The sequence below is a fragment of the Hibiscus syriacus genome, unplaced genomic scaffold (genome assembly GCF_006381635.1).
Source record: "Hibiscus syriacus cultivar Baekdansim isolate YM2019G1 unplaced genomic scaffold, ASM638163v2 tig00116962_pilon, whole genome shotgun sequence".
NCBI lineage: Eukaryota > Viridiplantae > Streptophyta > Magnoliopsida > Malvales > Malvaceae > Hibiscus > Hibiscus syriacus.
Window position 1 is genome coordinate 3,143,886 of NW_024063488.1, and position 61,886 is coordinate 3,205,771.

General features: G+C 34.7%; 7 protein-coding genes and 2 pseudogenes across 10 annotated transcripts; 7 read left to right on the top strand and 2 right to left on the bottom strand.

Moving 5' to 3' along the window:
• Positions 1-2,359: 2,359 nt before the first annotated feature.
• LOC120190100 (60S ribosomal protein L5-like) lies at positions 2,360-5,182 on the top strand. 2 transcript variants are annotated; one of them, XM_039193231.1, is made up of 9 exons: positions 2,360-2,434; positions 2,782-2,851; positions 2,939-3,030; positions 3,286-3,412; positions 3,496-3,575; positions 3,678-3,794; positions 4,183-4,317; positions 4,485-4,654; positions 4,835-5,182. In XM_039193231.1, exons 1-9 carry the CDS (start codon positions 2,432-2,434, stop codon positions 4,944-4,946), a joined length of 906 nt encoding a protein of 301 aa, XP_039049162.1. In that variant the 5' UTR covers positions 2,360-2,431; the 3' UTR covers positions 4,947-5,182. The 2 variants fall into 2 exon arrangements, with proteins under 2 accessions (XP_039049162.1, XP_039049161.1); XM_039193230.1 differs by lacking the exon at positions 2,360-2,434 and having other exon boundaries at positions 2,773-2,851.
• Positions 5,183-6,183: 1,001 nt separating this feature from the next.
• Positions 6,184-10,296, bottom strand: LOC120190738 (annotated as a pseudogene).
• A 3,445-nt stretch (positions 10,297-13,741) lies between these two features.
• On the top strand, positions 13,742-15,820 carry LOC120190751 (F-box protein SKIP23-like). Its single transcript, XM_039193794.1, has 2 exons — positions 13,742-14,997; positions 15,589-15,820. The coding sequence occupies exons 1-2, from the start codon at positions 13,792-13,794 to the stop codon at positions 15,616-15,618; spliced, it is 1,236 nt and encodes a 411-aa protein (XP_039049725.1). The 5' UTR covers positions 13,742-13,791; the 3' UTR covers positions 15,619-15,820.
• Positions 15,821-18,271: 2,451 nt separating this feature from the next.
• LOC120190197 (L-ascorbate oxidase homolog) lies at positions 18,272-30,575 on the top strand. The gene is made up of 7 exons (XM_039193309.1): positions 18,272-18,352; positions 18,562-18,671; positions 27,548-27,802; positions 27,868-27,985; positions 29,376-29,467; positions 29,939-30,271; positions 30,362-30,575. Exons 1-7 carry the CDS (start codon positions 18,272-18,274, stop codon positions 30,573-30,575), a joined length of 1,203 nt encoding a protein of 400 aa, XP_039049240.1.
• A 1,376-nt stretch (positions 30,576-31,951) lies between these two features.
• On the top strand, positions 31,952-33,564 carry LOC120190505 (annotated as a pseudogene).
• A 2,700-nt stretch (positions 33,565-36,264) lies between these two features.
• Positions 36,265-39,699, top strand: LOC120190503. Its single transcript, XM_039193582.1, has 8 exons — positions 36,265-36,364; positions 36,517-36,640; positions 36,848-37,027; positions 37,558-37,629; positions 37,714-37,913; positions 38,154-38,569; positions 38,785-38,969; positions 39,133-39,699. Exons 2-8 carry the CDS (start codon positions 36,562-36,564, stop codon positions 39,504-39,506), a joined length of 1,506 nt encoding a protein of 501 aa, XP_039049513.1. The 5' UTR covers positions 36,265-36,364; positions 36,517-36,561; the 3' UTR covers positions 39,507-39,699.
• A 30-nt stretch (positions 39,700-39,729) lies between these two features.
• LOC120190504 lies at positions 39,730-43,193 on the bottom strand. Its single transcript, XM_039193583.1, has 12 exons — positions 42,927-43,193; positions 42,774-42,840; positions 42,242-42,348; positions 42,094-42,162; positions 41,954-42,008; positions 41,769-41,816; positions 41,532-41,689; positions 41,168-41,406; positions 40,855-40,945; positions 40,586-40,714; positions 40,050-40,496; positions 39,730-39,952 (listed from the first exon to the last, which is right to left on the bottom strand). The coding sequence occupies exons 1-11, from the start codon at positions 43,140-43,142 to the stop codon at positions 40,323-40,325; spliced, it is 1,353 nt and encodes a 450-aa protein (XP_039049514.1). The 5' UTR covers positions 43,143-43,193; the 3' UTR covers positions 39,730-39,952; positions 40,050-40,322.
• Positions 43,194-43,517: 324 nt separating this feature from the next.
• LOC120190506 (protein CHAPERONE-LIKE PROTEIN OF POR1, chloroplastic-like) lies at positions 43,518-45,474 on the top strand. The gene is made up of 3 exons (XM_039193584.1): positions 43,518-43,895; positions 44,520-44,880; positions 45,209-45,474. The coding sequence occupies exons 1-3, from the start codon at positions 43,575-43,577 to the stop codon at positions 45,382-45,384; spliced, it is 858 nt and encodes a 285-aa protein (XP_039049515.1). The 5' UTR covers positions 43,518-43,574; the 3' UTR covers positions 45,385-45,474.
• A 2,570-nt stretch (positions 45,475-48,044) lies between these two features.
• Positions 48,045-52,721, top strand: LOC120190502 (potassium transporter 11-like). 3 transcript variants are annotated; one of them, XM_039193581.1, is made up of 8 exons: positions 48,045-48,407; positions 48,739-48,964; positions 49,225-49,504; positions 50,409-50,488; positions 50,609-50,869; positions 50,987-51,154; positions 51,274-51,528; positions 51,630-52,721. In XM_039193581.1, exons 1-8 carry the CDS (start codon positions 48,276-48,278, stop codon positions 52,670-52,672), a joined length of 2,445 nt encoding a protein of 814 aa, XP_039049512.1. In that variant the 5' UTR covers positions 48,045-48,275; the 3' UTR covers positions 52,673-52,721. The 3 variants fall into 3 exon arrangements, with proteins under 3 accessions (XP_039049512.1, XP_039049509.1, XP_039049511.1); XM_039193578.1 differs by having other exon boundaries at positions 49,225-49,470; positions 50,438-50,488; XM_039193580.1 differs by lacking the exon at positions 48,739-48,964 and having other exon boundaries at positions 48,317-48,407; positions 49,225-49,470; positions 50,438-50,488.
• The last annotated feature ends 9,165 nt before the right edge of the window (positions 52,722-61,886 follow it).

The following is a 61,886-nucleotide window of genomic DNA, read 5'->3' on the forward strand; positions in this document are numbered from 1 at the left end:
AAAAATATTTTTTTTTAATTACTAAGACCATTAATAAATTTCACATGACCATACATTGCCATCTATTACTATAATAAAGGGAGGGACCACAAATTTATACCTCATGGATTTTTCAATTTAACATAATAAAATGTAACCACTCAAAACATTAGTATTTTAGGATAAAGTATAAAAATGGTCTCCAATCATAAAGCATCGTTTTATAGAGTCCCTTGATAATTAAAAAATAGAAGATGATTATCCGATTATTTATATGTTTCGAATTCATATTTTTCTGTTAAAATATGATAAAAGTTGATCCTAATACCATTTTGAGTTATATTTTATGAATCAAGTATTTGTTTATATTATGTCATCGAGTCAGTGCTTAAAACATTATATTATCGAGTTAGTATTTGAAAGCAACGACAGTGCCTCTAGACATCATTAAAATATTATTTTATTATATCTCATTCAACATGTTAACATCCAGATTAGATGGTTGTTAAGTTTTTAATGGAAATGAAATACCTTCAACTATTTTCTATATGGCCATATGAGACTTTCAACCAAACATACAAAATAAAACGATATCCATATAAATGACGTTTAAGATTGGATAGTCGCATTACATTGTGCATCATCATTGGTGGAGCCAATATATATTTAGGGGTGTCAATTTACACCCAAAAAGTTTTTAAAATTCCTTTTTACCCCTCGCCAATATATATATAAAAGGAAAAAAAAGTAACACCACTTTTAGAAAGATTTTGACATATTTTAAAAAAAAATTGATTATACATCTTAAAAATACTTACTAATAAAAATTTTAAAACTTAATTTTCCCATTAAAAAAATATTCATATAATTTCTAAATTTAACCTCCAAAATAAATTATCTAGCTCCGTATTGTGCACGATGCATCAAAATAAAACTACTTCCGAAGAATTCATGTTTCTATTGGTAAAAAGTATGTTATCAAATAACATTAGGGACTAAGCAGATAGAAACACATCCAAATCTTATGCAACAGACTACGTATTGACATGTATTTTACGGATGTATCCGATTTATTATACATCTAACTTGCTTTTTTTAATTAATCACTTGTATTTGATTTATTATCCGACTAATTTAGATTAAGTTTTGCAGAAGCTCATTATGAGATACCTTTCCTAACTCAATTTACTTCAATCACAATAATCAATGTTTAAGCTCTTAAATTTGTTTAAGAAATATAATTCTTAATTCCTCTAGATCAATTGATTGTCCGTACATGTAACTTGTTTTTTATCGAACTTGATTATCACATGCTTAACTTTTTATTGTTTAATAAAAAAACTATGAAATGATAATAATAATTATTTTTCTATTCTATGGAATAATATAAGGTTGTGCTATTATATATATTGGGGTACTTAGTGAGCCAAATAGCTCGTGAGTTGTTCAAACTTGACTCGGTCAAAATTCAGTCGATATTCAATTTGAGTTGACTCGATTCAAACTCGAATTTGACTTGAGACCTTAATAAGTTGAGTCGACCAAGATTTGATTCGACTTGATAAATTCACGTGCAATTCATTAATATTTTAATAATCTTTTTGTAGTTACCTTGAAGTCTTTTTAATAATTACTAATTTACTAATAGATAGGGATGGGCATGGGTCGGGTTTTTGGTCCACCCGACCCAACCCGACCCGAAATAATAAAAAAATTATTTTTATTCAATAAAAACAGTGACTTAATTGAAAAAATTATATATAGAAGGGTATTATTGTAATTATTCTTAAATATATAAGTTAAAATTATATATATTTTTTGGGTCGGGTCGGGTATTTTTCACCCTAAACCCGAACCATACCAGACTCGAATATCACACTTAAAAAAACTCGACCCGACCATACTCGAACCCGATTTTTTAAAAAAAAATCCGACCCAATCGGGTCGGATCGGAACCCGTCGGGTTCGGGTCCCATGCCCATCCCTACTAATAGATAATAAGAAATATACTAAATTATTAATTAATAATTATTAATTTATTAGATTTTACATATAGTTAAAAGACACAGTAAAAACTTTGTTGAATTTAACGAACGATGAGTCAAGTCGAGCAATAAATTTTTTTTAACGAGCACGAATTAATTTTTTTTATCAAACTTAAAGACAACGAGTCGATTTAAACAATAATTTTTTTAACGACCACAAATGAAATACTACTCAACTCACTCACGATCACTCGCTCAAAAAGAAATCCTACTCATGACGACCCACATTAAACAAAGTTTATAACCCAACCCAATAACGTTTGCACGCGTCCAAACATCTAATCTGAAAATCAATCGTCACCGTTGATTCCTCCTATAAGAAAACTCACTAGGGTTTTGTGTTATACCACATTTCTCTTCATTCAGCAACACAACCCGGCCGCTTGCAAACCCTCGACTTCAAAGCCATGGTAATACTCATCCTCTTCACAGTCGTTCTTTTTATCTATATTTATGATAATTTAGCTTTGCGTGTCTGTATTTATATCTCATTGTGTATATTATTTATCTTCATTTTATACTGTCAGATATTTGCCGCTGTTTTGTTTGTGAAATGAATCAATCGAATCAGTTTAAAAGATATGTTGTTTTGTTTAAACTTGAAAAACTTAATGGTAGTAAGCTTCAATATAGTTTAAAGTGTTTTTGAATGTGCAAAGCATGGTAGATGGGTATTATGTAGGTTTTGTTGCCTTTTGAGATGTTTATGGTATATGCTATCTGAGTTCTCTCATTTATTTTTATTTTTATGGTGCAGCCTTACGTTAAAGCTCAAAAGTCCAAGGCTTATTTCAAGAGATTTCAAGTTAAGTTCAAGAGAAGGCGAGGTATTATGATAAAATTCCTGTTCATGTTAGTGCTATGCAGAGGTATTACTTGCTTTTGATGGTGTAATAATTGCTTAAATCTTGTAGAGGGCAAGACGGACTATCGGGCAAGGAACCGCCTCATCAATCAGGACAAGAACAAGTACAACACCCCGAAATATCGTTTTGTTGCACGATTTGTATCCTAATTTTTTTCTGACGTTTTCCCTCTCATTATCATTTTGTTTGCAACTTTGGTCCCAACCGGTTATTGTTTATGTTATTTGCAGTGAATAATCTTTTGGTTTCTTGAGATATATTCTTAAGATATAGTATACAATTTTATTAGGATGCTAAATGTGCTGAAAAGCATTATTCTTCTTTATTTGCATTGTAGTTTTTTATTCTAGTTTTTAGGCTGCTAGTTAATATGTTAACCTTAATACATTTACTAGACCAACAAGGATATAATTGCCCAAATTGTACATGCTACTATTTCTGGTGATATAGTTCTTGCAGCAGCTTACGCACATGAGCTTCCTCTCTATGAACTTGAAGTTGGTCTTACAAATTATGCAGCAGGTATAATTTGCTTTCCTATACATTAAGATGATTTTTTGTCCAGGTTGAGGATAGTATCTTATTCAATGATGCTCTAAACACAGCTTATTGTGTTGGACTCCTTTTGGCTCGCCGAACACTGAAGCAGCTGGAGATGGATTCTGAATACGAGGGCAATGTTGAGGTATGTCATGGTTTCTAAAGGGTGGAGATATGTTGTTTTTATTTTTTAAAAATTCTGATGTATATTTAGTATGTTGGAATTACATTTGGAATTTTCTAACAGGCAACTGGGGAGGACTTCAGTGTTGAACCAGCAGAGACCAGGAGGCCTTTCCGTGCTCTCCTTGACGTAGGTCTTGTCAAAACCACCACTGGTAATCGTGTTTTTGGTGTTCTCAAGGTATGTTGGAATCCCTTTCTACACGATTTACATGTCCTTGGGTAAAACTTTATTTATTGTAGTTTATTCTAAGTTCTAACCATTTTATTCTTTAAGTTACCCTCATCCTAGATAGCTTTCATTCAAACTCATTTTTTGTGTATGAGCATGGTCTTTTCTTGAGGTTAGGCTGTTAGTTTTTGACTTTTTTTAGTTAAAATAATAATTGTGTTTAGTGGGCTAATATAAGTGCTGCAAGGATTATTTTAGTTTTTCTTTTAAATCTAATAGATGGGCCATGTCTTGCTGAAGAAAAGCATGTCTTGCATATAATTTTACTTTCAAAATTTCCTCCTATACTCTCTCTATTCAGTTTTGCGATGTAGTCATTCTTTGCATTTCCTTCTAGGGAGCTTTGGATGGAGGGATAGATATTCCTCAAAGTGAGAAGAGGTTTGCTGGATTTAACAAGGACACCAAGCAACTTGATCCTGAAGTTCACCGCAAATACATTTACGGTGGCCATGTTGCTTCATACATGAGGGTGAGATTTAACAGTTTTAACAAGTCTTAGAAGAAAGTAATGATAGTGTTGAAGTTCTCTTCACTTTGGGGTTTGGGTTTTGTTGGGGGTGGGGTGTTCAGAAAGATGGAGGTTTGTTACGAGGTGTTACATGCATGTGCAAGTCTCTAACTTTGTCTAGTTGACAGACTTTAATTGAAGATGAGCCAGAGAAGTATCAATCTCACTTCAGTGAGTACATAAAGAGAGGCATTGAGGCTGACAGCTTGGAGGCAATTTACAAAAAGGTTCATGCCGCAATTCGTGCAGACCCGACAGCTAAGAAATCTGAGAAGCAACCTCCGAAGGAGCACAAGAGGTATAACTTCAATCTCTTTTTTATCACCTGGCAATATATGTGTTAGATGTTATTCAGTCAATTAAGGCAGGCAAGGCTGAAGCCACCAAACTGGCTTTGTTACTATTCCCTGAATGTTGACATATATTTTGGATTTCAAGAATTTCGAGTCTGATATAATTTGGTCTTTGCGTATAATAGGTACAACCTGAAGAAGTTGTCTTACGAGGAAAGGAAGGCCAAGTTGATCGATAGGTTGAAAGCTCTCAATTCAGCTGCCGTAGTCGAAAATGATTCAGATGACGATGAGTAGGACTCAGGAGCTGATAATGTTATCAAGGATGGGGATATGCGGGATATGCCGAGTGGACTCGGAATTAGGATTTCGTGCTTGTTTTGCACTCTGATTTTGCCGTGTTGAAGTTTACTTAGAAAACCTCAATCTTTGCCTGCTTTATTAGGGATGACAAACTGGCTATTTCTGTGTCGTAATATTTGTTGGGAGAAACTGAGTTTTCAATTTTAGTTTGGTCTCTGCATGTTTTTTTATTTCTGTTTTGGCTCCAAATAGTTTTGTTCTCTGCATTTTAGTCTTTACATGTTTTTCTTATTTTTTTAATTTATTTTAAACCTTATAGTTATTAGTAATTTTGATAGTGGTGGTAAGATAAAATAAACAGTTTTGCTGTTAAAAAGAATAGTATTACTAATATTAATATATATAGCGCTCTCTCTCTCTTATAAAAGATGTTTATTATTGATTTATTTTAGGTTTATTTTTTAATATTTTACTACTTATTATTTAAAATTTATTATCAAGTAGTTTTTAAATATATATTTTATAAAATTATTTATTTAAAATATTTATAATAATAATGGTCAAAGTTAAAAAATTAACTTTTCAAAAGTTAATAAGGGAAATTTTTTATGGGATGGAGAGAATAACAATAATAAAAATTGGATTTGTTACTAAATCAAATGATTAAATAATATTTGGCCACTAGTAGAAGTATGACAATTTGGTTATTTAAAATATTTATAATAATAATAGCAATTCCAATAATTGTTTAGTTACTAATTTCGGGTATCGTGGGGTGTTAATTATTTCTCACAAGTAATCGACTCACGAATCCTTTTCGAAACGGATTTTTGGTTAAAAGCATATCATTTGTTATATTTTAAAATTATTTTTCTCAAAATTATTTTAAAAGATATTTTTAGGTTTTCGACCTACCTAACTCAAAGATCGATAATGACTCCAAATTTATTTATTTATACATTTATTTTAAAACCCAACATTTAAGTTGGATCACCCCCACCATAGCTCTAAAAAGCTTAAGGACCGTTCACACAGTAACATTTGTAATATCAAACACTTGTATTGATTGAAAAATAATTTAAACACCTATATTGAAAAAACGATATAATTTAGACACTTATTTTTAATATAAAATGACTATAAGGTAATGTTTTTAAAATTTTTACAATTAATCGATAATAAATGTGCAAACACACGACTGATTTAAATTTTGAATGGTTAGTCCACATTAAATCCGAATTGAATCACCTTATGGTTCCTACGAATAAGTTAAACAGCACATCCACTAGTAGCTAGTTACAAACATAAAAATACAATGAGAAATCATTCCATCACCACATCTGCATCGTCTGCAGCATCCTCCATCTCTTCATCATCACTCTCCCACTCTCATTCCTGCACCCATTGTTCTAGTTCGTCCAACTCCTCATAGTCATGCATGTACGAACCATTTAAGTTGTTCCACGGATCGGTCCCTAGTTCCTCGCCATGGCAAGCGACATGCAAGTATGGTCTGTTCCTGGCTAAAGCATCTACAATATCTCTGTTTAAACTCCCCATCACACCTAGCCATCTCAATCTTGGAAAATACGGTTTCTTCAACCATCGGAATGAAAGTTGTGTAATGCCACCACAGTTGTAAAGATCCAACAATCGCAGATTACTACCGTGTCCTCTTTCATCGCCAACCTGCATCGAGGCTAGTGCCATGACTGAAGTGTCACCTATGAGTGGACATTGTCGCATTCGAAGTTCAGAAATTGGAACCCGACTCTTTGCAAGAGTTAAAACTCCATTATCGGAGAGACTAGGAAGATTTGATAGGTCCAGCTCTTGCAATTGCAGTTTAGAGGAGCCATCAAATAGCACCGAAATGCTTTTATCTGTAAGTTTCTTGCATCCTCTAACAGATAACGAAATCAATGAACTAATAATGCCATGCCGTAAGTATGCTATTCCTACATCAGTTATATCTGAGTTGTCCAACTGTAACATCTTCAATTCGCGGATAAAGCCGATAGCAGGTAGGGCTTCATCCCCAAGGTTTTTACAGCCTCTCAAGTCGAGAACTTTGAGACCAATGTTACAGACTAAACTCCTGATGGCATGGTTGGTGAGAAGATTACACCATCTGAAGCTAACATGAGTCAAAGAAAGGGAAGTTGCAGCAATGTCATGAAAAACCAGATCGGTCAACTGGGATCCGTGGCAGACCTTAAGCTTGTAAAGGCTTGAACAAGAATGCAGAAGTGTCTTAAACCCTGTATCTGTAACACGGCAAAAGCCAGCAAGGCAAATGCTTTCCATGTTTGCACACTTTTCAGCCATAAGTAGGATCCCAAGATCATTCACTCGCTTAAAGTAAGTACTGAGGAACTCTTGGCTCCAGACAAGAGAGAGATGTTTTAATCTTCCATGCTAATTGATTTGTTGAAGGCTGGCATTGGTAAGATCAAACGTAACCCTTGGTTCTATGACAGGTGCATCTCGAAGTTCCAGGTGTGTCAATAATGCAAGACCTTTTGATATTGTACTGACCATCGTATCTGTAATATAATCTACAGCAAGCGATAATTTTTGGATGCTAGGCAATACTGATGGTTGAATTTGATCTGGATACTGACGGGGTCCAACATTAGGGCTAAGCAGTTCGGTCACCATAACTGAAGAAATGTAGACAATCTCAAGAGAAGTGAGTTTTTCTGAAGCTAAAGCCCAAACCCGAGCAAAGTTATGCCGAAGAAATAGTGACAAGTCAAACATCAGATTCAATTCCTGGCGCATAGTTGAAAAGAAAAAGGAATACTTATCAAGTGGCATGCAGTTATAAGTTGGAAAATTACAAATGACACAGATCTAGTTTATGAATTAAAAACATGCTTCAAGTAAATAGAAAATATGCAAAAAAAATTCTGCCAGTATACCGAGTAAATATTGCACATGAAACATATACAGTTTTCAGTGCCAATAAGCAACCAATCATCAGAGTGGTCAATGTGAAAGCAAATGCACCCACCCTGGTAAATTTAGGAACTAAATGAATATTTCCTTTCAATCAACTAGATAGATATCAATGATCTATTGGGCTTCAAATATGGTAATCAGCAAGTATCAAGACAAGTCATATAAATTCGTTCCATTGAAAGGCTAAATGCATTTCCATCTATTCACACGGTAAAGCTAGGTGGATTCTCTTGAAACTTAATGATCCCATGTCGGTAGGTACTGAAGAGATTATTTCTTGAAAAACAAAGCTTAGTGGAATTTCAAGCCATTTTGGATATTTGTTGGGACATGGTTTGAAACTTAACGTCTGTTGTGGAGTCGACTACCATTTGACTTTGAAGGCATTTTGATTGTTGGTTGAAATTAGAATATGATCAATGATGGTTGGCAGATTGGGTGTTGACAAGAAAGAAAGAGCTTGCACTATAAAAGCAAGACTCACGTTTGTGCTAGGCAAAGGGAGTGAGAAGTGAGAAAAAGAAAGGGAAAGGGAAGCTTTGAGTTGTTCTGACTTCTTCCAGGGCATAGGGTTTGATTGTGTACCCACCAACAAGATAGTGGAAACTAGATGGGATCTTCAATGAGTGATTTTGTAGTGAGGTTTACCCATAACTATGAAGTATTTCTTGAAAAGGCCAAGCATTTATTGCCACCTCTTTTAGTCCAAGGCTAACCCTTGAAAGGGACTAAACTGACTTTCAAATCAGGCATACAACATCAACGGAATCATAAGCAGATGTCTCAAATCTAGAAACTTTTTTTTCTCTGAAAAGTAGGAAAATACAAACTCTAGGTCTTATGAAACTCCTCCCTTTCAACTTTCTCTTTTTCTTCCTGAATAGCTGCCTTTGATCACTGAATTAAAATACTGGGGACTAATCTAGTCTAGGCCAAAATCACTAACTGGTACTGGTTCCATCTTTATGATTAATGTCTTAATAAAATTTTCAATTAACCTTTCATAGACTTCTACACCTTTCTCATTCGTAATCATTACTTTCACAGATAAGCCTACGAGAAAATAGCCAACCGGTCTGGTTCTATCTTTCCGTTTAATGTATTAACAATATTTCCTTTAATCTTTTACACCTTTTGACTCATTCATTACCTTAAAAAATAAAGCCTACAAGTAAATCACTAATTGGCTCCATCTTTAGGTGTAATGTATTAATAAAAAGTTCTCTTCAATCTTTCATTAATCTTTTCCTCATTCATTACTTTCATAAATAAGCCTTACTTCTAATAGCGAGCAACCACTGAGTAATTCCTCCAGATCAGAAATTAGTACCCTCCGGCCCCTTTTCTCGGCCACTGACCCCAAGTAGAGAGACCTGAACGAAAGTTAACATATAAAGCTAATGATAACATCTCTTTAAGTGGTAACAAATCAGCATCATAAATCTAACACCAAATCTTTCTGCAACAAATCAAATATCTAACAGGGAAAAATGTATTTATATCCACCATAAAACGATAAATGCAGGCCTCAATCAATGTATATGTATATATACCTTATATCCTTGCAACGTGATCCGATTTAGGAGAGTACTTTTCCACTAAAATCTGAACAATTGTGAAAGCAAAGTTCATGTAAAGAAGGTCGAATTAATAGCTCAATGGATGAATCATTAAGCTGACCACATTCTAGCTTTAAGCTTTTAAGGTGAGGATTTGGTGGCAACAATGGCTTCATTAGTCCCATAGACGGTGAGATCTCCTGCCAAATTGTCAAAAAACAAAAATCAATTCATAGTTATAGTTATAGGGAACAATTTGGAACTCCAGAAAACGCATCAATATTCAAAAGTTGAGATTTTTCATTTGATTATGATGGATCTGGGAAATGTTGTCAATCATAATCAGCAGAATCCAAATCAAATGTCAATGAATTCCTTTCAACAAGTGAAGAGACAACTAAAGATCCAAAATTTTGATGCAAACAAAGGGGAAGTGAAACTTACAAGGATGTGAAAATTGGGAAGAAAAGAGAGGATATGAAAAGCACAAGAATTGAAAGTCCTGCATGTGACAGCCAATGAGCAGATGGAAGAGATATCAAGCTTGGTCATGATGATAGCCAAAAGGGCCGCCGGCAACTGATCCAGGCTCTCTACGCTCCCACTCGCCATCCCTTTTTCTCTTTCACTTTACTTGGTGGTTTAATTTGTTTTTTGAGATTTTTTTACTAAGAAGTAAGAACTCGATCTGGGTATTTGATTATTTTCCATTTTGACTAAGAACTTGAACTGGGTATTTGGGTATTTGCCATTTCCTTCATTTTCTTAGGGCAGGAGGAGAAAGATTCACGGAACAAGATGAGGTTCTCGAAAACTACGGCGCATGTTAGATGTCGCCTCCCAAACATAACATAATAAAATGGCTGTCCCTTCTTTCGTATGTAACGAGATAAGTAGAGGTAAGATAATAGATTGTCTTTAAGATAATAGATTGTCTCTAATATTAGATTAAGAACAATTTTTATAGGAGACCTTCAATTTAAGTCCCAAAAATAAGTCTTTATATTATGTCTAATAGATTAGTAATATTATTTTAATTTGGATTAAACTAAAAAAATCCCAAAAATATACTTTTTCCCCTTTAAGTCCCTAAATTAGTTTTTGATAAAAATAAATTCTTAAATTATTATATTTAATCACTTTAAGTATTTAAACTATTTTTAATTAAAATAAGTCCTTATATTATGTCCATTTTTGTTTTAAGTCCTCAAATTATTTTTTGTCAAAACAAATATTTAATTATATATGACATATCAATATCTCATTGGTCGAAATTTTTTTAAGTAAAACAATAACGAGACTATTAATGGTTGTATATAATAATTTAATGACATATTTTAATAAAATATAATTTAAAAACTTAAAATAAAAAGGAGGATTAGTTTAGGGATGTATTTTTAATTTATGCCTTTTAATTTGGTAAAATGGTAGGGATTCTATCCTTTGTTACGGTTAATTATCTTCTATTTTTAAAGACACAACGTGGAATATTTATGAACCAAGCCATTGAATACATTAAAATTATTTTTTTTACGTAAATAGAATTTGTTAGTTTTATTAAAAATAAGAAACATTTAAAATTATAATGAATATGTATATCTATAAATGGAAATTGAATATATAATTAAGATATTTTTTTTATAATCATTGACGGAAGAACAATGCTCTTAAGGTCATACGATGATCATATAAAGAAAATATTAAAAATTCATCCAATCAACTCGAACAAAATATAGATACGAATAGATCTAAATTCATCGGCAAACGAACCACAACAGATGATTAAATTATTGAAAGACCATTGACAAGCTATCCGTGAATGCAAACAACTAAATATAATCAGATGAATCAAAGCAAGAAAGATCAACGTGATAACAAATAAGTGTCATATTCAATCGAGATGACATCAAATCCAACAACTGAGAAAATTAAACAAAGAGAACGATCAAACGGTCGATAAAGAAGACCAAAAACATACCAAAAAAGAGAGAAACATACAATATAAACATAGAAAAATGTATAAAAAACTTAAATTATTATAAACTAAAAAACAAAAACAAAAACAAAGATGAGAGCATTTGAATTTCATTAATATAATTAAAACAGAAAATGTAACACCCGAATTTTAATAAAATTTGTCATTTGACTTCTCGAGAATTTGATGATAGTTAAATCTGATTAAATATTATATGTGAGAATTAATTACCCAAGTCTGGTACTAAGTATTAGAGGGATTAATTAGCATTAAAGGCAGTAGTAAGGATTAAATTGAGTAAAAGGTCAAATTGGAACAAGGAGGAAAGGGGAGGACTAAAGAAAACAAGGGAGAAAATATGATGGTTTTATGAAGAAATAAGACCAAATTTTAAAAAATGCCATTTTTGGAGTTTAAAATCATTATTAAATCATCTGCAAACAATGGATTAGATTAAAAGTATGGTTGAGTTAATTTTTAGGTAATTTTGGAAGGAAAAAAGTCTATGTAGATGTTGTAACATGGGGATTTAATTATAATTTTAGATTAATCGGAGATTGTTAGACCTAGAGTAATTTATGGGAATTGTTAGTTATTTATCCGTCAAGATTTTCAGAAAAATTCTTCATTTATCAGAGCCTCCAAGGAGTTTGTATCTTCTGACACAGACCTCTGAATCAATTATAATATACAAATAAGATCTCTGACAAGTCCACGTGACATATCGAACAAATTATAGGATTTAACTATCATATCTATTTAACTTATTAACTTACAAATAATCATAATTATTCTATTTCTGACACCACCAGTTATTATAGATACCCCTAAGCCAAGACTAAAAAAGGGGCTATCTACACACAATCTCTTCTACCCCGTGACCAATTATCTCTCATAGAAAACACGAGTCAACAATTGTTCTCTCAACGATGGTAGCTCTCTTTTAAATTAAAAAGAATGAATCATTAACTATCGATGAGATAAATTTGTTTCCATTAGAAATAATCATCATAACGAGATTAAGTTTTAAATTTAATGATTTTAATAATATCTAATATCAATAAGATGTTAGATTAATTTAAAGTAGAGAGAATGAGATATTTAATTTTCGACCATTTTAGGCGTACTCTAATTAGTTTCGAAAAATGTGCTATTGTAACCGAAAGAAAATATAAAATAAAAATGTGCTATTGGATCACATGTGACAGTTTAATATAAAACTAAAAAAAAGTGTTACCGGTTTTATTATTATTTAAATAAAAAAATCGGTAAAAAATTACCGGAAATATTGTTATTTTTATCGGTTTTGTTATTATTGGACGTTTTACCGGTTTTATTAACAAAACCGGTAAAACACTACCGGTTTTGTTATTTTTTTCTACCAGTTTTGTTATTGTTAGGTACTTTATCGGAAATGTTAAAAATATTGATGTTTTAGGTATAAATAATAATGTTTTAGGTAATTTTATACCGGTTTTGTTATTTAAATAATAACAAAACTGATAACGTCTTTTTTTAGTTGCATATTAAGGGTGTCGCACTGTAGAACTTTCCGCTATTTTTTCAATTAAATCCTTATTTTATCGAATAAAATTAAAAAAAAATTATAAATACATTTGTGTCAGGTCGGGTTGGATTCAAATTTTATAATAAAAGATAGGTCGGACTTCGGGTCAGATAAAGTTATCCTAAACCCTGATTGGATCAAATTTAAAATGAAGAATGTATATTTTTCAAAACTGAAACTATTTAATGATTCTTACACTTTAAAAATAATTCAAACTAGGTTTTATTCTATCATTTCATAATTCATATTGTGAAACTGGGAGCCATTTCAATGGAACTCTATAATAATAAGGCAATGCTTTACCGCAAAAGATAATTAGGTAATTTGGTATTTACCAACGTTATATTATTTTAAATTTGAGTCGAATTTGATAATTTTAAATTCTTGAATTTTAAGTCAAATTAATCTCAATAATACTCGTACCGTTTTAAGCATCGTCTCCATTAATTAAACAGCTTCCGAATGTTTCCAAAGCAGCAGCTTTTCTTTCATTTCTTTTGCTTTTATTGTCACTTTGCTGCTTCTTGCTTCTTGCTTCTTTTCCATGGATTTCAGAGTACTACAGAAGTTCTATTGTTCTTGTTCTTCGAGCCCAACTCCGAGTTGGAAAGTAAATAAATAGAAAATGGTTGCTTTAAGCAAAGGAGAAAACTTTATAACTGGACTTGGCCCAAACAAATAGCCCATTTGAGGACGCTCTTCTTTTATGTGCACGGCTTCCTCGCAACCACGTTGTTCTGCTACTTTTCCATCACTTTCTCGGGAAAACCGGCGATGGCAGATTGGACCCAACTCCCCGGCGAGCTCCTTTACCTTATTTCCAAGCGACTTCACACCTCCTTCGATGTCAATCGTTTCCGTTCCATTTGTTCAACGTGGCGGTCCACAGTTACATCACCTAAACGCCACCGTTTAGCTCCTCGTTTCCCTGTCCTCCCCGATGAGGGTGGCATGGCGAACACCTCCAATGGGTTTTCCCTCTCGAAACGCATCATTTTCCTGCTGCGATTGCCCAAATTCAATCCCGAAACAGACCGATCGACCTCCTGGGTAGTCAAAATCGAAGAAGATGGACCAAACAACAGAGTCCAGCTCTTGAATCCTCTCTCAAGGTCCCGTTTCGATTCCCTCCCTGAGAATTTTCCCAAATTTTTTAACTTGTTGGAATTTAGCATCGTTGAATTGGGTGAAGAATATGTGCTGCATTATTTAAATCACCTTAGTTATCTAGGTGATACGGGCAACTTGTACATGGAAAAAGTTGTTATATCTTGTTTTGACAATAATCCTAATAATGGTTTTGTTTTGCTTACAATCCATGTTTCTGGGAAATTAGCAATGTTTAAGACTAGTGATAAGAAATGGACTATCATTCAAGACATGTCATCTCCTTATGATGATGTGATATTGTATGAAGGGAACTTCTATGCTGTTGATAATAATGGTAGGACTGTGCTTGTGGGATTGGATTTTGAGACCAGTGAGGCTGCCATGCCTGTTTTTGGTGGTGACAAGAAGTTTTTGGTCGGGTCGAAGGGTGAGTTACTGTTGGTTGATAAGTATTTGAGTATCGAAGCCCCGGAGGGATCGTGTTCATGGGCTGGTTTAGACTTTGTCGAGGAGTATTTCGAAAATATTGCTTTTTATATGAATGAGAGGACAGTAAGATTTAAGGTTTTTAAGTTGGATGAAGTTGGTAAGCAGTGGGTTGATGTTAAGAATTTGGACGATCGTGTGTTGTTTCTGGGTGATGATTGTTCCTTTTCTGCCTCCGTGGAAGATTTGAATGTGTGTAGAGGGAACTGCATCATTTTTGCAGATAATTTCTTTTATTCTGTTGGAGATGATGAATCTTCGGAGCGGTGTGATGTTGGTGTATTTGATATAGAATATGGTTCTATAGGACCATTACAGAAGTTTCCTCAATTTTCCAAGCTGTTTTGGCCACCACCTCGGTGGACTTCAACAAGACTATTGAATGTAAGTATTTTCCTTTGCATTGTTGAAATTTTGGTTTTTTTTTTTAATCGTTTTCAATTACCTATGCTATTGCAACTCTCATATTTCTTTGTGCTTTGAACTAAGTAAGAGGAACCATGGAAAGACTGAGCACAAAATCATGATCAATTCTGTTGAAATTTTTTTGCATCTCATGTTCTGTTATGCAAGTACATTTTCTGTAAAGTGTGCCGAAACTAGAGGAAAGCACAGACTTGATGGCATGGCCTTGTTAATTTGAAGCAATGTGTTTAAATGGTTACCGTTGATGGTATGCATCTAATGTTAGCTTACTGTGAATTTAAAGTAATGTATTTAAATGGTTACCATTGACGGGTTGCAATTTGAATTTGGATTCCACACAGGGTTATTGTGTTATACACCGTCCTTGAGGTGGCCAAAAAAGGGTCAAAATTCAGAAATGCACATTTTCATATCATTGCATTGACTGTGAATGAGAGTTCAGAGATTTTGCCTCTTCTTGACTTCCTGCAGTGTGTTTCTAGTGTTTAGTTATTTACCAAGATTTTATTGCAATCCATCTTATACTAAAACCTTTGGTGGGTGCAACAGGCACAACTAGACAACAGAGAATCGGCCTAGCTCGATATTGTACTTCTGCTTCATGGTTGGGATGTATTTTCCCGATTATCAAGCTAAGTGTTCTCTTCGAATATCTCGTAATGTAGTATGAATTTACTGTCATCTACATTCGGTATAAGATTAATAATAGGCTGTATCTTTCTCCTTTCATATTTCTCTAGTTGTAATTGTTTATCTTGTCAAATATAAATGCATTTGTACAGATTTTGTGCCACCGGTGCTTTAACGGCTTAAGTACTTAAAAGAACAGACATCTTACTTTAAACAACTCTGAATGTGAAGATATATCAGTAGACACAACGATTCTGCACTCTATATCATTGTACCATGTTAGCCAATCCATTGGGAACCATGCAACCCCTGTTTCCTACCATTTTCGACCACTCAATCAATTAATAGATCTCTCAACTATAGAACGTTACGTATCTTTTATCTCAATCTCTCTCTGGTGCATTTTTGGAAGCTCGTCTTGTGCCGAGGCTCCCGGCATATGACCAAACCTTCTCGAATTCAGCTGCACATGGTTTTATCAGTTTCCGATCAGATTCCTCCTTGAGACTTGTTTCTCGTATTCAACTACAAATGTGTACCAATAAAATTATCCAGAATCCACAAGAAAAACGTAAACTACAAATGTGTACCGATACTTATTTCTTAGGTATTTTATCAGTTCTTGTTATTTTAAACAAATTATTCATAATCTTGTTTTTCATATTAGTTATTTTGTTGCATATTTTCCAATTAAATAGCTAATTATTTGAAGTGTAAATTTATTGAATGTTTTTATTTTATATTAGTTTAATATTTAAATAATTAATGTATTCTTATTAATATTTTATTTGTGACATCTCTGATATTATTCTTAAAATGTATTATTTAAACATCTAGCTCATAATATAAAATTTATTGAGACAATATAAACTTGATTCGAATTTGAGATTTATTTTTATGTAAGAATTTGACTTACAATCTTATGAAAATATACTCATCATAAATTATTTAAAAATTTGCTCAAATTTAATATAATAATGATATAAAATTTATTTATTTATTTATTGAATTAATCACTGATACCCGATCTATTGGTCGACTAACCCAGATCGGATACTGCAGAGACGAGGACGATCCTCCCAACCCAGTTTATTCCTTTCGAAAACACTAGGATTCGAATCCCTGACCGTGTTTAAGAAATATAGTGTTTGCTCCGTTCGTAAACACCAGGATTCAAATTCATGACCTTGCTTAAAGAATCTAATACTTCATCCCACTAGACCAACTGGTTGTTGGTATATATATATATTCCCTAATTGATATGGCCGAAAAAGATAGATTTTACTAGTCCTATCATATTTGGAAAAATTTATAAGCATCGGGAGTTCCAAATTTATATGCAGCAACTGAATATCAGAAAACTCTTGAAAAAAATGATTATAATGATATTATTGGCTTACTGTATTAAAATTTTGAACGCCTTAAAATTAAAATATTATCATTTTTATAAATTGTTTATTAGAGATATATTCAATTATTTTAAGGTTTGAGTAGGGTTATGATCACTGACGGATCTACTTTTATTTTAAGGTATTCATCCTAAATACTTTTATTTTAAGGTATTCGTCCTAAAGTTTTATTTTAAGGTATTCGTCCTAAAGTTTTATTTGTGTTTATTGCATATAAAATTTGTGTATATATATTTTTTAAAGGAAGAAGAGGTAAAAGCCTAAGCAATTACGGTACGTTTCACATAAGAAGGGCCTTGAATATCCTTATCAATTAATATAAATGAGAGTCATCACCACTATCGAGAAAGAGATCCTTACCAAGAATAGTAGCCAACTCCAAAAGAAATTAAATACAACTTTTTTGAATTGTTTGAGATATGTTTATAAAGTAGTATTTTTTATAATCTTTTTTTAATCGTGTATAGTTCACACATCATCCATCATGCAACGTAACTGGTTGAACCTAAAACTTAAAAAGATAACAATATTTCTTTTAACCACTAATGTTCAAAGTTAAATACAATTTAACGATGAAAATTATAAAAATGAGGAGATAACAATCATGGACATTTGGTTTCTTTTCCATTTCTTTGTTAGTAAATTTGGTTGTAATCCTAATTTTCTTTTCTTTTCTTTTCATCACCATTTTCTCTCTATAAAACTTATGGTAATTTATATTTCCTCATTTTTTTTCTCCTTTCATGTAATTGAATTTACCAGCAGGGTATAATAAATTCACAAATATGAAGACCCACTGTCACCATTCTGTCAATAGTTAACTGCCCATTTTTCATTACATTCTCCGTGTATAATTATTTCCTTAACCAAAATTTCCATAAACCAAATCATCATCCATCTCAACCATCCATTGAACTTGTCGATCTCTGATTGAACAGTTGTACTAAACCCTGTCTTCTTTATCACCCCCACGCCATGCACCACTATAAAAACACGATTATCTTCTCTAAATCAACACCAAATCCTCCATTTCTGCTCATTGTTTCATTAATTTGTTCAGTTTTCCAAACAACTCAGCCATCAGTTACTAGACTGTAGACACCCAATTCAAGTCTCCTCTCCTTATAACATTCTTTGTAAGATTTCGCAATTAAATTATACAATCGACTGAGTAGTCTCGGTAGTAAAAGAAAATGTTTCGGCAAAGATATATTGTCTTTTTGGCTCTTGCTGTTGTTGTTATTGTTGTCAAGGCAGAGAGTCCTTCCTTACAGGTTCTTCCATTGGAATATTACTTATGGTGGTATTTCTCCACTTGGTGTGCACCAGCAGGTTTTCAAAACTTTAATATTATACTATATAAGTTATCTATTATTGGTTTTCTTGTTTTGATAACTGGCTTCTCTTCAAAACTTTAATATTATACTATATAAGTTATCTATTATTGGTTTTCTTGTTTTGATAACTGGCTTCTCTTTTGCAGGGAATTCTTATCAATGGGCAATTTTCAGGTCCTGATATCTACTCTGTTACCAATGACAATCTCATTACTAATGTCTACAACAACTTGGATGAACCTTTTCTTTTATCATGGTAAGTAATTACCGATGAATATTGCTGTAACATCCCAAATCAGGGTCAGTGACTAAATTGCAAACTTTGAAAGTTTTGTGTTAAATTTAGAAATGAAATTAAAAGTCTCGGGATTTAAGTAAAGAATTTTAATATTGGATTAAAAAGCAAAGATAGATGAACTAAAGGGGCAAAATGGTCTTTTCATGGGAAAGATTTTTATCGTCCCTTTTTGAGTATTATATAAACGTGGGAAATATGAGAGAGTTCCAGACTTCTCTTCTTCATTCTCTTCTTTTCTACTGTGAAGCCATAAGCAAAGGTAAGTTTCTTCATTAGTTGATTATTTGTTCAACTAAAGGTTTGGTTATGATTATTGGATGATAATTAAGCTTAAGGAAAGCTTAAATCATCTTAAAAACAAAGGATGGTGGAATTAGGAGAGATTAAAGATTTTGAGTTTTTGAATGAAATCTTGAAATAAAGTTGATAAGTTGAATTTTAAGTTGAATTTGACTTGTCAATAGTTGAATTAAGAGATTTGGGGTGATAGAAATGAATTTAGAACATGTTGAAATTTGAGTATAATTCTTGAATTTCATTAAGAGGAGAGAATTTTGAGAATTAAGATGGATTAAATGAGTACAAATGGGCTTAAGTATGTGTGTTTGAGTTTAGTATATAGAAGAGGTTGAAATATGAAGTGTTTAAGATGAAATGAAGTAAATTTCGTGCTGAAAATATGATTTCTGGGCAAGGGGAATCGGTACCCATTCAAGGGAATCGGTACCCATTCAATGGGGAATCGATACCCCTCAAACGAACCAGAAATTCCAGAATCTCATGGGGGAACCGATTCCCCCACAGGAGGGAACCGATTCCCCCTAAAGGAAAATTGTGAATATGGGTTTAATAAGTTCGTTTAAGTTGCTAGTATCCAATTACAAGGTGTAGGTATCTAATGATTGCCTCAAAATGTACATTTATGTAGATTCTGTGCGTAAAACAATTCCATAACATTTGGCAAGTAAGATCGATCAAGGGAAAGATAAGAGATTGAAATTGACTAGTGAGGCCAAGGTGAGTGCATACTAGTGATACGTAGTGTTTAATGGAAATAAGACTTGCGATGAGTCTATTTCCTAGGGTAATATGCATGAAGTCATGGACATGATTATGTGTTGTTATAATTATATGTGATTATCTGTATTACATTGATTGTATGTATGCATGACTAAAGATAATGATATGCTTTGTATATGCTATATGATTTATGTAAAACTTTATTATGTAATAATGGAAAAACATGGAATAAGTTATATGATAGAGTCATAAGAAATTAAATGAACATGAGAGAATAAGATAATCAAGTATAAGTCATATGATATGGTATAAGTGATTATACGAGAAATGTTAGGAGACTCTACGAGGATAGTATAAATTCGAGGGCATAAACATAAATAAGGATACATAAGTTATATAGGGAAGATTGATAAATTAAAGGAAACTATGGTTTATGTATTAAAGTGAAGAGCTACAAAGTTTTATTAAAGAGTATTGTGGAAGTCATGAGAAATTGAACTAAATAAATAGATGGTTTATGTGAGTGGAAAAGGAAAATGATATAAAATAAGTGGAAATTATTTATAAGATAGAATGAGACTAATTGAACCTGTAATATAAACTTTATGAAGGAGTACTTGGGTAAAATCATTATATGATACAATTATAGAGTATTACTATACAAATTATATTAAAATATGATATATGAGAATATGAGTAAGTTTATAGGTTATTGATAGGACATATAAGAATATATAAATGTATGATGATATGAAAAAGGGAACTAAGTTTAATGATGTTGAACCCAATGAGTAGAAGTTATGTGATTATAAGTAACATGATTATATGATCACAAGATATGATACATGATATGAGATATATAAAAGAGAAAATATATGTTATATGAAATATTATATGACTATGCGATTATATGAAAATGTTCTACGCGTAAGTGAACCATGTGTTATATGTATGGGATATGTGATTTATATGACGATGAGCTATGTGAAAGAACTACATGACTATGTGTATATGTGAATGTATGTTAACATAAATATTAATGCCCATGTTATGTGTCATGAGAGCTAGGGGTATAATTGGCATGCCAAGAGTCGAGGGTCTACGCGGTCCTTCGGGACATATATGTATTCTTTGGAACATGTGTGAAGTCTGGTGAGACACATACTTGATCCTTGGCATATGTATATGATTCTTAAGGAATGATATGTGGTCCTTCGGGACATATATGTATTCTTTGGAACATGTGTGAAGTCTGGTGAGACACATACTTGATCCCTAGTATATGTATATGGTTATTAAGGAATGATATGTGGTCCTTATGGACATTATTATATGGTACTACGGTGCAATTCTACGCGGCACTTCGGTGCTATTATACGAGCTGTGATGACAGCATAGTGCACAACCTCTATAGACTCACATATCTATAGTTCTCACATGTGTACATGGGCTTTGAAAAGAGAACATAATTTGATATAATGATATGTGTATTTCTCGTGACATGGTAGAAGTGCATATATGTCATGGTGATATGAGATGCTATGTGTTTATGTATTATATGATTATAGAAATTAGTAATGTATTCTGGCATATTAAAATATATATGATATGCTTATATTCATTATATGCTCATATGACGGAATTGAAGTAATGACAAGGGAATTAATAAGGATAAACAGGTTGGTGATATGAGAACAATGTATGTGATATATGTATATGATGTGTGATATGAATTGCATGATATGATATATGTGTGATAGGGGTTATGGTATCTGTTACATAATATACATGAATATATGTTGATGTATATGTAAATGAGTTGTATAATTTGATAGCATAAAACAGTCATGCATGATTAGTGGGTATGAATTCCATTAGATGTGTTTTTCTTTATGCCTCATTAAGTCATCGACTTAGCGTGTGAGTGTTTCACACGTAGGTTACAGAAAGTGAATATAGAAGCTGTGAGGAGCAATACAGGTCAGCATCTCCCTTACAAGATTTCAGATCAGAAAATAGATGAGTTAAATGATTTTTGTTATTTTGAATATAGTTGGCATGTACTAATTGATTGAGTTAAATATGCTCTGATCGATTTTGGTTATTGTGGTCAAATTATGTAACTAAACTGCTTTTACTTTAATGAAAATTTTAAATTTTATTTGAATTTTGTCAAGAGTCAAAGTTTGAAAAGTCAATGTGACACCTCGGACTCGTATCCGGGTCGGGTAAAGGTTGGGGGTGTTACATTTAATGGTATCAGAGCTAAGGTTTAGCCGATTCTCGGCATAAACCGAAGCCCAAAGTGTCATAAAATGTGTACATGCCAACATAGAGTGAAAAATTCCTGATATGATAGTGTAAGGAGTATGTTGTCTTGCTAATAGAATAAGAATAGTTTAATACAGTAGAAATCCGATCGTAATAATTTTGAAGTAAGTGAAAGGTGATATTCCTGACTGTGATAGCTATTCACCTGCCCTGGCCAGGCAGGATGAAGAGCGGACACCACAGGAAATGCCTAGTAAGATCAAAAGTTGATTTCAGAAAGCTGAAATCATATCTGAATAATGATAGAAAGTTTTCATTGTTTTGAATCGGAAACACAATATTGAGTAGTTTTGTTATTATGTGGATAAGATAGAATATGGTGAACAAGTGTCACTATAAGATTGTTAAAAAGATCAAAGGATATGGTGAGTATTTGTATAAGAATTCAAGAATAGATGCATCAGTGACAAGTGTATAAGAGATATGGAGATAAAGTTTATGAATTTAAGACAAAGGGATAATATTTTGTATAAGCAAGAGTGTGCCTATAATAAGGGTTTGCCTATAATAAGGGTTTGCATTCTAGATGAAAAGAGTTAGCGTTGACTAACCAGATTATGTGATGGAAAATGTATGTGAATTATAAGATTTTGAGATATTGTCATAACAGAAAAACCAAAGATGAGGTGGATCTGGATACAGTTGTATATTTGGATCATAATAAATGTGGATTTGATAAGTTAAGTAAACTATTGCTGAGATAATTCCGACTGGAATGAATGTATATGAATGGTTCGATGAAGGTTTATGCTTTAGATTGGAATAATTGGTGGTGACTAACAGAATTATGTGATGGTAAGTGTATCAAAGGTAAAGGATTAGAATATTTGGATCATAATAAATGTGGATTTGATAAGTTAAGTAAACTATTGCTGAGATAATTCCGACTGGAATGAATGTATATGAATGGTTCGATGAATGTTTATGCTTTAGATTGGAATAATTGGTGGTGACTAACAGAATTATGTGATGGTAAGTGTATCAAAGGTAAATGATTAGAAGATGATGTCAGGGTAAATTAATTAAGTAGGGTGTGAATTGAGACACGATTATGTATTTTGATCACGGAAATGTAAGGTAATAGAGGAACAAGAGAATAATATTGTATACGGATAAGAGTGTGGGCTGGATAAGTGAGTAAATTGCACTGATTGGATTTCAACTGAGAAGATGAATATGATTAGTCTGATTAGGGCTTATGCCCTAAATTGGAAAAGTTATGACTGATTAATTGTAATAGTATGGATAATAAAGTTCTAAGATTTGAAGAAAATATAAAGTTAAGTTAATCAAGTATGTGGATTGGATATGGTTTTGATCATATAAATATGATGTGGGCAAGGAAATAAGTATTGGTATGTTTAAAAAGGAGCTTTGAGGAAGAAAATACAAGTACAAGAGATGGTAAAGAATGAGGTTTTGTATAAGTAAAGCGGAGTATCAAAGTTATGAAGATGCGATGAAGATCAGTAATCAGGGATAAGTATAAATGATATGAAAAGAGTATGAGAGCCTGAAGAAAAGATATGATCTATGTTATAAGGAAATTTTGATTTTGGAAGGAATGAAAGAATAAAGGGATAGGAAAAGACAAAGATGGAGGTTAAACGATCAAGTAAGACAAGAGGTATATTGAGATATAAGTTATAAGTTGATATTGAAATAATACAATTTTCAATTATTAGAAGAACGAGAATGGGTGATTATTCTTTGAACAAATACGTAAGGGTTATATGAAAATATTGGGTGTATAATAATACTTACAAGGATTAAGAAATGAGCAAAATCTTGATTTATGTGCAAAGCACATAGAGAATGATGAAAAATATCAATTGATCCATAATAGTGAGGATTAAGGATTTGGGGTTGCTATCTATATAATGAATAATATTATATGGACTTATAAAGATGTGGACGTATATGAAGAATTGAGTATGGGAAAAATGGTAGGTTGTAGCGGTGGCAGGAAATATTAAGGGAAGCAATATGAAAATATTAGAAGATGTGATATTATAAAGGCATGCAGTGAAAATTCGAGGACGAATTTTCTTTAAAGGAGGGAAGATTTGTAACATCCCAAATCAGGGTCAGTGACTAAATTGCAAACTTTGAAAGTTTTGTGTTAAATTTAGAAATGAAATTAAAAGTATCAGGATTTAAGTAAAGAATTTTAATATTGGATTAAATAGCAAAGATAGATGAACTAAAGGGGCAAAATGTTCTTTTCATGGGAAAGATTTTTATCTTCCCCTTTTTAGTATTATATAAACGTGGGAAATATGAGAGAGTTCCAGACTTCTCTTCTTCATTCTCTTCTTTTCCACCGTGAAGCCATAAGCAAAGGCAAGTTTCTTCATTAGTTGATTATTTGTTCAACTAAAGGTTTGGTTATGATTATTGGATGATAATTAAGCTTAAGGAAAGCTTAAATCATCTTAAAAACAAAGGATGGTGGAATTAGGAGAGATTAAAGATTTTGAGTTTTTGAATGAAATCTTGAAATAAAGTTGATAAGTTGAATTTTAAGTTGAATTTGACTTGTCAATAGTTGAATTAAGAGATTTGGAGTGATAGAAAGGAATTTAGAACATGTTGAAATTTGAGTATAATTCTCGAATTTCATTAAGAGGAGAGGATTTTGAGAATTAAGATGGATTAAATGAGTACAAATGGGCTTAAGTATGTGTGTTTGAGTTTAGTATATAGAAGAGGTTGAAATATGAAGTGTTTAAGATGAAATAAAGTAAATTTCGTGCTGAAAATATGATTTCTGGGCAAGGGGAATCGGTACCCATTCAAGGGAATCGGTACCCATTCAATGGGGAATCGATACCCCTCAAACGAACCAGAAATTCCAGAATCTCATGGGGGAACCGATTCCCCCACAAGAGGGAACTGATTCCCCCCTAAAGGAAAATTGTGAATATGGGTTTAATAAGTTCGTTTAAGTTGCTAGTATCCAATTACAAGGTGTAGGTATCTAATGATTGTCTCAAAATGTACATTTATGTAGATTCTGCGCGTAAAGCAATTCCAGAATATTTGGTAAGTAAGATCGATCAAGGGAAAGATAAGAGATTGAAATTGACTAGTGAGGCAAGGTGAGTGCATACTAGTGATTATCTGTATTACATTGATTGTATGTATGCATGACTAAAGATAATGATATGCTTTGTATATGCTATATGATTTATGTAAAACTTTATTATGTAATAATGGAAAAACATGGAATAAGTTATATGATAGAGTCATAAGAAATGAAATGAACATGAGAGAATAAAATAATCAAGTATAAGTCATATGATATGGTATAAGTGATTATACGAGAAATGTTAGGAGACTCTACAAGGATAGTATAAATTCGAGGGCATAAACATAAATAAGGATACATAAGTTATATAGGGAAGATTGATAAATTAAAGGAAACTATGGTTTATGTATTAAAGTAAAGAGCTACAAAGTTTTATTAAAGAGTATTGTGGAAGTCATGAGAAATTGAACTAAATAAATAGATGGTTTATGTGAGTGGAAAAGGAAAATGATATAAAATAAGTGGAAATTATTTATAAGATAGAATGAGACTAATTGAACCTAATATAAACTTTATGAAGGAGTACTTGGGTAAAATCATTATATGATACAATTATAGAGTATACTATACAAATTATATTAAAATATGATATAGGAATATGAGTTTATAGGTTATTGATAGGACATATAAGAATATAAATGTATGATATGAAAAAGGGAACCAAGTTAATGATGTTGAACCCTATGAGTAGAAGTTATGTGATTATAGTAACATGATATGATCACAAGATATGATGATATGAGATATACGAAAGAGAAAATATATGTTATATGAAATATTATATGACTATGTGATTATATGAAAATGTTCTACGCGTAAGTGAACCATGTGTTTATATGTATATGGGATATGTGATTTATATGACGATGAGCTATGTGAAAGAACTACATGACTATGTGTATATGTGAATGTATGTTAACATAAATATTAATGCCCATGTTATGTGTCATGAGAGCTAGGGGTATAGTTGGCATGCCAAGAGTCGAGGGTCTACGCGGTCCTTCGGGACATATATGTATTCTTTGGAACATGTGTGAAGTCTAGTGAGACACATACTTGATCCTTGGCATATGTATATGATTCTTAAGGAATGATATGGGTCCTTCGGGACATATATGTATTTCTTTGGAACATGTGTGAAGTCTGGTGAGACACATACTTGATCCCTAGTATATGTATATGATTCTTAAGGAATGATATGTGGTCCTTATGGACATTATTATGTGGCACTACGGTGCAATTCTACGCGGCACTCTGGCGCAATTCTACGTGGCACTTCGGTGCAATTATATGAGCTGTGGTGACAGCATAGTGCACAACCTCTATAGACTCACATATCTATAGTTCTCACATGTGTACATGGGCTTTGAAAAGAGAACATAATTTGATATAATGATATGTGTATTTCTCGTGACATGGTAGAAGTGCATATATGTCATGGTGATATGAGATGCTATGCGTTTATGTATTATATGATTATAGAAATTAGTAATGTATTGTGGCATATTAAAAAATATATAATATGTTTATATTCATTATATGTTCATATGACAGAATTGAAGTAATGACAAGGAAATTAGTAAGGATAAACAGGTTGGTGATATGAGAACAATGTATGTGATATATGTATATGATGTGTGATATGAATTGCATGATATGATATATGTGTGTGATAGGGGTTATGGTATCTGTTACATAATATACATGAATATATGTTGATGTATATGTAAATGAGTTGTATAATTTGATAGCATAAAACAGTCATGCATGATTAGTGGGTATAAATTCCATTAGATGTGTTTTTCTTTATGCCTCACTAAGTCATTGACTTAGCGTGTGAGTGTTTCACACGCAGGTTACAGAAAGTGAATATAGAAGCTGTGAGGAGCAATACAGGTCAGCATCTCCCTTACAAGATTTCAGATCAGAAAATAGATGAGTTAAATGATTTTTTTATTTTGAATATAGTTGGCATGTACTAATTGATTGAGTTAAATATGCTCTGATCGATTTTGGTTATTGTGGTCAAATTATGTAACTAAACTGCTTTTACTTTAATGAATGTTTTAAATTTTCTTTGAATTTTGTCAAGAGACAAAGTTTGAAAAGTCAATGTGACACCTCGGACTCGTATCCGGGTCGGGTACGGGTTGGGGGTGTTACAATTGCTGAGGGAACAAGTTTATGTCATCGGTTTTCAGCAGTTCATATCTGATTTGGATGGAGTGTTCATGGAAATAAGTTTATCTTATTGGCTTGTTGGTGGTCACTTTGACTGTTGACCGTCACATCTTTTAATTTGGGTGGGGACGAGTTTGTTCCCATTAATCTCTAATGTTGGATTTTTTTTGTTATGTATCTGAGTCTGGGTGCTCATATGAAACAAGAACAGGTTGCAACAAATGAGAAACTCGTACCAAGATGGGGTGTATGAAACTACATGTCCGATCCTACTAGGCAAGAATTTTACTTACGTTTTACAGGTGAAGGATCAAATAGGTAGCTTTTTCTATTTCCCTTCTCTTGCTTTCCACAAAGCATCCGGCGGTATTAGGATCCTTAGTAGACCGAGAATTCTGGTGCCTTTTCCCGTCCCTACTGGCATTTTCACCCTTCTTATTGGAGATTGGTTCAACCATGACCACTGGTAAATTATGACACAACCTTGATATCTTATCAGAATAAAGGTAATGTTTAGTTGTATGAGTTCAGCTTACCATTATTGCAGCAATTGAAAGCTATGCTAGATGGTGGTCATAAGCTTCCTTCCCTTGATGATATTCTAATCAATGGTCATGGATCTAATGATGCTTCCTTCACAGTTGAACAAGTGTCCGCTTTTTGTGAGTACTAAATATGAGTGCGGATATATGTGCAAGTATACACAATCGAACAAGTAATATAGTGATAAGTGAGTATCGACTCCACAGGGATTGGAGGAAATTAAATAAGTTTGTCAAGGTACTTTACTTTGTCACCTAAGTAAAGTTAGTAATGATATACACAAATGATAATGCAGGGGCAAAATGGAATGACTGATGTAGAAGTGGAACGATGGTAATGTGGTAGAAAATGGATATGTCATGGCAAAATAGATTGTGTTTAATGGAAACAAATGAAAATGTCAAGGCAAAATAAAATGTAAATATATGGTTTGATTAATAGGACTTTGGCTTTCTCACACGACAAGCAACTATGAAAGTGAGTGATAGGAGTCACTAAGGAAAATCTAAGTCTACTTCTCTGAATGGTCTTTCTTCTATACCTAGTCTACCCGACAAAGTCTATTAAGGTGCCCTATGCTATCTCTAGTAAGGGACTCGACAGATTAAAGATGCCCTGGCAAAAGCGATTGGCGTAAACCCTTGCAGTGATCCTATTGGTCCAGATAACAGGATATGTCTCAGCAATACCTTTTTGCGGCAACATTAACATCTAACTTATCGTTCATGCACAACTCCTTTTAGTCGAATGAAATTCTAGCCTTATCTCTAAGGTGGATTAGGCCTAGTTACTACCTAGAACCCCTTGTTTATGTAGTTCCTCCACAGTTTATCTTAAACACTAAGGATATGTTACCTAGGTATTCTCTCGAACCCTACGAATCGTCTAAGGAATAGTTACTCTCGTAGCTCCTACAACCTTAAGGCATTAAACTCCATAAACAAAATAGATTATAGCATAGAAAAATCAACCATTCATTGAAATAAAACTTAAACACCCAAAATGAACTCCCACCAAATAGGATTAGTTCATGGTGGAGTTCGAAATAAGCAAGCACAAAGAAAGATTATCCGTTCCTTACAACCCAAATAACAAAATATAAAAGCAAAGAACTAAGGGAATGAGAAAAAACCTTTGACGTGCACTGCCGGAGCTTCCCTCAGCCACCACAAACTGCTCCCAGCGAATTAGCTCCTCTCGGATGCCTAGAACGCCACTCCCGCAGGCTTGTCACGGAGAAATACCACGACAAGTAGGATTGCCGGAAAAAGATGAGACCTTCTCTCTCTAACTTTTTAAGCTCAAATCTGGGTGGAACCAAAATCTTCAACAATATGGCTTTATCCTCTATTTATAGGGGAAAACTAATCCTAGGATTTGGTGTTAACTTTCCTAGGAAACCCAAAAACCATGGTTAAGTTGCTTGGGAGTCGGACTGAATAGGCTATGATACAGCCTGGGTAGTTGGCTGAGTGACCGGCATAATCCCGTTGCAGGCGCCCAATGACAAACATGATCTACAGGGTCAGGCGGCGTCATCAGTGGGACCGGCGGTTGCAGTGCTAATCCCTCCAGGCGGATCTTCGAGGTGGATTTCTCGGGCAGAGCTCTCGGAAAGTCGGAGACAGATGGCTTCAAAAATATCTTCTCGTACTTTAAGCGCTATCGAAATTCCAGTCGAACTTTACAATTTCATTTTGCTCAGCAATCTCCTTATGTCACGGCATTATATTTTCTCTTTTCCTTGCTCTCAATTTCTGCACATCATTAGACAAACACCTTCCCCATAAGGTAGCACTGATGACAAATTAAAATGCCACGGCAAACCGAATTCCACCACATGCAACTAAATGCTTCTAAATGCATATACATGGTCCTAAATGAACTCTTAAACATTCAATAACTTAAGTGAAAATGTCCCAAAATGTAACCTTTTTACGGAGTTATCAACAAGGTTGTCCATTTTTCCCTTGAATAAAATTTGACACTTGATGAGTTTCTATTTGATTGTGCAATGATGATGAACATTATTAGTATTGTTCATAGGTAAAACTTACAGGTTTAGGATATCCAACGTTGGGCTTCAAAATTCATTAAATATCAGAATTCAGGGTCACAAAATGAAGCTGGTGGAAGTAGAAGGAACCCACACTGTTCAAACAATCTATGAATCACTTGATGTCCTTGTCGACCAGTCTTATTCTGTGCTTGTTACCATGGATCAAGCTGCCCAGGATTTCTACATTGTGGCCTCGACTCGGTTCACCGACAAGATCATTTCCACCACTGCCATTCTTCATTACAGTAACTCAAACAAACCAGTTTCAGTACCAATTCCTGGTGGACCAACTGACCGAATAGATTGGTCTCTTAACCAGGTTCGATCCATCAGGTAAAAGCTTCATATTCCTTGTTTCATGCATATTTGAAAACCCGTGAATTGTCTTTTGATGATCTTGATCGTGTGATGGTGTTATTTGAGGACAAATTTGTCTGCAAGTGGACCAAGGCCGAATCTACAGGGCTCGTACAACTATGGTCTCGTTAACATTACTAGAACAATCAAGCTAGTGAGCACAGCTGCTCAAGTAAATGGGAAGCAAAGATATGGTGTTAACAGTGTGTATTTTCTTCCAGCTGATACACCTCTGAAACTAGCTGACTACTTCAAGATCGGAGGTGTTTTTCGAGTCTGAAGTACCCCAGACAATCCAACCGGTCAAAGCATGTACCTCGGCACATCGGTTATGGGTGCCAATTATCGAACCTTTGTAGAAGTTGTGTTTGAGAACCATGAAAACATTGTCCAGAGCTAGCATATTGATGGACATGCCTTTTGGGTTGTTGGGTAAGAATCTTATGTTTCTCTCATGGAAACCACAATATTTCCCCCATCAACTTAACATTAACTTATAAATTTGCAGCATGGATGGAGGATTGTGGGCTCCGAACTGTCGTGAACAATATAATTTGAGAGATTCAGTTTCACGATCCACCACACAGGTTAGAGAACTTGATGGATCATTATGTTTTGGTCCACGCTTCCAACATGTTTGAGGAAACTATAATAATGGGTGGTGCTTGCAGGTGTATCCTAAATCATGGACTTCCATTTACATAGCTCTTGATAATGTTGGAATGTGGAATGTGAGAAGTGAGTTCTGGGCAAGGCAATATCTTGGAAAACAATTTTACCTCCGAGTTTACACACCTGTGACCTCAGTCAGGGATGAATTTCCCATTCCAAACAATGCTGTGCTATGTGGCAGAGCCCAAAGGAAAAGCACTACACCTCTGAAAATTTAGCAGCAAGGAATGGATCAAGCGAGTTGACGGGATGATTAACCTTAGAAGATTTTATAAATTCACCCTTAACATAAAATTATGCATTCGTCCTAGATTAACAACAGCTGAAATTGGTTAGAATAAACCATTTACACAACTATTAAATGGGCACAACTTTGAGGTCCCAAACCCAATTTTATTTTTTCAATTTGTATTTGGATTTGTAACTATAGATTTACAAATAAATGTATTAAACTAAACATTCTTATTTGCATTCATGTTAACATAAAAATCTCTGGATGAAATTCAATAAATAAAATAAAATGAATGTATACATACACAACAATAGTCTATGTCTACTAAAAGATATGTAGCTATTGATATTCGAATTCCAAGCCTAATATATATTAATGATAATAACATGAGTGTGCGAATTTAGAAAGTTATATAAAAATTTTAAGGGTTGCGATATTACAAATTTTGATCAAATACCACATAACAGCATGATTCCTTGATTCTTTCATGAGAAAAATCCAAATAGCTTAGTAATGAGAAAGAAAGGTTGAAGAAAAGGTCAATGCGTCCTTGGAATACCACCTTCCACCAAATGCCACAGAACAGCAATATAAGGTCGTAAGTTTGACCACCCTGACGGTATTTCCTAAGGTTTCCTATGACTTATCTGCATATAAATAGTTGGTAAGATGAAGATAATATTACCATAATATAGAGAAAAAGGAGAAGGAGAAGAGGGTTGAGGGAAACTAGTTTCTTTCCTCAATTTCCCATGGAGAAGATGTTTGTATTGGTAGCCTTGTCATTGGTTATGGCTGGTGCCCTGCAATTAGCAAATGGAGAGGTGCCAGCCATCTTCGTACTCGGAGACTCGACATCCGATGTCGGAACCAACAATTACTTGCCTCAAAGTAGCATAAAATCTAACTTCCCGCACAATGGGGTCGATTTCCCTTTTGCAAGAGCAACTGGCAGATTCAGCAATGGCTTCAATACTGCTGATTATCTTGGTTAGTATATTACAATTTAGTACTACTCCCCACCGTTTGCAGATATCAATATTCGAATCAGAAACTTGCAAACTGCTTCTTTAACATGAAAAGCTGTGATCTTTCATCATTGTCAGCTAAACTATTTGGTTTCAAGAGAAGTCCACCAACGTTTCTTTCTCAAAACGGAACATCTGCTGTTAAGAGGCCTAAGTTCCGAGGTATAAACTTCTCCTCAGCTGGATGTGGCATTCTCGACTCGACCGGACAAACGACGGTAAGGCCTGTTAATTTCTGCAAAACATAAATCGACACTTCGGTTGTTTGATCTATCTTTTCGATTAACACTTCCTACATTGATTTCGTAGGCACAGGGAAAGAATGTTGTACCTATGGGGGAACAGTTGTACCAATTCTCTATAGTTTACAATGATCTCTTGGCATTCAAAGGTCCATCAGAAACTGAAAAGTTTCTTGCAAAATCTCTGTTCTTCATCAGCATTGGTAGCAATGACATTCTGGGGAATTACTATTCAAGCAATCCGATACCGAAAGAACAGTTCATACCGAATTTAGGACTCGTATATGAGAAATTCTTAAGGGTGAGATTTCATTCTTTCTTCTTGTTTGAATAACATCAGCATCATATAAGAGATCCTAAGGTATAATCACAAAACTGTTTAGATCACCAGTGGCTAACACACATATGACCCTCTAAATATACAGAAAAGCTTTAAATAAATCGAGTAATTGTAGGCGATGTACCTGTATCTGACACTCACCCGACGTTCGAGTAACACAGCTTAAGATGAACAACTATGTCATGTTTAACAAGGAATTATATTTGTCAGATTGCAATAAAGTTATGCTATATGCTAATTAGTCTCGGGGCACGGAAGTTCGGCATAGTAAGTGTTCCACCGGTCGGGTGTTGCCCGTCTCAAAGGATTTCTCAAGCTAACGGTGAATGTTTGGAGGAGTTGAACGACCAATGAACCCCCTTTTGAGCAACCTCAGTTCAGAATACAAGGACATCAAGTATTCTCTTGGAAATGCGGTTGATATGACAATGAATGTCATCAATAAACCTCGATTTTTCAGTAAGCATTTCTCAGTAGAATGATAATATCAATTTATGGGTTATGATCTTCAACTTCCATTTCTTTTTCTTTCAGATTTTACAGATGTGAAAACCGCGTGCTGTGGAAACGGCACATTGAATGCACAAGGCTTTTGTACTCCCAAAGCTAATCTTTGCTCGAATCGAGATGAATATTTGTTCTGGGACATGTTCCACCCGACACAAGCTGCTTCAAAGTTGGCAGCTTTTACGCTCTACGGCGGGGAACGGAGATTCGTATCGCCGATCAACTTTTCCCAGCTGCCAGATGCTTAGCACAGAGAGTGGCTTATCTATTTCTAGCAGAAGAATAAGAGATGGATTTACTTGCATGCTCAAGCATTGTTGTAATTTTGTTCGGCAGGAAAAAAAGAAGCTTAATACACTCTTTATTTCTTAAATTATACCTCAAAATACGATTTCGTGTATAACAAATTTTTCGTTAAAAATAGGTGTCTAACATTTATAATATTACACTTTTAGATACTCGACCATAAAATTTGGTCGTTTTCTGAAACGTGTCACGCATATAAAATTTTAAAAATTATTTTATTTTAAAAAACTTAATTTTATAATTAAAAGAAAAACAAAAAACCCCCTAAATTTTACATCTTCCACGGTTGATCGATTATCGTCGGTCCGTAGCCGTCATCATTGACACCATCAGAACCGTCTCGTCATCACGACCAACACCCAGTCCCCCACTCACCGTGAAACTACGTCGATCGTCGTGAAAAAACGTCACGAAGTGTTATCGGATTTCTAGATTTTTCATTGATGTTTTTCAACGATTTCAACGGCTACAATCGCTCGTACGTTACACTGTCGTCACTGTTGAGTTCCTCGTCCTACGCCAAATAAAACCTGACCGGTGGAGGTGGGGGATAGGAGGGAGAGGAACGATGCGATGGTGGTTTGATTTTTTTTTCATAGGTATAAGAAACAGATCTATTATCTCAACAAATAACACATATGAAGCTAAATACGTGTATATAAATATCAATCCTTAAGAAGCTAAATACGTGTATGAAGACAAATGGGTGGAATGAGGGTTCATGGATTCTATTACCGAAATCATAAAATGATCTTAGAACTTTGAAGTTTAACACAAGAACACCCTACTCTCTTCTTAACATGAATACGCAGTAAGAATTTCTTTGGTTTTTGAACTTCCTTTCTCTTAGGATATGAAGCATTCATCGATGGAAGCTTAGGATATTGGTGAAGAAGGTGAAAGGACATATTTGAGGGTTTTTTATAGTGAATTTGGGTGGGTGGAAGGGTTTAAAGGAGTATGCATTTTTCATTTCTTTATTATATACACATATATTAACATTAGTATATTACTGGCAAAAATGGAGAGATAAGGTGGAGAAGAAAAAAAAGATCTGTTAGATAGGTTGTTGGAGAAAATATTTTTTGGTTTAGTGTAGATGTTGACACCAAATCCAGCTAAACTAAGTTCATGGTTTAATCATCTTTCCAAGGCCAACCTTTTACACGCTTTTCAATTTGATCCATATTTAGTTAATCTAACTCACGTGATTGTGGATTTAAAATGTTTTAAAAAAATATATATCAATTTAATGAATCAAAAATAATGGGTATGAATAATGGCATTCAACATTAATTTATTTTAAAGATTTTGGGTTTAAAAAATTTCCATTATGAAAAAATTGAGGATGTTATAAGCACAATTCCAATAATATCGATATCTATTGAGCGATATCAATATCCTTTTATCTTGTTTAACAATGAACTTAGAAATTGCATTGATTCTTTAATGTTGTGTGAGGCCCTTGTATGCTTATATATATATGATGTAATTATATGCTTAATGTTGGATAATGAAACTTTTTTTTTCTTAAGTCAAGATTAAATTTCCAACGAGATTGGTTCAAGTGGTAAGTAATTTGATATCACTTAAATAAGTGTCGAGTTAGAGTTATTTTGTATGCAAAAAAATCTCCGCTGAAAGACACACCCACTAAAATTAGGTGTGCAACCCGAGTCAATCCGAATTAGTCAAGATAAAACCTTGAAAACCAAAAGGGCAATAAAAAAATTGATGATTAAATTTAGGATATATTTCGAAGTTAGTTCATGACAACACTTATTCATCCGTTCATCTGGCCCGAGTATGGGATATTACAGAATTCGTCAAATATATCCTTCCTAAATCGATTAGTATATTTATTTATTTTTATACAATACCAAAAAATTATCAAGATTTCTCTAAATCTATAAATCAGAAGATAATATATATACTAATTATGTTTAAACTCACGTTTTCAAATCATTCCAATCGAATTAAGATACAATCTATAAAATAATTTATCTTGGGATGATAATTTAACTCAAAATCAACAAATTCCGAGATAAGGTCATATTTTTTTTTTAAAAAAATATTCTTGTTCAGGTCATATTGGGTGGAATTTTATAAAGGAGTGAGAATGGGTCGGGTCGGGTTCGGTGGAAGATATAAAAACTCAAATTTGATCCGGAATAGTATAATTTCTTTAAAATAAATTTATGGATAATTGTTATAATATCTCCTACCTCTATTATTATTTTTAATTAAGTCTTTATTTTATATCGGATTGGTCGGATTTATACTCTAAAAATTTGGATGAAACCGAAGTAGGGTGGAGGATATATATTTCTCGGGTCGACCCGTTTTCATCCCTAAATTTATTTTCTAAATCCAAATAATATTTTTTTTGTTCAAATTATTTCAAATATCAAACAAGTCTGATATACTGCCTTGGATGGGTTAAAGGGGATGAAATAGTCCAATTTTAAAATAAGTCCATAAAGCCCAAACATCAAAACGATGTCGGTTCATTCATCTTTCCTCTCGTGACTTGTGCTGTCTTGCTCCATTCGCTTGATGGTCATGAAACGATGTCGTTACATCTGTTTCTTTCAAACACCCAACGATTCGTAAAACAGTAAACAGCGGTACTTGGGATTTTCATCCTCGTTTAGTTTTTCCCAGATTTGAGTCTCAATTCGAACATCAACAACCCATTGTTTTACCTATATTTTTCTATATAAGTTTCGTGGATATTGCTAGGTATTAGTATTTGCTATACCCAATGGTTCATGAAAAATGAAATTATGATTTGTTGGATTCATTTTCCGTGTTAAAGTTTCAAGTTTTGTGTAGATCTAACAAGTGTAGGTCTATTAGTAACTTTCCCTGTTTGATTTTGATGATTTTTGTAGAAATTTTTGAAGTTATTTTTATTGATGAGGTGAAAGTGAGTACTAATGGATAATAAGCTCCAATCCCCTCTTTCATATCGGTTAAGCCGTAGGGAGCGTAATAATCAACGCCCATTTTCTAAAGGTAAGCAAAATCTGTAAGACTTTCGCATCCCTTGCTGCACTGAAAACTTGGGTCATGATTATTGCATTGGTTTATGTTGTATGATTGTATATCTTTAGTCTTTAAAAGGGTAATTTGTACCTGCTACCTGCCTCATTTCGTGGATTTTGGATTTCGGTGTCACTTAATAAGATGCAGTTTTGAAGGTTTTGGTTTGTCTTGATGCAGATGATGAAAGTGGCTTGTTTTCTTCAATGAGGTTGCCGCAAGATAGTCCAATCAAGACTGTGTGGAAACAGGGGTTCGTTCGATTGGTTCTAGTCGCAGGCATTCTATGGATGTTACTCATTCTTATTGTGTTGTTGTTTCATGTTTGGTCTTGCCAATCATCGATTTCTTTCTTGTCAGGTACGGTTTCATACTTTTTTATTTGATCTGTCTTTACTTTCGAGTGTTCGTAATTATATATTGTTTAGATTTAAATAGTCAAATTCTGTTGGTCTCTACAGAAATATGAGTTAGGGTAATGAATAGAGTTCATATTACTTTTCTGCTATTTTGATCGAAAATTTTAACAGATACTGATCCAGTGTACTAACTTTTGCTCCGGCAACGGGTCATTGTAAATATGACTGAAATTTATGTTTGATGTAGTGATATATTTTATATTTGTTAATTAATTAATGAGAAAAATACTTGGGAAAAAAGAATGGTTTGTTTCTTTTCTGTACTAGGGAGGTTTTTAAACAATCCAGAATTTGATTTGGCTTCCTTTTTGATGTGCTCTGCTAATTCTTGATTTAGTCAGGATTTATCATTTATCAAGGTTATATTCATAACTAGTGAAAATGTCCCAAGCAATCTAAACTTTTGGCCTGCAAATTGTAACCGTGTTTTGTTATTGGTTTGAGACAATGTGCTGTTCCCTTCATATGCAGCCATGTGTAACAAAGAGAGCAAGGTATTCATTGCAATGGACTTGCTTGGATTTGCTCCAAAACCAGAACATCGTAAAGTTCATGCAAACTCTTGTTTATGAAAATGCTGTTCACTCCATTTCAATGAGTAATATTGATTGTAAATTCATCTATTAGGTTGTCCAATTCCAGTAGCTGATGACCCTGACAAAATAGTTATTCCAGAAGGAAGAACACCGGATTTAATTGTTAAAGATCTAACCTATATTGAGGAGGAGGATTTGGTTAGCAATGGATCTCATTCCTTCGCTGCATTTGGAGGTAACCAAAGCTGGCTGCAAAGAGAAGAGAGTTTTAAATTGAAGCCAAGTATGAAGGTAAACCTTATTTTATTGCTTTTATCCCCTGGTCTTATTCATATGGTTAGATAACTTAGGCAACATCTGGTCTAGGTCCTGTGGATAAACATCCTCCCACACCCAATTAATATTTTAGGTTTCATATATGCCCGGGATGAAAATTTCCTCATTCTTGCATCTGCCCTTTCCTTCCTACCTCTGTTAGATGGCTGAAAATTGAATTAAGTAGTTTTATCATGTAATTTTTTTCCTGTTTAGGTGCACTGTGGATTTCTGCAAAATGGTGGTGCTGATATGAATCCTGTGGATATTGAATATGTCAAGAGATGTAGGTTTGTGGTTGCATCTGGGATTTTTGATGGATATGACGTGCCTCATCAGCCATCAAATATAAGTACTCGTTCTAAGAAGCTCTTCTGTTTTCTGATGGTTGTTGACGAAGTATCTCTCAAATTTATTAAACGTAATGTGACCGTGAGGAAGGATAAAGATAAGGGGATGTGGGTAGGCATATGGCGTCTTATCCCATTGAAGCATCCACCTTATGATGAACCCAGAAGGAATGGAAAGGTTCCCAAAATTTTAACCCACAGGTTGTTCCCTCAAGCACAGTACAGCATTTGGATTGATGGCAAAATGGAGCTGATAGTTGATCCGTTGCTCATTCTTGAAAGGTATATTCATGTCTGATTAAATTGTTAACAACTTTGCTTTTTCCATTATTTTCCCTGTTGACTAATGAGAGGAAAGTCGATCTCCAAAGATTTGTCATCTTATTGAACTATTTCGAACTATGTAGCTTATTGCTTTAACTTTTTCCTAGTTATAGAATGTTTGAATTATCTTGATGCAGAGACAGTTGGATTATATGAATATTTTCTATTGGCAGATACCTATGGCGTGATAAGCATACTTACGCTATTGCTCAGCACAAACATCATAGGAGTATATATGAGGAGGCTGATGCAAACAAGCGGAGGAAGCGATATGCCAGACCTCTTATTGATCTGCACATGAAGATATATTACTCTGAGGGAATGGAGCCATGGAGTTTGAAGAAAAATACGATTAGCGGTATGAAGGGAGACATAATGTTCTTCTATGAATTATGGAAGGGTTGCCTTAAGTAGTAAAGTGCATGACCTTCCAATGAGTTCATAAAGGATGCATAACATTCTTTTTTTTCCCTATTGATGCATTTTATATTTCTTGGTACTAACACAAAAACCAAATGCAGATGTGCCTGAGGGAGCCATAATTATAAGGGAACATACCGCATTGAATAATTTGTTTAATTGCTTGTGGTTCAATGAGGTCAATCTCTTCACTCCTAGAGACCAGCTGAGCTTTGGCTACGTTGTATACAGGTTAAAGGGATTGTTTAAGTTCTTTATGTTTGGAAATTGCGAGTACTACTCACTTTTTGTCCTGCACCCACATACCCGGGAGCATTCTTCTAAAGTAGAGTGGGTGAAAAGCTTGAGTGAGTTCAAGGGTAGCGGTAGTAGCATGAAAGAAAGTAGAGGTGGATTTGGGTTGTGGACTCCCTATCCCAGGAATCTTGATTCTGTTACCCTGCCTCTGGTGGTAAGAACATCGAAAGCTGGCTGATGTTTATCGTAAGCAATCACGATCTCCTAGCATTCGAAACAATTATTCCATGATTTCTTTTATGGATCCTTTCCTACTTTGCTAAGCACGGATGCCCTTGTAAACTTTTGTACATTAGACGGAAAAGAAGGGAAGTTGTCTCCTGAGCATGATTCATATTGAAGTCAATAATAATTATTCCTACTTTACATGACATCCCAATTCATAAGTGAACTCTGCTGCATGAGTGTAGGAATTTGCATACATTATTTGTATTAGATCTATTGAAGAAAATATCCGGACAACGGAACTTGGCTGATAATCTCATTAACCCTTCTATTTAAGTTGCGAAGTGCTTCGATGTGAGGCTCATCTTCCTCAACAGGTATCACTCTGGCGAAACTCCCTTCTTCAAGGTAATCTACCACTCTATTTGCAGCTTCAAGCCCCGTGACATAAGATTTCTCCTATTATAAGCAGCAGAAAAACATGTTCAAACCGGTTATATAATGCCTTCAAAGTCCCTTGCTAAATGATATGCAATTTGAGATCACAATAGCAAACCTGTGACCAGGAACCATGTCGGGTTATAATCCAGTCTCCGGCCATAAACAAATTAGGAACCACGAACCTTTTCGAGAAGCAAGAACACAAAATTAATTGTTTATTTAGTCCAAAAGCATCTTAACATATTGCAGAATGCTTTATAAAGGTCTGAAAACGGTACAAGACGACGTTGGTCGGGTCTATTTATAGGTTTTCGTCCCCACATCCTCATCATAATCTTCCTTGGGTACTTATTGTTCCCTTCACACCCAATATCACTGTTCAATTCGATTAGGCTGTTGGTTGCTCACCTGGAAAAAAATGAGTCAATCCTTTCGGAAACCTTCTGATTTCTTTGTCCACCACATTGGCTCTCTCAAGGCCATTTATGCACTTAGAAAGATATGGCATAACTTTTTCAATTACAAGATCATCTTTCAAAGGCAGCAACTCATTGGCATGATACTGCATGGCAAGATAAAGATTAGATCCATGTTTTAATTCTTTCCCTCCAATGACAAAGTTATGATCCATGTTTGAATGCAAAGACTTACAAAATCAGCTTGTAATATGGTTTCCGTATCACCTTTATGCTCATCATGAATTGCGGTCAAGTCGAAGAAGGTACACCCAAATAGATCATCGAATCCAGCACAAGCGTTGCTTGGATTCGGGATTAAAACCTGTATATTCAAACATAATGTCAACTTTAGCACCCTGTCAAAGCATAGTCTTGATCAAAACAAGGAAATCCACTAAAGAAATGCACAAGATTGCTGTCATGATATTCAGTTCTAAACCAAGGGAAGTTCTGTGCACGGACCTTCCTATCCAGCCGTAACTTGACGGTAACCAAATCGATGCCGGCCAAGTTCAAAATTTTCCGAAACTCTTCCTGTTTACATAATGCTGCACTAAACAGGGCTCAACTGCCAGTTAAACAGGATAGCTGAAAAGAGGGATCAACTGAAGCACTAAAACTATACTAAAGATGTGGAGAAAACATAAAGCATGGATGACCATCTACTCAAACCTTTGAACTTCAAGCTTTCTATCAACATATCAACATACTAAAACTATTTTTCATATATTGCATGAAAATGCATCCGATGTAAGAAAAGTCCAGAACGGAAAACCTGTTCTTGATAGTTTCTTGAAGTGTGGCGATCCCAACAGTCAATATAGCTGCATCAGCAGTGTAGGTCTCTTTGCCAGAAACTACTTCCGTTATGCAACCTGTTTCCTCATTGACTTTGAAATCTGTCACCCTTTTACCCTCCAGTATTTCACAACCTTTAGCCTTCAGAGACTCCACCCACGGCTCGAAGATCTTCTCCGTTGTGGAACCACGGCAAAATACTACATCGAAGTGCTTCTATAACCATCCATAAATAAAACTACACCGAGTCAGTTCGAGGCACGAACAGATCAAAGATCGGGTATCATATTAACTATATGTGAGAAGAATAGTGAATATCTAGCAGATTTCAACAATCAAACCTGGTGGGCAAGAACTAAATAATATAGCAGTCCAAGAGTTGCTGCAGCACTACATTGCTCTGCTGGAGCAAACAAACCCACTTGAAGTAATGGACTGAAAATATCCTGATAGAGCCTCTCAGAGCATCCAAACTGTTTAAAGAGCTCCCTTGCAGTATCTACCAGTTAAAGCTCTGAATAAGGAACTTGAAAAGTTCACCTCAATGCTGGAATCTACTACTGAAAGGGAATCCTTACTTGAATCATACTTTTTCCAGGCAACATCGGTGTTGTCGAAGTCGATTACTGGAGACAGAAGGAGCAGTCAGCCGATGACTGAAATAAATAGAAAGCAAAGAAAGATTGCCATAGAATAATCATTTGAAGCATCAAGTTATGATAATCGCCTCTCATTGGAGAGAAAATGAATCATTACTACTTGCCTGCAGTCATCAGAGGAAGCGATGATAATCTATCCACAAACGGGAGCCTGACGAACTGCAAATATGGTACAATCTTCAAATGCTAATAAAGAGACTTTACAGTCTAACAAAGAAAACATGAAGATGGAATTAAGAAATACTTGTGTGTGGTATAAGGTTCCTAATGGAGTTGGCAATTGTGGGAGTTCCTGGTATACTGGAAATTCGACCTGCACGGTTATCCTGAATCTGTTTAGCAAAATCACAAGCAATTAATGATATTCAACCAGAAGAGTTCCTGGTAAATACCTCCAATCCTTCTGCTGAATACTGTGCAGATCTTGTCCAGCTAGTAAAGGGCTTTATACCCAACTCATCAACAAGACTAAATATATTTTTATAGGGATACCAAAACCCTACTCCATAAAAAAGAAATGGAGATCAGTCCTCAATCTTCAATGAGAGAATCTAATAAACAAACTGTTATTGAAGCAACATAAATTATATTACTGCACAACATTGTAAAACTAAATTTAAGGAAATTAATCAAAATATTCCGTGACCTGTTATGTCCTCTAAGTCTAACATCAAGGACAAAGATGTTGGTTTATGTGTGTAACATTGCAGTCCTGCACTACAGCTTACTTATCCTATAGTTCTAGAAAATGGGATTCATATGAAACAAAGTTCATAGTAATATAAGCTCATCGTCAATTCTTATCAATGGGAAAACCATGCCTTCCGTGGCAAATGAATTTGGATTTTTGTTATTTGCTTACACTGCATCTGTATGATTCATCAATGGCAAAAGAGCATCAAAATCGGTGTTAGAATGATTAACCTTGGATGCCGATATTATCTGGACTGCCAATACCATCACCTCCATCAAGAACTGTAACTTCAAATCCCTGAAACAAAACAAAAAAAATCACAAAACTGAAAGTTAATCAAGGAAAGGCAACATTCTTCCCCCTAAAAACAATATAGCAAGAACCTGATTGCATAGGTGGTGAGCAGCACCGAGACCAGCCCACCCCGAGCCAACCACAACAACTTTCTTCCTCTCGTCGTTGCTTTTACTGTTGTTGTTGTCTCCTCCTCCATCGGCATGGACTCGAATAGAATCAGCTCTACCGAAAAACCCAACTCTCTTATTGTATCTGCTTGACATAAAAGGTGTCAGCGTGAACCATTTACTCATAGCCAACATGGTTTTGTCGACGTTTGTTCTTCAACGTAGCGCCTTTCAACTGCTCCCAATGACTTTTCCTTCTCTCTTTTGTTTAATTAAGGGATTGTCCAGAAAATAGAGACGTGTACACATGGTGTTCACTCTCATGGCCACAAATTTTTAGTGATTTTTTTTTTGCTTTGATCTTAACATATCCTCTTGCCTTAAGCTATGCCATGCCACTAGGAACTGTGAACTGTTAAAAAGACAGTTTTTGGCCGTAATTTCCTCAAATTTTAATTTTTTTAAGAACAAAATTTACAAGAATCATATGGTCAGACAATCGAACGGCCCTAATCAAAAGAAAAAGATTAAGCTTTTTTTTTTTCTTTCATGTCTGATTAAATTCACCTTACATTCTCGGTTGTCCCCAAAAATAGAGGTATTTTTTTCTCATTCTTTGTTCCAAAAATGGCTGCAACCACACTCTCCGTCCGGTCAAACCGTCTCACTCCGGTAAGCCCTATTCCTAGACCGACGGTCAACCAAACACACCCTTCTTGTAAACCCACGAAGACCGAGCCCTGGAGAGCCGCGCAAATCCTCCACGCCCGGCGAATATTAGCCGCTCGAGCTGGTTCACAAGCTGATGACTCAGCTCCATTCGAGATGTCAGTTGAGAACGCGCTCAAGCTCCTTGGAGTCTCCGAAAGTGCTTCTTTTGATGATATTCTTCTCGCCAAGAACTCGATTGTTGCCTCTATTAAGGATGACCAAGGAGCTATTGCTCAGGTTAATTCACTGCCTCTCTCTCTTCAATTTGAGAAATTTCTAACGCTAAAAAAATTTGGGTGATCAAATATTAAACTTTTTGTGTATATTTGTTCATTTTCCTACTCGTTAGCATTTCCAATCTTCTCAATGCATATTTGCAAATTCCTACATTTATTTCTGTTCTCAAAATTGGGATTTGATTTTTTTTCCTTTGTGTTGATCACCTGTGATTTTATTGCATCAATTTAGAATAATTGTTGTTCTTTACAGTTCCCCATCCAAAAAGAAAAAAAAATGTTCTTTAAAGCATGTAATTTGCCTTTTGTTAGTGTTCTATGTACTAGGATAGTGTTTGATGAACATTTCTCATTTTCTAGATTAGACAGATGCTTGTTATATTGTTTCCATGAAGTGAAATTATGATGCTTATGGTGATTCATCTATAGCTTTGTTCACTTAACCAAGAAGATCCTATAGACAAGAACCACCGGTTGATTGTTCCTTTTTTCCTCCTGAAAATATGAACTGCATGTTTCCAGTATTGGGTTGATTGTTCCTTTTTTCCTCCTGAAAATATGAACTGCATGTTTCCAGTATTGGCTCCTGTATGGTTGTCTATAGTTTTTGTTGTTTATGTTTTAGGTTGAGGCTGCATATGATATGCTGCTCATGCGGAGCTTAACCCAACGACGAGCCGGGAAAGTTGTGGACAGAAGCATTCGATATGCAGATGTTAAACCTGTTAATCCTCCCGGGGTGGGATCGATGCCTCGGTGGGTGCAAACAACTGTTAAGAATTTACCAGTTTCAGTTGAAACTCCAGTTTCTAGTGAATTGGGCATACAAGTCGGTGTGTATGGAGCTCTTATGGTTCTAACTTATGTGAATGGAGCTTCTACGTCCTCGGTTATTCCTTACGCCGGACCTGACGTTCCCGTGCTCATCTTAGCAAGCAGCTTTGGTGCTTCCTTATATTTTATGACCCGAAAGAATGTGAAGTTAGGTAATGAGCTTTCGTGCATATGGATTATAATGCTTGCTATAGAAGATTTGTAGTGCCTTTATAATCATTCTGTATTTCTGACTCTTCTTTGTGTCCCCGTCATGTGATTTATCATAATTTTTAGTTCATTTCTATCTTTGAGCTAACTTTTTCGGCTTTCCTCGACTCGAACTTTGGTTTTGCTATTGAAGTCCTTAAAAGCCAAAGGAAGTCGGCATGCCATTGGGGATTTTATGCTCCTTTCTGCCAAAGCATGCCAATAGATTAGACTGCATAATTGTACAAATTTCATTTATTTAAACTTATGCTTTCCTCCCTATCTTTGCAGGTAAGGCTACATTGATTACTATAGGGGGGCTTGTTGCTGGTGCAGTGGTGGGATCAGCTGTTGAAAACTGGTTGCAGGTAGATATTGTCCCGTTTCTTGGAATACACTCTCCGGCTACCGTTGTCGGTGAATTCATACTCTTCTCCCAGTTCTTGGTTTCTCTGTATCTAAGGTAGGAGTAAGAGAATGCTTCTGGAATTTAAATTGTAAAACCTGTAATTATTCATTTGCATGATCATTATCAAGCTTTTCTAGGATGTGTATCATTGCACGTTGTACAAAACTACAAATAGAAGCTAGTGAAACCTCCTTCCCTCTGAGAATCTGGTAAAAAATATATGTTCGAATATGTGATTGTTTTCCTAATTATTCGAAAGCCCTCACTATATGTTTTAAAAACTTTATTTATCATCAACATAACATCAAGGTATAAACTGTTTAAAACATACAAGCATTTTATAGACCGATGATGATGATCGATTAAGTTACCAAGTTGAACGTTGTAATAAATTTATCAGTAATCTCGTAAAGTCAAATATTTTTTTTTGACAAAAGGTGGTTCATTGATATAATCAAAATCGAAAAGCGAAACAGCCTGTCGGATACTTTAGTTCACTCACCACTCTTTTATCATTTCGTAAAACGTATCATTCAACAGAGATAATGAGTTTTATAAATGTCTCATTTTTATTTGTTTCTTTGGATTTAATATTTATGTTTTTTGTATGCTTTTTTTTTGTGTGAATGTTGTCCTCATTTTTATCTATATATTTGAATGTGTTGTAGTTCTGAATCATTCTATTATTTTTATTAATGGAATCGAATTGTCATTATTTAAAAATATTTATATTATTAAAAAAATAATTATACAAACAATATCCTTTTATTTACATTTTTTAAGAACTATTTTTACTAATGTCAAACTTAATTTGTCACCTAATTAATTTCGCGTCTGTGTTATAATTCTCCACTTGGAAACTAAAAAAAGATGTCATCATTATCCACTTAAAAAAGCAAATGTTATCTTCATTAGATTATATAATTTGTGTTACACTACCTTCCCCTTATACAGCCCCGCAGTCATATCATTAATAAACAAATGGATAATCACCGTATAAATATTTTAAGGGTAAACTATTCAACTAGTCATTGATGTTTGAGTAAATTTTTATTTTTTCCACTGAAGTTTTAAAAATAACATATTAGTTACTAATATTATCGATTTATAACAAAATAATCACTCCACCATTATATACATTAAGATAAAACATTCGTAAAAATATTAATATTTGGTTTTACTCTTAAATTATAGTTAAAACATCAAATAAGTACTTAAATAATAATTTTATATCTAATTTATCCTTAAAAAAGAATTTATAACTTAAAAAATAAAAGAGGCGAGAGGATTGCTGGATGTGATTAGACAGGGAAATGCTTACATGCGACAGCTTTAATATTCGGTTAATAAAAGGCGTCACCGGTTTTGTTATTGTTTAAATAAAAAAAACCGATAAAAAATAACCGAAAACATTATTAGGCTTAAAAATGACCAATTTTATTATTATTAGGCGTTTTAATTGGATTTTCGAAAAAATAATCGAAAACATTATTAGACACTAAAAAATAACCGAAAATATTAAAAAAATAATATTTTAAATAAAAATAATAATATTATTAATAATTTTTTATCAATTTTATTATTTAAATAATAACCAAATCTATATCATTTTATTTTAGTCTTATATTAATATGGGGTACTTAACTTCCCGATTAGACGATTTGCAAACTTCGAGAAGTTGTTGTAATTGTACTGTCAGAACTTCAGTCAGGGAGGTCGCCCACATCATTGTTTTCGAACCATAAATATGAATCGAAAGCTCCCATTGGTAAATATTTCCAGGAACTTGTTCAGACTTCACAATTGATATAGTGTAATTTGCAAATCGGCTAATCCCACCCGGCAATAGTCCGGTCTCTTCTATTTTTAAATTACAATTTTTTTTTTGAAAAATTACGTCAAAGGTTCTGTATACTTTTCAATGGTAAGTGATTAAAATAAAAAAATACGTAAATTTAATGATGATTTTGAAAATAAAAAAATTGGATGAACAAAATTGAAATCGGGAGAATAGTTGATTAATTAACTACGTAGTTTTCCCTAAGAAACACATAAGAACAAAAACCAAATACCGCTACTTTCTTCCGTGCCTCAGCGCAGTATTTTTCTCAAACTAAAAAAGCTGGCCGAGAGTTTTAAGTGTCACTGTCGAAAGAAAAGTTTACTGAGAACCTGCAAAAACAAAACGGTATCTCTTCTATCTGTGTTACAAGTTTTAGTTGTTTACGAGAAAGACGACCTGGGGTTCTTGTTTTTGATCGTCTCACGCTCGGTTTTACTTTGATTTTTGTTCAAAGTGGTACGTATGTTAAAGAATTTTTTTTACTTTGAGTTTGTTTTGTACTTGGTGGTAGATGATCCTGTGTGGTCGATATTTGGGTTGACCCCACCTTTGGGACTCTTCCTTTTGCAGTTATGAATGAAAAAAGAAATCTTTGTCTGTCCTTTAAGTCATTCATTTATGTTCCTCATTTGAGCCATCCTTGGTGCCGGTCTGTTCTTCATTTGGTTATTGGATTCACTTTTACCTGGTGTTTCTTCATTTTTTTGGTGTATATGGCAAGTTGGCAACAAATTGTTGTTTCAAAGATTTAATTTTTGGTCCATTTTAGCTTCCTTAGTGTTTGTTAAAAGTTCAGGCTCTTCATCTGTGATTTTAAGTTTTGGTTCCTTTTCAGTTTTTCCGAGATCCTCTCGAATTCTGAATTCCAATTTACAATCTTGGTTAGATATTGAATTTTGGCGTTGTTATTGCTTCTGGTTTCAATTCATTTGCAGGATTTTGCTGGCGGCGTCTAATTCACAATCAGATTTTGCATGGACTTCAAGTGAAGATAGATTTGACCAACTGGGTTCATTTCCTGCAAAATAAAATTTGAACAGTTTGGGAATTCGAAATCGAGTTGTGTGGGGTACTTACTGATAGCTTGAGTATAATATTGATTCAGTATGGAAATGGCTTCAAGAGTTGAGATTGATGAAGATAATGACAACAAGGGAAGCATGTGGGATTTGGAGCGGAAGCTTGATCAGCCAATGGATGAAGAGGCTGGGAGGCTCAGAAACATGTACAAGGAGAAGGTATGTTTTCAATTGTTTTGGTTCCTCTCTGTTTATGTCTTTGTTTTCTAGGTACAAGGTTTCTTTTGAGGTTAATTGAAATAAAGTAGCTCTCGGTCTCGGTTCATGTTAATCTACATTATTAGAGGAAGGATTTAAAGCCTTTACTTTGCATAAAATTGTAATTCATTTTCAGTCTTCTATGCATTTTAAGTGATTGTCTCATATGAGATAAATGCAAGTAGCATGTATAAAACTCAATTTGCTTTGAATAAATGGGTTTTGATGATATTGCAGTCCTTTTGTTATTTGGATCAGTTGTAGTTTCTGATATGGTTTCAATTCCCGACAGAAATCCTCCGCATTATTGCTTCTGCGGCTTGCGTTCCAAAGTCTCGGAGTGGTTTATGGTGACTTGGGCACTTCTCCCCTTTATGTTTTCTACAATACATTTCCTGGTAAAATTGAAGACCCAGAGGATGTTATTGGAGCTCTTTCATTGATTATATACTCCCTTACACTTATACCGCTCCTGAAGTATGTGTTTGTTGTGTGTAAAGCAAATGACAACGGTCAAGGTGAGCTTATATCAGTGAATGAGGATATGCATAATGTAATTTAATCCGAGACATGATTTTGACAAATAAAATGCTTCTCAATGCATCACAGCATGCAGAATCATAGACTTGAATAATTGTTTCTTTCATTAACCTAGTCCACTTCAATAATACTAACAGTAATTTCACCTACTTATCTTTTAATTGTTGATAACGAATCTTTCTCTTTCCGATGCTCATGAGACACTACCATTAGAACCGCATGTCTTTTTTGTCTGCAGGTGGAACATTTGCTCTATATTCATTGCTCTGCAGACATGCAAACATAAAAACTATTCCTAATCAACACAGGACTGATGAGGAGCTAACAACTTATAGTCGTTCTACATTTCATGAACAATCATTTGCTGCTAAAACAAAGAGATGGCTAGAGAGACATGTGTTTAGGAAGAATGCGCTTCTTATTCTTGTCCTGGTTGGTACATGTATGGTCATCGGTGATGGAATATTGACTCCTGCAATATCAGGTATTTTTCTTACACTCCGCATGCTTGACTTCCAGTGACCCGAGAAAAGGGTCAAGATGCCTTACCTTTCGTGTTGGCCCTTTTCTGTTAGGCAAGTGTCTTTGAATTTTGAAACAAATAAAAGAAAAAGGTATCTACACGCATTGACCCTGATTTTATTAGAAAGTTAATTGAATTTTTATCACAATATTTTTTTTACTTGTCAAATTGTTCTTAATTGGTAGCATGGAAGTCGTACTATACTCTGAAACCTAAGTTACGCTTTTCCTATCAAACCCATTAGCGAAAAATTTTCTTATCCGCTTGAATTTCTAATTATTAGAGGAACCACTTGGAGAATATATGGAAGAAATATATTTCAAAATTACAGTCTGTCGAAGTCTCCATTATGTTCGATATTAGAAAAAACGATTCACAGGATAGGTTTGCCTTTGGGGAATATACATATAAACATCTGGTAGAATGGAAGTGAAATGGATTATATGATCCAGGAAAAAGAGAGAAGAAAATGGCATGCATTGTCTTGCCTGCTGTTCTCATTGAACATGATTTTTTAAAATCCAAGGATAGCTCATATTCTAGTAAAGACTTATTCTTAAATGCAAATTACTAAATGGTAGTTGTTCATACAGAACATTGAAATTGGGCAAACACCTGAACTCATATTTTCTGTTCCCCTTCATGATTCTTGAAAAATGCCCTTTTTACCATCCAATTTGGAAACATTTGCTTCTATACTCATCGCTAAATGCCAACACGTGGAAGACTTACTCAGTGATGCTACCACACCTGCTAAAGCTAAGATTTTAGGATATATTCCAGATGTCATAAACTACGTGCTTTTATCATTTATTACTATTGTTTTTATCAGTATTATTTCTTAACCCATTTTACTCCATGGAAATTGTGTAAATATATTGTTGATATGCTAATGTCAGCACACTTCTTTGCCTGCTCTCTTTGGCAGTTCTTTCAGCCGCAGGGGGCATCAAAGTGAACCATCCACAGATGAGCAACGGTACCTCCTTTCTCTTCCTTAAACTTTATTCTTTCTTTGCACCCTTTGTTTGAACACATTTGACAATATTTAGCCGCCTGTTTCTTAGGCCAGAACTTATTTTCTTTTTCCATTATGCAGGTGTTGTTGTGGTTGTGGCTGTTGTAATATTAGTAGGTTTATTTAGCATGCAACACTATGGTACAGATAAAGTTAGCTGGCTCTTTGCCCCAATTGTGCTTATTTGGTTTCTTGTAATCGGGGGCATCGGCATATTTAATATTTGGAAGTATGACAGCAGTGTTTTAAAAGCATTTTCACCTATATACATCTACCGGTATTTTAAGAGAGGAGGGAAAGATAGATGGACCTCTCTTGGGGGTATTATGCTTAGTATCACAGGTAAACTTACTGTCGTACGTTTATATCCCAAATATTTCCCATAAATTATCAATTCTAAGTTCATAAACTTGCACTGAAGCTGATGAAATGATTTTGACGACTAATGAATCGTAACAGGTACCGAGGCACTTTTTGCTGATCTATCCCATTTTCCAGTTTCAGCTGTGCAACTTGCATTTACTGCAGTAGTATTTCCTTGCCTTCTCCTAGCATATTCCGGACAAGCTGCCTACCTTATGAGTAACAGGGACCATGTGGTCGATGCATTTTATCGCTCTATCCCAGGTTTGTTCTTATAATACCTATTTTATGGTCATTATAATCCTGTCTGGAACGGTACTTTGTTGTCCCATTAACGTGGTAAGAATTTATTTGCAGATTCTAATTACTTGTTTATAATGCAGATAGCATATATTGGCCTGTTTTTGTTATTGCTACTGCTGCTGCTATTGTTGCAAGTCAGGCTACCATAACAGCAACCTTTTCGATTATCAAACAATCCCTTGCACTTGGTTGTTTCCCACGAGTGAAGGTTGTACATACATCAAAGAAGTTCCTTGGTCAGATATATGTTCCGGATATTAATTGGATTCTTATGATTCTTTGCATTGCTGTTACTGCTGGATTCAAGAACCAAAGCCAAATCGGAAATGCTTATGGTAAGTTATTATCCCTTCTTACTTTTATCAATGGTATCATTTCGATCGATACATGTACCTAAGAATTACACTTAATTGTATCATAATTCATGTTAATGCAGGGACAGCTGTGGTGATTGTCATGTTGGTAACAACGTTGCTTATGACTTTAATCATGATTTTGGTTTGGCGATGTCACTGGATTCTTGTCCTCCTCTTCACCGGCTTGTCGTTGGTTGTAGAGTGCATATACTTTTCTGCTGTACTCTTCAAGGTTGATCAAGGTGGGTGGGTTCCTCTTGTTATTGCAGCAGCATTTTTGCTCATCATGTATGTTTGGCATTACGGTACGCTGAAGCGATATGAGTTTGAGATGCATAGTAAGGTTTCGATGGCATGGATTCTTGGACTTGGCCCTAGTTTAGGATTAGTTCGAGTTCCCGGAATTGGATTAGTCTACACTGAGCTAGCAAGTGGTGTGCCTCACATATTTTCCCATTTCATCACTAACCTACCTGCGATCCATTCTGCGGTTGTTTTCGTCTGTGTGAAATACCTTCCGGTCTACACTGTTCCGGAAGAAGAAAGGTTCCTTGTGAAACGGATTGGACCAAAGAATTTCCATATGTTTCGTTGCGTGGCTAGGTATGGCTACAAAGACCTTCATAAGAAAGATGATGATTTTGAGAAAAAGCTATTTGATAGCCTCTTCTTATTTGTGCGGCTCGAGTCAATGATGGAAGGTTTTTCAGATTCGGATGAATACAGCTTATATGGCCAGCAAACCGAGCGGTCCAGGGACGGACTGTTGAACAACAATGGCAACACAACTTGCTCCTATGTTGATACCACAATTTCATCGGTGGATTCAATTGTGCCGGTGAGATCTCCGATGCATACAAGTGCGACGGTAAGATCTTCGGGGCAAGTAAGCAGCCAGACCGAGACCGACGAGTTAGAGTTTTTGAATAGCTGTAGGGATGCTGGGGTGGTACACATTATGGGAAACACAGTGGTGAGAGCAAGAAGGGATTCAAGATTTTACAATAAAATAGCAATCGACTATATATATGCGTTTCTTAGGAAGATATGTAGGGCGCATAGCGTGATCTTTAATGTTCCTCATGAGAGTCTGTTGAACGTAGGACAGGTTTTTTATGTGTAAGCGCAAGGGAATTTCATTAATAAAAACCAGTAATTTACATTTTAATTTATCTACGAGTTAATTGCATCACATTCCTTCAATTATGACTCTCATTCTAAATTGGCCCCTAAACTTTTAAACATTTCATTTTCATCCCCAAACTATGATCTTCATTCTAAATTGGTCCCCAAGCTTTTTTAACATTTCAATTTCATCCCAAATTATATGTAAATACTAATCACATCCCTTGTTAATAAAATCGTTAGGCCAAATTATATTGTTATATGTTTGAAAAAATAAAATTTAGGCTAAACTATAGTTGAAACTAATTACATATTTGGATGAATTTGGGGATGAAATTGGAAGATTCAAAAGTCTGAGGACCAATTTAGAATGATACTCATAGTTTAGAGACGAAAATAGAATGTTCAAAGTTTTAAGGGCTAATTTAGAATGAGAGTCATAGTTTACAGATGAAATTAAAATATTTAAAAATGTAAGGATCAATTTGAGATGAGAATCATAGTTTGAGGACATGTGATGCAACTAACTTTTTATCTACTCCTCTTGCCCAACTAGAACGTAACTAAAAACAATGGTCATATTTTTAAACTTATCACAAACAGAGACATACCTAAAAATTTATTTTTAAGGTCAAAAAATTTAGCAAAAATGAATTTAGAAAAAACAAGAAAAATAAAATATATATTATTATAAAAATTTAAAAATTTAAATTCAAATAATTACGAAAAAGAACACCAAAAATTAAATCAAGTGATTAATTTAACGTTAGGTTAAATAATAAATGTGAAAGCGATTCTTCTTTTTTCTTCACCTTAAATAGTCAATTCAACTTATGTCTCATTTGATTCGTTATATCGATTCAATTAAGATGTTCTAATAAAATAAAATTTTAAATGTTTAAAAAATATTCATTAGTTATCCACTTAATTTTTTTAAAATAAAATATTAATTTTTTAAAGATATCTATAGATTTTAATAAGAATATCGTGAATATAGTACAATGAATTTGTAAAGATATTTTTTTATAATATATCTTTATAATATTAAATTAACATCAATAAATAAAAAATTGATTGTTACGTAAAAAAAAGTACTGTTTAAAAATATGTCAATTATAGATTATTGAGTATTATTAAAAAATTAGACATAAATAAAAGTGTCATCTAACCATTTATACGATTTCGTTTTGATTATTAAACTATTTTTTTTAAAATTATATATAATATTATGTTTTGGTTTTATTTTGGTCACCTGTTATTAAAAAATTAACGATGATACTAACGTGTCACTATAAAATAATATCATGTCTTCATTAAAAAAAATCACATCAACAATTCTATTAATTTTTTGAGAAAATCGCCTCAGTGACCAAAAAAAAGTTATAATATACGATTTTAACCAACTTTTTTTGGATTTGCCAAAATGACCAACAAAATCGCAACGCGAAATAAAAATCGCAACGCGATCCCCAGAATCGCAAATCAGTTTCCAAAATCGCAACGCGATTCTTGAAAATCGCGATGCGATAGTACAAATTCGCATTGCGATTTTCAATAATCGCAACGCGAATATGAAAATCGCAACGCGAACACATAAATCGCAACGCGTATCCGTAAATCGCAACGTGTATCCGTAAATCGCAACGCGTATGGGTAAATCGCAATGCGTATCCGTATATCGCAACGCGTATCCGTAAATCGCAACGTGTATCCGTAAATCGCAACGCGTATCCGTAAATCGCAATGCGTATCCGTAAATCGCAACGCGTATCCGTAAATCGCAACGATAATCCGTAAATCGCAACGCGTATCCGTAAATCGCAACGATAATCCGTAAATCGCAACGAGAATCTGTAAATCGCAACGATAATCCGTAAATCGCAACGAGAATCTGTAAATCACAACACTGAAATTTTGGGTATATAACACTGAAATCATAAACTAAATCCCTAAATCGCAACTCATTCCATCTCCATCTATCACTCTCTCCGGCGACATCCGTTCCTATATCCAACGACATCCTTCCCAATCCGGCAACAGGTTTTAGTTTCGCAGCTCGTCTGTTTAGTAAATTAATTTACAACCATGAAATCATCTGATCATGTTTGGATAGATTTGTGTTTTGGAGGGTCATGGGATAATGTTCATGGTGTTTTACAATATATGCCTTTACCCATGAATCTTCAACTAAAATTGTCTTTACAAAAGTTAACTTATGAAACTCTAATGCTACGTGTTTCAAATAAATTGAATTTAGAGCCCCTAAGTGGATTTAGGCTATCTTATCAGAGAAATGGTAAAGTTTATTTGTTAACCGACAATGAAGATGTTGAACGATTCATTGCTTACATTAGTGTTTCACAAGATGATGTTACATTGTATGTTGTTGAACCTAGAAGTAGTATTGTTGGGTCAGTAGCGGGTAGTAATCAACTAAGTTTTTCTCAAAACCCACAACCTTTCTCTAATCCAAATCCCAATCAACTTTCAGCACCAAATTCCGGTTTTCGTATTGACCAGTTAGACGATGATGAGCCAACAGAAAAAATTGTGAGTACTAGTCAGTATTCGAAATTTGGTCTTGGTCAATATCCGGACTTTGATATTGGTCAATACACGGATTTTGATGATGTTTCAGAAGAAGAAACAGACCATGTGTGTAATGATTTTAATATTGGTCAATACCCGAATTTTGATGATGAAACACCCGTTGCCGAGGAAGATGTTGTTGATGATAATGAGGAGGAAGTTACGACTGTGAATGAACATGTTGAACATCCATTCTGTAATTCATATAATCCTGAAGAAGAAAAAGAAGAAGAAAAAGTCCCCGAAGAAAAGAAAATGCCACGGGAGTATAACTGGAATATGCCAGAATTACTTCAGTTACCGGAAGAAGAGTTGGCAAAGAAAGCAGTTGATTGTTACACAAAAGTTATTCGTGTCAAGAAAGATGATTGTTTTGATACAAAGGAAGACTTGAAGATAGCTTTGTATACAAAATGTGTGGAAGATGGCTATCAACTAAAAGTTAACAAATCAAGCAAAGATCGTTTCGAAACAAGGTGTATGATTGACAAAAACTGTACGTGGCGTATGATTGCAAAGAGAATAAAAGATTGCAAAATGTTTCAAGTTAGGACTTTTATTGATAAACATACATGTTCAAGAACCCAAGTTTTTCCTCACCATAGACAGGCAAACAAAAAGGTGTTGGGTGGTTTTCTGGCTGAGTTAATGTTTTTGAATGGCAGGGTATATCGGGGACATGAAATTATGACTGACATGAATGCTCGGTTCAAGATTAGTATATCATATTCTCAAGCTTGGAGAGCCAAATGTTATGCCTTGGAATTGTTGAGGGGGTCGCCAGAAGCATCGTTTGCCCAACTGCCGGCTTATTGTCACAATTTAAAGCTGAAAAATCCTGGGTCGGTAACTCATATCAAAACAGATAGAGATGGACGCTTTGAGTTGCTGTTTATCGCCATTGGTGCTACGGTTAGTAAATCAATATAATTTTGTTGACTCATTTTTGTTAGTTACATGCATTTCACATTTAAATGATTATATTTCTTGTGTATATTATTTTGTAGATTCGTTCGTTTATTACTTGCATGCGCCCAGTTATTATAGTTGACGGAGCACATTTGAAAGGTCGATACCTTGGAGTAAACTTATTAGCAGTAGCCATGGATGCTAACAATGGGATATTGCCAATAGCTTACGGGGTTGGCAAATCTGAAACCTCTGATTCATGGACATGGTTTATGGGGCATCTTAGGGATTGCATAGGTCCTATTAGCAATCTGACAATCATATCCGATAGGGCAAACTCAATTGACAACGCTGTTAGAAGGTGTTTCCCAGATGCTTTTCATGGACTTTGTGGTGTTCATTTGTATAGAAATCTAAAATCAAGGTCTGCTGGTATAAAAAAGCACAAATGGACATACTGGAAGGCTGTAAAAGCTTATCGGGAAGTGGATTTCAATAAGCATATAAATTGTTTAAGACGTGTTTTGCCTCAGTGTGCTCAAACACTAGAAGATGTCGGGTTTGAAAGATGGTCAAGAGTACATCAACTTGGAGCAAGATATGGTTTCATGACGTCTAATAGTGCAGAATCAATCAACGCTCTAAGTCGTCATTCCCGGAAATTACCCATTACTATGTTAATGGAGTTTTTTCGAGCCTCTATTCAACAGTGGTACTACAAGAAAAGAAACCATGCAGGTATTATTTCTTTGAATTCGTAACTTATCATATTTATATATTTTACTAAGTATTGTTTATTTAAATTTACAGGAACATTGGAACATCGTGTTACACCATGGACTGAAAAAAAGATAACGAAACGTGTTGTGAAGTCAACGTCATGGAGAGTTGAACCATGTTCAAACACTTTGTTTCAAGTACTGGATAATAACTTAAATGGGCTAGTCGATCTAAATGCAAAGACGTGTAGTTGTATGAAATGGCAAACATCTGGTTATCCGTGTGGCCATGTTATAAAAGTTTCTCTTCATTTAAACCAAGATGATTCAAGCGCATACGCTATGGATTGCTACACTACAGAAGTTTATCGACAGACTTATGCCGAGATTGTCTACCCTATTCCACATCCTTCTGAGTGGGACATACCAGATGACTTACAAACAGTTTTGCCACCAGCCATGGACAGAAGGCTACCTGGCCGACCAAAAAGTCACGATCGTATACCGTCTAAGGGTGAAGAGAAGAAGAGATCGACATGTAGTCGGTGCAAGGAAAGTGGTCATACAAGGTTGACATGTGGATCACCAGTGCCATCAAAATCATCTTTTCCTCTACCAAAATATGGATCCTCATCAAAATCCAAAGCTCATATGGTGTCAAGCAAAAGGCAATCATCTTTAAAATCCCAATCACGATTGGCTTCACCTTTTGAGACTGTTAACTTAGGTGATTTTTAAATGCAAACGTTGTATTATGTGGATTTTATGTGTGAACTTTTAACATTTTCAGTTGAATTAATGACTCAGGCCAACCATTTTGACTTAACCAACTCTTGTTATTCAGTTGTTATCACTATTAGGCATGCATTTGACTATCGCAACACGGAAAATACAATCGCAACGCGAAATGAAAATCCCAACATGAAAATCGCAATGCGGAAATGAAAATCGCAACGAGAGAATCGCAATGCGAAATGAAAATCGCAATGCGAAATAAAAATCGCAACGAGAGAATCGCAATGCGAAATGAAAATCGCAATGCGAAATTAAAATCGCAATGCGAAATGGAAATCGCAATGCGAAATGAAAATCGCAATGCGAAATGAAAATCGCAACGAAAGAATCGCAATGCGAAATGAAAATCGCAATGCGAAATGAAAATCGCAACGAGATAATCGCAATGCGAAATTATAAACGCATTGCGATTTTCATTTCCGCATTGCGATTTTCATTTCGCATTGCGATTCTCTCGTTGCGATTTTCATTTCGCATTGCGATAGTCATTTTTGCCTTCAACATAATGCAGATTGAAATCAACAAAATCAACCATTACATTTCAATCAATTAAACAAGCACAAATAAGAATTATGTTCGCATCAATTACACAAATCAACTTTTACAAATCATCTTTTACAAATCAATTAAACAATCAAAAAATAAGCAATAATTCTTATTTCCGATCATCTACTATTGAATCAACTTTTACAAATCAATTAAACAATCAAAAAACAATCAATTAAACTATTGAATCAACTTTTGCAGCTCGACATCATTTTCACGCAGTTCACTTCTGAGATTAACCTGCAGAAACCAAACATTTGTTCAGACAACACTTTCTACAAATTATTGAATTCTAGTTACTTAACCAAACATTTTCAAACCAAAAGTATATAAACTTACCAATTGTTTATGGATATTTTTATAACGCGGATGCAGGTAGGCAGCGTCTCGTATATATCGATTTAGCCATATAATGCCGAAACCACAAGCCTACTGCAGCTTTATCTCTATCGGTGGGAGGTAGATACTTGATGCTTCCCGTCGTCAAACGCTCCAACGCCAAGCATACGAGAGGACCACAATCTCCTCTGGCTCCGCTCGTTTGTTGTGGCGCGGTCTCGTCTCTAATAACTGTAATATTGAGCTTCTTTGGCTTCTTGTTTCCAGAACGAGTCCAATAATTGATCGCATCCAAGAATTTAGCCAAATGAGAGCTCCATCCCTTAATAACATCTCTTAAATCAGCCAATGATATGTAATTTATCATGCTGTCATACACTATTGTCTTAAGGGATGGGAGCTGAAGCTCGACGAGAATCCAATGTTTACGTTCCAAAACAGGGATAAACACCTGCAATCATAAGTAATAATTCATTCATTTGCGCACTTATTTCATAAAACCTTTAAACTCAATCTAAAATAAATACTAACCTTATCGACCTCCCACCATGCAGGATAAAGTTTAGCTTGTCCATTGCCCAAATCAAATGATTCATCTCGTGCATTCTTCAAGTGAACGGCGTGAAAAGACGTCGGCATTATTGTATATCGTATATTTTTATTTTTCTTAAGTTTTCTTATTATTAGAAGACGTGTCACCCACGCATCGATATGCTGTTTTACAAAAAAGACATATATTAGTGACTTACATAAATTTAAAAAAAAAATTAATCAAATTGAAATATAAGAAAAATATAAGACTTACCCCCCCATCGAAATAGCCATTGTCTTCGACCCCTAATAATACGCCCCACCAAGGCCGTTCAAGCAACAAAAAGATATCATCGGTGAGCTTGCATATGTCAGTGAAACACCCCTTGCTCCGCTCATGTAGATAAAAATCAACTGCGGTCTTAGCCCAAAGGGTGTTATCCAAAATTGTGTCCGGTAGTTGTTCCCTCTCCTCTTCAGATACCGGTATGGTACTGGCCGGTAACTCATACGAGAGCCAACTTGAATCCATCATGTCCGGCACGACAGAGGGTTTCTCAAGAAGCCTACATATGACGCCATGTGAATCGGGCTCTTGAATGGTGGGAGGGACCTCTTCAATGATGACAGTGGCCTCTTGAACGGTGGGAGGGGACTCTCGAGGAATGATATGGGGGGCCTCTTCAACGATAGGAGTGGACTCTTGAGGGATGACAGGCGAGTCGGGCTTCTTCTTGCGGTGTCTTCGCACTATTGGGGTGTACGGAGACTTAATAGCACGTGCACGCTGTCTGATGCGTGAACTCCGTCGTGCAAGCATAACCCGACGTAAAGCATCCACTCTATCGGGCCGCTAAATAATTAAATACAAAAATCAGTAAATAAACAGACATGATATTTAAACAGTGAAAACAAAGACAAATATGTTTCAAACTTGCATTGTATTCACCCAAGTCATTATTCTATCATAGTTCACAAAATGCATCAGATAACAAAGAAAAATATGTTTCAAACTAATACCCTGAAGTTAGTATTTGTTTTGTCTATTGGTTGAAGTAAATTTATCCATTCAAGTTTCAATTTGCAGAAGAAATAGTTTACTTTCGCAACACGAAACTTAAAATCGCAACGCGAAACCAAAATCGCAACGCGAAATGAAAATCGCAACGACAGAATCGCAATGCGAAATGAAAATCGCAACGAAAGAATCGCAACGCGAAATGAAAATCGCAATGCGATTTTGGTTTCGCGTTGCAATCTTGTCGTTGCGATTTTGGTTTCGCGTTGCGATTCTGTCGTTGCGATTTTCATTTCGCGTTGCGATTTTGGTTTCGCGTTGCGATTTTAAGTTTCGTGTTGCGAAAGTAAACTATTTCTTCTTCTGCAAATTGAAACTTGAATGGATAAATTTACTTTCAACCAAAAGACAAAACAAAGACAAATACTATTTCACAGTGTTAAAGAATACACAGTTTAGCAGAATTGGCAGCAACCGAACAAATTTACTTTCAACCAAAAGACAAAACAAAGACAAATATATTTCACAGTGTTAAAGAATACACAGTTTAGCAGAATTGGCAGCAACCGAACAAATTTACTTTCAACCAAAAGACAAAACAAAGACAAATATATTTCACAGTGTTAAAGAATACACAGTTTAGCAGAATTGGCAGCAACCGAACAAATTTACTTTCAACCAAAAGACAAAACAAAGACAAATACTATTTCACAGTGTTAAAGAATACACAGTTTAGCAGAATTGGCAGCAACCGAATAAATTTACTAAGCAATCTAAGTGAAATGGCTAATCTAAGTGAAATTACGAGTAAATTTATCATTAAGTTAAATATGGAAAATCTTAAACTTACCTCGTTGCGTAGAGTATGAACCTCATTCTGCAACGATACTATCATCTCACGTAGAGCGGCAACCTCACCACGTAAAGTTGACACCTCCACACGCCATGCACCATCGTTATCGCGTAGAGTACCGATCTCCTCACGCAAGGCATTGACCTCATCACGTAACTCCCTTGACTCATCCCGTTGAGGTGGAGGTGGAGAACAGGGAGATAGGAGTCGTGGCATCTTTGCCGGTCGCCTATCATGAGGTGATGGTGGAGAAGAGGCTCGATGATGTGACGGGATAGGTGATGGCTCTCGTTCTAGAGGTGTATAGTCGTCACGATCGGGTGATGGCTCTAGGTGAGGTGATGGCTCTCGAATTGGAGGAAGTGGATGCTGCTCATCATCCGTGCCATCAAAAAAACTCTGACTAGCTTGCCACCAATCAGTGGCAAGCTCTTCCTCCGTGGGTGACAGTCTTTGTAATGGAATGTTGGCCTCCTAAAATATAAAAACTCAAACAAAGTTAAACGTCTACTATTAATAACATGTTTATATATTATATGAAAGTATTTGTGTTAACTTACATTATTTATTGTGGCATATGGTATTAAGTCTTCCCAATCCAACAGAGTTTTCCTCTTCCAGGAAATAGCCCTGGGAATATCATTTGACGTTTTTATTGCATATGTACGCATGCTGGGGAAAGCCTCGAATATCCAAATCTACAAACAATATAATAACAAAATTAGTAATTGTTAAATAATTAATTATAATTTTAGAAACATTATATAGAAATTCTTACCTTAAAGGCCCAAACAAAGCCTGACAAAGTGTATTTGGACCCATCGCCCCGCAAACTTTTGCGGTCATCAAAGGCAGACGACAACTTAGTCCAGGTAGCTTTCCATATATACGAACCCCACGGAAACAGATTCCA

Bases quoted from the DNA above. Each gene is read 5' to 3' on its own strand.
- LOC120190100 (XM_039193230.1), top strand. From the start codon at position 2,773: ATGGTGCAGCCTTACGTTAAAGCTCAAAAGTCCAAGGCTTATTTCAAG. The intron at 3,795-4,182 runs GTATGTTGGAAT...ATTTCCTTCTAG, and splicing joins GTGTTTTTGGTGTTCTCAAG to GGAGCTTTGGATGGAGGGAT. The intron at 4,655-4,834 runs GTATAACTTCAA...TGCGTATAATAG, and splicing joins CCTCCGAAGGAGCACAAGAG to GTACAACCTGAAGAAGTTGT.
- LOC120190751 (XM_039193794.1), top strand. From the start codon at position 13,792: ATGGCAGATTGGACCCAACTCCCCGGCGAGCTCCTTTACCTTATTTCC. The intron at 14,998-15,588 runs GTAAGTATTTTC...TGGGTGCAACAG, and splicing joins CTTCAACAAGACTATTGAAT to GCACAACTAGACAACAGAGA.
- LOC120190197 (XM_039193309.1), top strand. From the start codon at position 18,272: ATGTTTCGGCAAAGATATATTGTCTTTTTGGCTCTTGCTGTTGTTGTT. The intron at 27,803-27,867 runs GTAAATTATGAC...GTATGAGTTCAG, and splicing joins TGGTTCAACCATGACCACTG to CTTACCATTATTGCAGCAAT. The intron at 30,272-30,361 runs GTAAAAGCTTCA...GTGTTATTTGAG, and splicing joins AACCAGGTTCGATCCATCAG to GACAAATTTGTCTGCAAGTG.
- LOC120190503 (XM_039193582.1), top strand. From the start codon at position 36,562: ATGGATAATAAGCTCCAATCCCCTCTTTCATATCGGTTAAGCCGTAGG. The intron at 38,570-38,784 runs GTATATTCATGT...TTCTATTGGCAG, and splicing joins CCGTTGCTCATTCTTGAAAG to ATACCTATGGCGTGATAAGC. The intron at 38,970-39,132 runs GTATGAAGGGAG...AACCAAATGCAG, and splicing joins GAAGAAAAATACGATTAGCG to ATGTGCCTGAGGGAGCCATA.
- LOC120190504 (XM_039193583.1), bottom strand. From the start codon at position 43,142: ATGTTGGCTATGAGTAAATGGTTCACGCTGACACCTTTTATGTCAAGC. The intron at 42,349-42,773 runs GTTAATCATTCT...TTTATGGAGTAG, and splicing joins AGATAATATCGGCATCCAAG to GGTTTTGGTATCCCTATAAA. The intron at 42,009-42,093 runs GTATTTCTTAAT...CCATATTTGCAG, and splicing joins GAACCTTATACCACACACAA to TTCGTCAGGCTCCCGTTTGT.
- LOC120190506 (XM_039193584.1), top strand. From the start codon at position 43,575: ATGGCTGCAACCACACTCTCCGTCCGGTCAAACCGTCTCACTCCGGTA. The intron at 43,896-44,519 runs GTTAATTCACTG...TTTATGTTTTAG, and splicing joins ACCAAGGAGCTATTGCTCAG to GTTGAGGCTGCATATGATAT. The intron at 44,881-45,208 runs GTAATGAGCTTT...CTATCTTTGCAG, and splicing joins CCGAAAGAATGTGAAGTTAG to GTAAGGCTACATTGATTACT.
- LOC120190502 (XM_039193581.1), top strand. From the start codon at position 48,276: ATGGAAATGGCTTCAAGAGTTGAGATTGATGAAGATAATGACAACAAG. The intron at 49,505-50,408 runs GTGACCCGAGAA...TGCTAATGTCAG, and splicing joins CTCCGCATGCTTGACTTCCA to CACACTTCTTTGCCTGCTCT. The intron at 51,529-51,629 runs GTAAGTTATTAT...ATGTTAATGCAG, and splicing joins CCAAATCGGAAATGCTTATG to GGACAGCTGTGGTGATTGTC.